A 72,089-nucleotide genomic window follows, 5' to 3' on the forward strand; every position below is an offset into this window, starting at 1 on the left:
GAGAATAAATTTCATAGCCAATCCAATGTATCATAAGCAGTTTTGGGATTCACATTCATTCCCAGTTAATTTATTAAGTAAATGACAAATCTTTGAGGAATCTGCTAATGTATGATGTGCCGCCTTTGGTATTCATTGTTTGCTGCTAATTAGACAAGTTGTTTATTTTCGGATTATTCATTACCATGCAGTCGTAAGAGTGGGACGGGCGGAGTTTAGATGAGAATCATGATGCAGTAACATAAAACAAAAGATACTCATTCATTTTTAAAAATACTTGATGAAAACGGACATTTCAACTATTATACTTGTGTGCTGGCATATTATTTTATACTACCATCTGCGGCGATCTATAATGACAAATGTTCTATTCATGGAAGCAGTGTAGGTCACTCGAGTTGCCCTACGCCAAATGCGCATGACCGTACCGGATCCGGCATGGGAGAGGTTTGGCCAGCTAAAAATAGTATCTGAAAATGATCTATTCAACTAAAACCAAACCACATTCCAAACAGTGTGTCTGTTATTTAAGTGAATACGGCCATAAGAACCCACTAGGCTAGGCGACATAAAGTTTATAGATATCCACAGAGAAACGAAGGCACTAAAGTGCGAATTGAAAATAGGCGAGTCGTTCTGGATTAATACAGTGTTGCGGCGTGTGGGTGGCAAACATGAAGAGAGCATCTCGAATGCATATGCACGTCTAAGCTAGATTGATGCTAATCTAAAAAACAAAAAAAAAATATCTGCTACATTGTATAGTTGGTTATACTTGACACAGATTCATGGAACAGTTCCAGACAAGAATTTAGTGCGGTGTTCTAATGTGCCCATTGGACAACATGCCAATTTCAAGGCAAATAGAGATATAGATATCTTTGCTGTGGCTACTCGGAATTGGAATCGATCTCATAACGCAAGAATCTAGCGTAAAGGCTACAAAAAGAGGACCCCCGGACTGTCATGGTGCCATCGAGGTAGGTGGATATAAGTTCTTAATGCTAAAACCATTGTAGTTTTCTTTTGGGTGAGTCAGACAGAAACTGAGGGATAGTCCTACAATGTAAGACATAGCACATGTTGGTTTTGTTTTACGCCCAAAACATAAGTATCAGCGTCAAGGTCTTACATGTAGGACTAACTGGTAAAGGGATAGACATGACTTATACCGACTGATTTCCAGGAATGCCACCTGCCGTTTAATAAGTGGAAGTGCTGGCAGTGGTGTGTAAGTTGTTGTTGTTGTTGTTGTAGGGTTTTAACGCCATTTTTCAGCACAAGATAGGCTATAAATGGTGGAGGAAGAACCACAGACCCACGAGAAGCTACTGGCATGCTTTCTCAAGTATCCACATTGGTCGAGCCCGATAATCTAACCCACGCAGAGGTGAGATGGCAGTGATCCGTAACGGTCAGCGCAGTATGAAGTCAGTTATTGAAACACGCAAGCACACAAATATACTTTCACATAATTCTGTAGATATGGAGAAATTGATTGGTATTCTTGTACTTGATTTTCTGAAAATTTTAAGATAATTTAGAGATATACCATATGCCACATAAGAGAAGTGTGTGTGTGCGTCTGTGTGTATGTGTGTGTGTGTGTGATTTGGATTTTTAAACCTATTTTAACAATTTTTCAGTCAGATCACTACGATATCAGCAGTGTGGCAGTTTATAGTGTTGTCTAGCATTGGGGCATCATGTAACATGATGTCCCACCCAATCACATTAGCCTGACACCAGGCCAGCCAGTCCTAACACTAACCTCTTAATGCTGAGCGCCAAGCGAGGGAGTTGTTAGTACCATTTCTATAAATATTTGGTATGACTTGACAGGGGTTCGAACCCGCGACCTGCCGCATCCGAGGCGGACACTCTAGCCACTAGACCAAAGGAGTGGTCCCTAAGAGAATTAAAAAAAAAATAGTTATTCCGGAAAGTGTATCACAGAAACCGTTTAAATGGGACATAATAGTGATGGTGTTGGTGGTGGGAGATCTCACTGGTCAGGCACGAGACTTTGATTAGTACTTGCTCATCTGTGTTAATGTTGAGATGGAATTCATTCATCCTTGTGGTCACTCTAGACCAACAAGTAGGTCTCCGCTTTTTTCTTCTTCTGACACCAGGAAATAAAAGAAAAGACCTACGTCTTGGTCTGGTGGTTACACCAAATAAATCGATCATTTATTGGGCCACACATTCTGTTATCGATGTTTTATTATTGTATATGTCATGCAGAAGAAATAGCAGCTAAGTACCGTTCCCAAAGAGACACCGATTCAGCTGATCCGGGCGGACTTTGTCTGGTATCAATTCCGCGACCCTTGGATTACAAGTCCGACGCTTTACCAACTGACCTACCACAGCTCTTCCCTTGTTGAGATCCTATTTATGAACTACCGATTATTGCAAATTATAACAAAGTTTATTAGCTGGTCAAGAGCAAAACGAAAAGGATTAAAGTGTCTGTCTGTATGTCTGTCTGTCTGCATGGAAAAGGCGTGTCACATGTTTGTGGTGGTAATCGTTATCTAGAGGACGATCGCCCACGGTGTTATTGCCTGGATCGAATGGATAATAAAATATGAAATTAATGGATGGAGTAAATAGAGAGCTGCGCAGAGATATAGATAGAAAAAAACGGGCCCCCTTATATCAAATATAACAATTTAATCAGATAAACAAAATGAAATTGTGCAAGACATCTGAACGATACACTTCTATTACAGGGGGCGCTCACCAGTTATTATGTACTTTTGAGAGAGCAGCAGAGGGGGCGAACAGACCACTTGTCTGAAACGTCATTTGCTTAAAATATAAGCTTCTTCCGAAATAAAAAAATAAGGCCACTAAACCAAAGCGTCTAACCTGACCGAGAGTTTTTATCGAAATTTGTGTTACATACCGGAGGTCCCGCCCCCTCTGCTGCTATCAATTTATCCAAAAATTTTATCAAGTCCAATACGATATCTTGTTCTAGGATCATGTAAATTTATTGTTATAAACCCGTACTGGGTTGATTGTGCTTGTGAAAAGAAATTTCTGAATTTAATTATATCCATGTCACCGCTACACCAAGTTTGATGAATATTTTGCAACGTGTGCGTATCGACTCCATTAAACATAACTAAAATATTACAGTTATATCTGGTCACTTTTGGTATCTGTGTGTATCGCTGAGTAACATAAATCACATCAGTGTTTTTATGTCTGCCACGTGAAAAATTATAGCAGGATTTGATTGCTTGTCCAGCATCACATCATCGTATACAACTAAATTATTAATAAATCCGTCTAAAACATCAACGCTCGGCGCTTCATCAATATCGGTTATAAACTCGATAACATCGTTATCTTCGTGCAGTAATCTTACGTTTTCATTAAAATCTTTAAATACATCATAGCATCTCTGATCATCAGCTGATGGAGCTACTAAATACAACTTATCCCACTTTACCATCTCATTATCAGATTAAGTAATAATTGCGTCTTACCCGATCCAGATGGACCTATTATTATCATTCCGATCGAATTTGGCAACGCAGGATGGTGTTTATCTGGCTCTTGTTTTCGTGTTGCTGAGAAATCAATTATATCCATATCATAAATAATATGAATCTATATTGTTTACGTTGTAGAGGTAAAACTCCAACTAATGATCTATCTACTGTTACAACAAAAAAATAAAAGAATAGCATATGGTGGAAGATGTGCAGTATGTAACAGAAAAAAGTTTTCTTTTTTACCCAAAAAAGACGGTGGTGATATTGCTGCATTAATGTCAAAATTCCCAGGAACCCCATGGGCTAAATACCCTGGAGAAAAACATCTACCAGGATATAATTATTGTGGTCCTGGTATTCGATTTGATATCAGGCTTGACAATCAGGATGAACCAAAACCAGGTGAGTATCCCACAAATGATATTGATAAAGCATGTCACGTTCATGATGTGGCTTATAAAAATAAAGATCTACAACATAGGCATACTGCAGATGTGAAGTTGATTCATTCGCTAGATTCCATAAAAAATAAAAATATCAGAGAATCATTAGCTAATTGGTTAGTAAAATCTGCGATGAAAGGTAAACTCGTATTAGGAGCTGGTAATTAATTATAAATGGAATCAATTTATTATAGTCCAAGGGGATACTGGAGGGGTAGAGCAGCAATTAATAAACTCGCTGATGCAGCAGCAGTTAAACATTCTGCTGCTAAAGCGTGGTTATCCAAACAAGCAATATGGCAAATTTACCTACCATCACCGAAACGAATTCAGTACGCACATTTCGATGTTAGTGTTCCTAATGAAGTTCATCGAGCAGATATTCTGTTTTTACCTCATGATACGATTAAAGTACGTAGACGTCAAATAACGTACAAATACGTGTTAACTGTCATTGACGTTGCAAGTAGATATAAAGCAGAACCATTATCAACGAAAACATCATCTGAAGTAGCCGGTGCGTTTGAGCGAATTTATCAACGAGGACCATTACGATGGCCACAACTATTACAGGTTGATCCTGGCAAAGAATTTCTTGGTCCAGTATCATCGTTAATGAAGCAACATAATGTCAAAATCAGACGAGGACACACTGCAATTCATCGTGATCAGGCAATTGTTGAACGATTTAATCGAACACTTGCTGAGCGGTTATTTGGATATCAATACGCGAAGGAATTCATTCAAGATAAAAGATCTCGCGAATGGGTTGCAAGATTACCAAGTGTGATAACTGCGTTAAATAATGAGATTACTCGAACAACCAATATGAAACCTATTAACGCAATTACCAAAAAAAATAAAAAAATACCTGTACAACGACGTGATTTTTCAGCGCAGCCAGTACTGGGTAATAATACTGTAAGATATTTATATGAGCCCGGTGAACTTGAAGGTGGTAAAAAAAGAGCGACTGATCCTATTTGGAGTATTACGACACACAAGATATCTAGCATAACAAGATCTACTGGTAGACCCGCAATCTACAGATTGGATTCAACTGCTCCTCAACGTGGTTTTACACGTGAACAATTGCAGGTGATTCCTGAAGATACATAATTACCACCGCAATCACTTAACTAGCACCCGTACGTCGATTACACTCAAGACAGGTCAACATCGTGTTTTCTCGTGTATGGCCAAGATGGTTATCTTTCCTCTCTACGGTAAATTGTCTTGGATCATTTTTCAGATACCGCCATAACATTATACAATTACAACTTGCACAGTGATTATTCTGCTGTTGTTTCAGCGTATTAATAAATTCAACGTCAAGATCAAAGTCGCGTTTATTTTTTTTATCACACTGTTTATAACCAGCTAATTTTTTTCTTATTATATCGCTGTCAGTATCATCATCATTGATCACTGACTCGTTCATGATAATCCTTCGTAGCTGAGATATTCTTCTGACTAGAGACACTGCGAGATAAACCAAATTTGACCACTCGATACAATCATCGACGATCCAAACAACTGTATCAGTAATAGTTCATCCTTGAGATGAATGAATCGTCATCGCGTATCCTAGCGTCCACGGGGATTTATTTGTTTTTAGCGCATCTTCAACAACACTGACATAAACTGTGACAATATCATTTAATACTAAATTCTGTTTCTCGATCTGTCCTGGTATATCAACATCAATATTCTGCCGCCGTGTATCAGCTGGTCGATAACATAACGGCACTGGCAACGTTGGAAACTTTTCTTTATGTAACTGAAACAACAACTGCTGAAGTGTGTCTCTGACCATCTTTCTACTTGCAACTATCAGATCGTTTGGTCTCCACGTTTGCAGAAAGTCTTTCATGGGTGTTTTTGAAATTATCCCACGCATTACTTCACATTGAATTTTATTCGGCTGTAGTCTGATTAATTTTTTTAACTCACTTAATTCTGGATCAAGTGCTCTATGATCATCAGCCACTTCTTCGAAGTGGTCAACAAAATCTTTCAGCGAATCATGTGGAGATGGTCCAACAAAAGGTGGTGGTTGACCGTGATCGCCACACATTATCACAGCAGTATTTCTTGTTAATAACCAATCAAGAAATGTTTTTAATGTTTCTAACGGCACAGTGCATATTTCATCCCAAACGATAATCCTCGGAATATATTTTTCTCCCATCCTCGAAGAAGTCCATGCATCACCCTTCCATCGGAAGAAGCTGTGATAAATACACGATTGTACTCCTCGTTGTTTGATCTCTCGCGCGAGTCTATGTGTAGGAGTTAAAACGATCATATCTGAATTCTGAAATAGTTCGATCGCTCGAGTGGTTTTACCAGAACCTTCAGGTCCATTTAGATAAACGGTCTTGTGTCTGGTTATTGGATCATATACCGATGGTGCAGACAATAGTTTTAATGGCTGATGTTTTTTTACAGTAAATATCTTTAACCGCAACATCAGCGGATTCGGAATAATCGAGTATGTTTTCTTTTTTGTTCTCCACGAACCCCACGTTGCACAAGTATCGATATTTAGTTGTTCTAGCAATCCTGAGTATTTTTATTGATATAAAACGAATCCGTAGCAACTCTGACAGCAAATTTAGAAACCTTATTTATCATCGATAATAGATTTATCGAAACATATGCGAGCATTGAGGATCTTAAATGAGTAAACTGCGGTGACTCACCGTCCATGTAGCTCACAATTGTACCTAGTTTATTTCCATTTGGCAAGAAAGCTGTTTCTCGATTTATAAACGTGTTGCTACTCGTTGTATCAGCGATTATAAAATCTAACTCAGCATCGTCCATGATCAATCTTGCGCAGTGTCGTTTATGATCGTATGATCCTCCTTGAGTGAACTTGCCAATTATTTTTCTGCCAAGATCTTTCGTAATTTTATTCTCGTAATCTGTTTTATCCGGGTTTTCATCATCAGAATACTGTTTTTGTTGTGGTAACCAAACTTCGGTTTGTTTCCGATATGATATAATTGCTTCGTTTACAATCAATGATATTAACATCGCACAATCAAGCATATATCGTAACAGTACTATTGGTACCCACGTTTTTTCTGAAAAATGTTTTCCAAACCAAACATAACAAATTAGATGAAGACCCATAGCAAATTCGAATGACTCGATACAAGCGAATCCAGTCAGGTCAAAATCCGGTAATGGTCAATTTATTGATACTCATGTCATTTCGTGTGTCGGATGACCGAATCTTTTAAAGTATACAGAACAATCTCCCATCCCGAAAAAACTTACGGGATAACACGCGACCATATCAACCGAAATAACATCTCTGTGATCATATGTAGTATTCCATAATCCACCGTGTCCGTATTCGACACAACTGGATATTATGTCATTGAGAAAATCAAATCTAGTTGGTGTCCACGAATTTTTCTTTCTAGCAAAATGAGCCACAACTGACGGAACAGTAAAACAGTTGCTCAATAGTTCGTCAGTATCATCAGTATATTGCAGTGCAAGATTTTTCATTTTCTCGTGGAGAAGATCATTTCGATAAATAACGCCATTAGGTCGTACAAACTGATTAAATTTATTTTTTTCTTCCATACATGATTCGTCGTTAGAACTCTGAAATAGCCATACTGACACAGTATCGTCTTTACTTATTTCGTTGAAAAAATCAAACATATCTCCATGGTAAATTTTAACAGTTCGATTTCGTGGAAACACTGTTACTGAAATGGCCCATGCATTCGCGTTATGATCAATAATTTTAATCGAAGCTCCTTTTGATTTATATTTTGATTCATATAATATTTTTCCAGTTATCGTCGCTACGGTTATTGGGAACTTTAGTTTTTTTCTTAACTCAGCCACATCTTTGATTGACGCCCCGGTATCTTTAACCATTTCTCCCCACGTGTTTATTATTTTACGTTTTTTATCCGTTAAGCCGTTTCCACGAGTCGAAACGGTAAAATGTTCTGTTACTCGTTCAGCCACACAGTTTATTTTGGAAAACTTCATCGGCGCCAGTTTATCAACGTTGGGTTTTTCATTTATCACATAGATTCCATAAATAACTGCTGTTACAGGATACGCTCGCTCATAATACGTTTTGTCAATTTCAGTCAATAGACCTGGTTTGGAATCTTTACTTAGTACGACAGTTTTTTCACCCTTGTCACGGATAATCCAATTACCTGTTTCTGTTAGCACGACAGATTTTATTCTGAAAAGATATTTGCGATTATCAATGTAGTTAATGATATTTGCTGCTCGTTCGTCATTCATCGTAGCGTCGATGACACCGTTGGGTATAATCTTGAACGTTGACCATACATGAGATGCACCATCTGTGTGAAATTCTTTCTTGGCACCGTGAATTTTATTAATCAAACTTTTATTTTTTGGATCAACCAGATCTCGCATCGGTAGGTCGGGAGATATTCTGTCGAGATTAAATTTATCTGCGCTCCAGGGCTTGATTTTGGATAATCTATCGAACTCGTTCATATTATATTTCAAACAAGTATTTAAATCAAAAATATTATGTATAATCTCTCGATGCAAATGGTTGATGATCGGTTCATTGACTCCTTGTAATAAATCCTGTGAAAACGAATTCTGCGGACAAAAATTGCAGTGCGTTCACCGTGGAAGCTTGGGACCAATACCGTGCCTGCGATTTGGTGTTGGAGTACGAGGCAAAACACAATTATGCGCAAATTGTGGTGGAAAAAAATATCGTGAGCTTAAAAAATATTATGATAAAAAAATAATGACAGTGACAGATCTATAAAATCCGTAGAGGACTATCTAAATAAGTTTTCAGGCAAATTATGATTTAAACAAATACTATTATTATATAAATGGAGCAAAATATGAACAACGAGTTTGTAAAGCATCCTACAATAACAAACTACGAATCAAATCGTGATGGCGTGATTAGAAATTGCAGGTTGAAGAGACCAGTTGGTACTGTTATTAATACCGGTTATATAATGTTTGGTGCTGGTAAGAAAGGTTATTTCTGTCATCGTTTCACATACGAGTGTTTCTTCGGAGTGATCAAAGATGGTCTTGTAATCGATCACATCAAAGGTGTAAAAACCGACAATAATTTATCCAACCTTCAAGCTATTATGCAGAGTGAGAATAATTCACGGGGAGGGACGGGTAAATACTCAGAAATCCCTAGATCAGTTAAATCCTTCAATACAGAGACTAGCGATGAAATTATATTTCAATCAATGAATTGAAATGCGAAATACTTTGATATTAACTCGCGTGTGGTAAAATACGTCGAAGAAAATATAACCAAATCCACTCGTTCCAAAATATATAAACAAAAAATTATTTTCTGTTATTGTTAATGAGATAAACTATCATCTTTAGCAAGCAATTACCTCAAATTATATTTATTAACTATTGTTTAATTATTTATTTTTTTGTCAGAAATTCCCACTCGTATACTACTGAGTTTTCGACTTGAGCGAAAGGGAGATAATTCTGTAAATATATTTCTCCGTAGATTTCTGATTTTTACGGTCGTAATTAGTCAATTAACCATCTACGTCGTAATTAATATCAATAATGTGACAAGTAAAGGATATTTAGGTTTATTTTTAGCTTATAAAATAGAAGAATAAATGTATTTTACATCGTACAATATAGCGAGTTTTTTTTATAAATCTGTTATGAAAAATCGAGGCAGAACACGCTGTTAGTGCAGATATTTACAATCTGTTCAGAAACCGCTGTTATAATGCAGAAATATTTAAACCGATCTGTAGGTAACTATAAAACGTTTGATGGTGCAGTGGTAGGAGATGTACATATATTTTTTCAGACTCGATTTTATCAAGGCAGAACACGCTGTTTGAGTGCAGATATTCACAATCTGTTACGAGAAATCGAGGCAGAACACGTTGTTACATTTATATATTTACACTCTATTCAGAAACCGCTGTTTTAATACAGAAATATTTACAATCTATTCAGAAACCGCTGTTTTAATGCAGAAATATTTACAATCTATTTAGAAACCGTAACTATATAATAACTTCTGAAACGTATATTTGTTAGATGGTTCGATTGCTCAGTTGATAACGTATCGGACCGTGATACTCGAGGCACGGCGATCGAGTCCCATGACTGACAACTGTCGGTGGTTACGCTTATTAGCGATTTGTATAATTAATTGGGGCTCCGCCGAAACTCAATAGAAAAAAAAACACCCTTCCACGTATCCACCAAGTGGTGGGATACATACTTTTGTATCACCCACGGGCTGATTATTGGTGTGTGTGTTTGAAAAAATCTATTGAGCGTAGAAAATAGCCCCGTATAGTCCTTAATTGTTGTGCCGTCCTTAATTAAGATTTATGTTTGTACTGTCCTTAATTGTTGTGCCGTCCTTGGTGTTGTACTCTCCTTAATTGTTGTGCCGTCCTTAATGTTGTGCTGTCCCTAATGTTGTGCTGTCCTTATGTGTGCCGGTTGAATTTGGCAGAATGCGATGGCAAGCTACGAGTTTTGGGTTGCATTGTCCTCACCAAATACACCCTCTTGAGCCTCAAGACTGTTGTTTGACTGGTTAGGGGTTCTCATAGGGGTTTGTGTTTCGTGTGCCCACTGAACTCGTAGAATGCGATGGCAAGCTACGCGTTCTGGGTTGTGCTGTCGTCATGTTATCCTCTAAACTTACTAGATTGCGATGGCAATCTAGGAGTTTATATGGGGATTATGCCCTTGAACTTGGTAGAATGCGGTGGCAAGCTACAAGTTCTGGGTCGTATTGTCCTTAATTAAGTTTGTGTGCCCTTGAACTTGGTAGAATGCGGTGGCAAGCCACAAGTTCTGGGTTGTATTGTCCTTAATTAAGTTTGTGAGTCCTTGAACTTGGTAGAATGCAGTGGCATGCTACAAGTTTATATGGGGATTATTTTGTTTTGCTAATATCAGTGATATTAAAAAATAGAATAATATATCCGATGAAAACTACATATCAGAATAAAAAAATATTTCAGATTATAATAAAAAATATTTCTGAATAACGATTGATGGGCATAATTTTGAGTACCAACCACCCCATCAAAACAAATAATCTGATTGATTTACATGATTTTGAGTATCATTTACCCCGTCAAAACAAAGTCTGATTGATTTACAAGATTTTGAGTACCAACCACTCCATCAGAATTAACAAACTGATTGATTTGCATAATTTTGAGTACCAACCACCCCATCAATTTCTGAATAGATATAATATTTCTGAATAAATAAAATATTTCAAAATAAAATATTTTTGAATAAAATAATTTCTGAATAAAATATTTCTGATGAAAGTCTTAAGACAGAAATCATTAAGATTTCACATACAGATTCACAATTAATTCCTCTCCCCGCAGGTCAATTAAGCATCCGAGGTGGTCTATGAACTTAAAATTTATTCGTGTTAACATATTATTATGACACTGCAGATATACAGGATTGGTTGGTACTTGCACGATCAAATACACAGGGGAATGTGAACGTGTATAAAATGTATCCTTGTTGAGCCTGATTTGATTTTCCAAGATCTATTTGATATCTACCATCGATCACATTACAAAAGAGATTAACCGCGATTGTCGATGTTATATTAACGATTCCTGGTGAAATATGTCTGCCGCCACCATATGGATCATTGCCATATTTGAGAACAAGCGGAGATGGGGCTATTTTTCTCCACGATTCGATGATTTTATGAAAGTTCTCATTGATAAGATCGTTGAGTGATTTTACTAGTTTGTCGATATTAAATCCTGGTATTACAAATGTTGGTAATTGTTGTTCAGTTATTTTGTAATGATTGAGAAACAACTGTTTAAGGGTCATTGTTGTACGTAGTTTTCTATAATGATCAAAGAAATCATCACCGTAGTGAATCATATTCCAAATGACAGTTTTATTGATGTATCTAAGATCTGATATAACCTGATTTAGATGTTTTATCGTCTCAACGATTTGTTGTTTCACATCATCATTGTTGTATTTTGTGACGTCAGAAAAGAAATTTCGTAGTTTCTTGATTGATTGTCTAAATGCAGAATTAACAGGATCGAAATATGACTGAATAAATCCTTCATTGATGATTGGATTCATTTTATCATCATGGGTATACAAATGCTCTATTATTCTAGGAAGCTGTTGACCATCAGGAGCAACATTAATTCTTATAATTCCAGTCTGTCTCCATGGGTATTTGCCTCGATATTTTGGAGTTGTTATAAATTTCTTTTCATCTGTAATGAAATCATCCCGACGTGGTTCTGGTGGTCCATGATATTCTGGCGCAATATCAGGCCAACCTAGTACGGATCTTATCGATGATTGATAAATATCAACGACGTAATCAGGAGAAAGTATCTCAACCGCAGAAGATAGCGTCGGCTCATGAACGTTAATTGATATTTTTGCTTCTTTTCCGGTTATTGATTTTATTCTACGCGGAAATTCATCGTTGATTTGTTCAATCTCATAACTGCCAGTGGGTATCCCAATAACGTTCCAGTCAGGTGTTCCATCATCTTTATTTTTATTAGCAAATACAAGCGAATTATATGCTGGTTTACCATTAAATTATTTCGATCTGATGTTTGGCCAACTGTAATATACTCGTAATTCTGCCAGTGCGATTTCTTTTGCTGGAATCGTAGTTGTAAAACTGACATTAAATTCAGGATTAGTCGAACTTACTGAGATCATCGCTGTTTTTGGTGGAGTTGTGTTTGTCACGATCTGCTGGAGTAGCTCTAGTGCTGTCATTATTTAATATATTTGTACCTTTAATACCATCGCATTCGTGATATATTTTAATCATTTCTGTAAACTCAAAATCGGAGATGATTCCATCATTAAGTCTCACTGTTATCAACGAAGATAACTTAGAGTATGCTACCGTCGCTGTTTGTAATTTTATTATGTAATCGGATAATTTTTTATTCGTGCAAGTACTTATCTTTTTTGCAATGATATTGAGCACACCTACAATTGATGTTGTAGCTGAAATACAAATTGTTACGGCTACTGGCGCCATCATTGTTATCGTTGGTAATAATACGCCGGTGGACACAACAACAGCGGATACTGAATAAACAATTACGTCTACGATAACTAATCGTCGGCGATATTTCTTTATTTTTACTGTGTATTGTTCGGCTCGATTTTTTAAGTTCAGAATAAATATTTCTTCGCTTCCTTTATTTAGTATGATAGACACAACTCCAGAAAACTTGTCGGTGGAATGACGCCATGGGTACGTTGTGAAAATCTCGAATTTTGCAGCACTGAACACAGACAGCCTGTACACATCAGTGACTGTTGCGGTATATTTAATAGTTTTATTTTGCTGTGACCATGTTGCGAATCCAGATGATACTGTGCATACGATATTGGTAGTATGCCCAGGAGTTATTCCGGCTGAAATTTTAATCGGACTAATTTTGTTAACGATATCGGGAATTCCACTTACGACATCTTCGAGTGTTTTTTTAGTTGTGTCTTGGTTAGTTTTGATATCAGAAAGTTTTATGTCAACGGCGTGCGGAGTGCCGAAGAATTTATTTATGGATTTATCGGTTTTTTTAAAATTTCTTCGAAATCTTCCCAAAGCGCCTACGTGCACATCATACTCGGCCCGCAACGTGGATAATTTATCATCTACGTTATTGTAGTAGATAACGTCTACATATATCTTTTCGTCGCAGCATCTTTGTCGGATGTTGGATCTTTTAACACTATTATCTTGTTTCCCTTCATGCTGAGTTCACCTGTCATTATGTCACCGGTATTTTTTAAGCGATTAGCAACACTTTTTGCAATTTCATCTCTGATGGTTGTAAACGATATACTTGAATCCCTGATTCTACCGCCGTCAGTAAACACAGGGATGTTATCCGTGACCGCACCGAGTACTCGTCGAACTATATCATTCCATTTGATATTGCTAGTTTTTAGTTTTCCGTATCGGTCCTGAAAAACAACAACTTCATCTCGGTCAACTACAGCCAGGTTCATAATATCAGCGAGTTAATCTATAGTCGTGTACTTCGACAAATCAATGTCATCGGATTTTTTCTTACTGGTAGAAGAAGATCTTCCGTGAATATCAACCATTATAATTTAAGATCTGTTTAAAACGAAGCGGTTACTTGTATAATCATGCACAACTTTATGAGGTGCCGTGGAGGACTTTGATTTTGCGTCGAGTACATTAATTACTTCACTGCCGCATATTGGCGGATCCGTCATTGTTTGTGTTGGTAGCCTTGAATACCAAACCGCTGCGTGAAGTGGAGCGACATAATTGATAAACTCACGAGGTGGAGCTAACCCATACGAATGGAACTAAACGATTCCACGTGGATCAATTGCGTATGCGGTCCAATGAGTACCGGGTCCTGAATTATCATCAAGATTAATGATACCCGTTTCAGCGCTGTTTGGTCGGTACGGCAATTGATCTCGCATAAAAACACCTCTGAAGTTTTTTATTTTTAGTTGTTTAGCAGCATCAAGCAAATCAAAATTTGATGCTGGAATAATTAACGAAGTGATCCTGGAAGCCTCAGACCTCTTCCCCAACGAGATCCCGGTAATCTTAATCCGGTCCCTCTTTTTTTTAATCCTCGCCCTGTTGCTTTCTTTAATGCCATTTCAGCAGCGGCTCCAACAGCACCTAATGCGGCTGCTATGGCTACGGCAGGTGCGGCTGCGGCTATTAATGCTGGAATAGCTGCGAGAAGTGGAAAAATACCATCTCTTTTAACTGAATCTTTAATCTCGCCCGCAGAGAGATTAAGTTTGACGCCTGTCTTTGATTGTTTAGCGCTGTTGAAATGTTTAAGTTGACGTTCTGATAATGATAAGTAATTTTGACCGCCCGTGATCTGATCTCGCTTTAGTGATATTTTCATTCCGCAGTTTTTTGCTGAATTTGATTGAAGGTTTTTAATCTGACCAGGAGTCAGACTGACACTAACGTGATGATATGGCATTTTATGATTATACTCGTGTTTTTAAATAACGTGATTAAAGATTTTCCACTGGTGTATCAATAACCCTCATTCGTCCACCAACACCCTCAAGCAACATTGATTTGTCGCTAAATATAACAGCAACTGCTCTGTAAGCACCATAAATAGCTGGTGGACCAACTACGGCAACAGGAGGTTGTGTTACCTGAGCTCGAAAGTGAATATCAACGACAGATTGTCTAGATAAATCAAGATGTTCCAACGAAAAGTAATAAATCGGATATAATGTTGTAAAATCTAGTTGTGATATTTGCAGACCAGTATTTATATTTTGATCGCGTACCATAAATGACATCAAACGATGATATGCACGCGCTAAGTGATTTTGATCAAAATTTAACAATATATCTTCAGCTGGTTCTTGATGTCCATTTATCCGCAAAGAAACTTCATTAACTCCAAGTTTGTCAAATATCATATGACTGCGTGTTTGTAAACTCATTCGCGCAAAATCCTGAAAAGCAACAAATATATGTCGTGGTGCCGACACACCCTGCTGTGAAGCTATATGCCATGTAAATAAACCATTAACAGAACTTTGGATACTGTCTGTGGTCACTGTCAGCCATGATAATAATGATTTACCACCTGAATCCATAAAAGAGAGTAATTTTTGTTCCTCAGCAATTGATGGAGTCATTACTGGCATTCACAATGAAAGTTTTGTCAGTATTACTTTACCAGCATCACCAGCAGGTCTCCAGAGTGCATCATCGTTGTTAGCTTTTCTTACCAGTGCAATTGTATGTCTAGCCCCGAAGATAACTTTTCTAATATTTCTACAAAATCCAAATATATGGGATAATGGAATCGCGCATGAAAAATTTCTACGATTACCTCTTAACATCGATCGTCGTGATGAAAATCCTAAGTTGAAATCTGGATTAGCACCATGAACAACCGGCCACACATCAGCGTCATTGTTATCGGCATTGTTTCTTGGTTGTCTTATATTATACTGTCTGCTGTCTGGGTGGTCAGAAGTGTCTTTGGCGAACATCATTGTCGGACCGGCTGATCTTGTATAATCATCTGAATATCTTGCTAGACCTATTATCGCTGTGGCAACATCAACGTCTTTTTGAATCGATTCAATATTTCTTCCATCAGTCATGTATGTGGCACTGTCAAACAACGCCATAATACCGTTATTGACAAAACCGATTCTAACATCACCTCCGTACTCAGTATCATCTGCTTTTATAATTTCACCTTCTACTTCAGTAAACGCTTCGGCGGGTAAGAAATATCTACTTGTATCCTGAACTTGTAATTCGATTCGACCATGTTGATCTGGTTGTCGTGCGTCATAAGAATAAAATTGATAATCGCGTGTTGATTCGTCTTTAAGAACTGGTGCGTCTCTATCAAACGCCAGATCGGATACACGTTTGAACATCTATTATAACTGCCATGATCTAAATCATTGTCGCCTTGACTTGCCAAGGACACGAAGACCGCTTCCTGCTATTAAACTTGAAACTACATTTTTTTCTGCTTCTTCAGATAATTCCGCTAGTTTTTGATTTGCGGCTTGATTTATTATTTTACTAACATTTGCGGGCATAACTTCAGTGCTGGCCAGTTTCATTGATTGCTGCAGTTTTCTTCGTACTAATCGAGCTAGTCTGTCCTTGACTGTCGAGAACGCTTTACTGGCAAGATTACCAATAGCGCCAGGAATTTTATCACGAACAGCCTATATAGCCTTCAACCCTAATTGTTTTGCAATCGGTATTGCTTTTGGAGCCATCCTTCTAAATAGACCCTGAACAACATCACCAAGTCCATCTCCGTAAATTGTTTTGTAATTTGGCAGTCGTGAGTTTACTACCCTGACCATGATCGGTCAACGTTGAGCAGTGTGTATAATCATTTTTATATACTGATTAATTAATTGTTTAGTCGCTGTGATAATCATCAGCAATTTCATCAATAAGAGAACGATAAATGCTAAGATCCATAATACTGCCTTGAAATAATCTTCGACAAATATCAGATATTTCATTAACAATTTCTGTAGAATTATTTCCAGCTCGTTTTCCTCCAGTCAGTATTTCTAGTCGTTCCACGTCAGAAAGAACATTGTTAGGACAGGCAATAAGACCACTTGCCTGAGTAACCAAAGGAAAACCGCTTCCAGTAGCGCCAGGAGGATCATCACCAGGATATCTTTCTTCACCCAGTGAACGTAATTTCTCCTGTTGTTTAGTTTCCATAGCTCTAAATATTTCTTCTCTTTGTTTCCATTTTTCTTCTACTTTTTGCTTTATTTCTTCTGCCACCTGTTTCCTTTTCTCTCTAGATGGTTTCAACATCTCTTTCTGCGATGAAGAAGATTGTTGTTTTTCTGCATTATATTCGTTTATTTCTTTGAAAAAATTATCATATCTTGGATCACTAGATGAAGCTTTACTTTCATTGTAATATATACGAAAAATCCATTTGTACCAGGTTTCATGATATATTTTACTCTTAGGTTTATATCCATATTTTAAATATTTGTCTTTTACTTCCGAGTTATCCACGGCAAACTTTGCTAATGCACCGACGTCTTCAATATTTCGTATATAATGAATGCTTTTACTGGCAAATTTATCACTCAGTGTAATTTGTTCACCCTCTTCCTCTTGTCTTGGTTTTGATTCAAGACTTTTCATTTCATCTATGTCAGCACGAACTCTGCCAATACCTTCAAGTACTTCACCATAAGGTTGTACCGCAGCTATTTCGGTTGGGAGATCTCGTAAAATCTTTTTTATTTGTTTAGTTCGTTTTGCTGTCTTTTCAGTTTGTTTAGCAGTTTGTTCTAACGGAGGAAGTAAACTCTCGGTAACTTTTGTAACAGGTTTAAATAACTGTTCTGAGCCTTCTGCAAATTCAACCTGTGCTTCTTGACGTTCTTGCAATTTTTGTCTAACAGAGTCACGAACAGGAATACATTTCTTTATTGCTTGTAGTCTTTCTCGAGCTAATCTAGCGGTGTGAGATTTACTAGCCGGTGGCATTTATTAATATGATGATGATTTAATTATAGCAGCAGAGGGGGCGGGACCTCAATGAGACGTCCGGTGGGTAAACACAAATTTCGATAAAAACTCTCGGTCAGGTTAGCAGTGACCTTATTATTTTTATTTCGGAAGAAGCTTATATTTTAAGCAAATGACGTTTCAGACAAGTGGTCTGTTCGCCCCCTCTGCTGCTGAGAGAGTGACGTATGTAAGGTCAAGTTGTTTACATTTAAAACATGCGCAGTAGAGAGAATGTTGGCATACCTGTATGCTACAGTAATGTAATGTGGATGATATTTCTTTGGATATTGTACTTTTGGAAATTATACATGATCTAAGCACACTGCTGACTAAAATGACTGTTCCCTTGTGCTAAAAAAAATCAGCCTGAATTAGTCTAAAGTACACTATACATAGCAGCTATTAAAATAGGGAAAATGAATTTTGCCAGACTAGACAATACCAGCTTCTGAAAGTGCAATGAATGAATTACCGAATATATAAAATGTTAAAAAAGTTATCGGCTCTTTTTTTTTATACAATTTACCTCTAAGTCCATGAAGTGAAAATGACCAAGTGGAGCTAGCACTTTTTTTAAAGGTGCACATCTGGAGTAAGGCCAATCTGTGTACTCTATAACCCATATTACACCCATCAACCATACATCATAATAAAGGGAATTAAAGGTTCTTTGAATTATACATAAGATATACAAAGTGCTTTTTAAACAGCCAGTAAAACCAGTGAGGAGAGTCGGGGAAATTCTTTTTCTTAAAAATTCTAACCTATGCAAAATACGAAATTGTAGAGCGTCACCATAATCTTCATTACCAAAAGCTATTTCGAAAATGCAATTAGCAGTTTTCTAGCCCCAGCACTAATCGTAATACGTTACCTAAACACATTCATCAGTTTAACTGGCTATGTGTCACGCTGACCCTGCAACACTCACTCCGTTATATGTTGCCACAACATCTAACCAAATTCACACTGTTACAAGGTTTAACGACCCATCAACACAATCTATGTTATTTAATGTTAAGTAAGTTTAGATATTAAAAAGGTATACAAGACACATATAAAGGCTAAAACGGGTGCGATTCTGTAAAGTCTTGAACCTTCATTTTTAAAAATATTTACAGTATAAACCTTTATGATTCACAGGATTTAGTGATAGTCCCAAATGTAATGCATTTTATTAATCAGCAATAAGACAGATTAATGTCTGTCAGAATGCTGGATTCTATACTTAAGTCTGGATGAAACTTTTATTGGTGAAATCCGGACCAAAGGTGACTTTTTTCTGTGTACATTATCCTTTCTCGTCCAGCACGACGGTCTGGATTATATACCCGTTTTAACGCTTCCCCCAATCAACTTCAAAAGAACACATATCTGTTTACAATTAATCAGTTAAATGGTAAACATAAATGAAAATGAACATAGAATAGTTTTTGTAGTAGTCTGCGATATTATTCACTCAAGCACTAATGAATGTATGAAGAAAAGGGGTTAACCGCACATTCTCTCATCTAGTCCCTCTAAAACTGTGTGGACAAATGATGTGGGGTACATATGTGGTGGAACTGTTCGGTGGTGGTGGACCTGTTTGATGATGGTTGAGGACTGGATTACTGCGATAAGACGTAAGTTTGAGTTTTTGTCGTGATAAAGACTCCACCTCCATGTTTTCAACGTCCCACATGATCCCCGATATCTTTTCTTTAACCTAACAACAGCTCATAGCTTCACAGTTTTCGTCGATGTTGGAAATGCGGTGACCGACTTACCGCTATTTTCTTTTCTTTTTAGGTCTCACTGGACAGTTTATCCGGTGAATTTTCATCCCGCAATGACCTATTGCAGAAAAATGAGAATACTTTTGCACTGAAAATACAAATAAAAGCAAACTAATGATTTTTATAGAAAGCATGGATGTACGATTTTGACTGTGGCAATCAGGTTGATTCCTCATACAACTAGTGGTTTTTATGCTGAACCAACATTGCCACCAACCCCTCCTTTTTACATTCATTTTTGACAACAAAAGATCTAATTTGAATATTTTCCGGTGACAAGGCAGCTGACAGCTAAAAGAATCAGCATGTGCCTTATGCATGAATAAAGTTCACTAGTACTATAACAAATTAGTATACTTTTCGTCATTCATTAAGCCACGTTACAGATTTACTTCCGTGTGAATTTATAAATGCTAGGCTTATGATACTTAGGTTCATGCCTTCTACCTAAAAAATGAGAGAGGTGTCAAAATACGAAACTATCCAGTGAGACACTTATGTTTAAGGCAGATATCCAGGAGTGATCAGTTAATTTGCTATAACATTGGTCTGGGGCAAAACAATATCCACAGATAATCCAGTACAGAATGCCACAGTTGCCGTTCAGCAGCAAAGGAATTATCACTCAGGCTGGACTGCAGTCTGCTTATTTTCACAGAAACTATTATCGTTTCCAGTTCATAGTTCTAATTACAGTCGAGTCAATATGGTTGTTTAGCGGTGGCCCTCGCGTGACGTCACGAATCACTATGTCATATCTAAACATAGGATGTGGCTGCAGTTTCGAACAAACGGATAATACTATGGCGGGCAGGGGTTTGACACCATTTCTCAGCGCAAGATTGACCATAATAATCTTACAGTATAACTAGTGAATGAAGAAACCAGAAAAACCGTGGTACGAACCACCAATTTGTGGGACCCTACTGGCAACTTCCTCACATATCCACATTGATTGAGCCCGAGGCTCGAACCCATGCAGACAGAGTTAAGACACTAGTGATCCGTAATGGCAAACGCTTTAGACCACTAGGTCACAAGGGGCCCCTTCTGTCATGGTAAAGAATTTGATCATGAATTATAGCGAGTAAAGAGCTCACGACCGTTTAAATTCAGCTGCGTATTGAAAATAATCAATTTTCAAATCATTCATGCAGAAATATTCCGTTGTCATTTATGATTTATCTTTCGGCTTTCGTTTTAAGAGAAAAAATACCAGTTCCAGGAATATATGTTCTTTAAGGTTTACCGGTAAGCCAGATGTGATCACATTTCAACATAAAAGATAAGATAATTTTATTGATTTTCCGTATACGACAAGCTCATAGTCAATTCAATGCACAATTCATATACAATTCTCATATGCATAAAAAACTGAATAAATAAATGAATAAGGGCGATAAAAACAAAGATAAGTCATGTAGCTCAACTACAAGCGTTACGTCATAATGAGTGGCTTGAACTGTGTCTTTGTGACGTCATACATTTAAAAGCCGCTGCACTCAGGTATCAGAAGAAAAAGCTGTTCCAAGTCGTGATCAAAGAGAGATGTTACCGAAAAACATGCAAATGTTAATAATGCATTTATTTTTTATTATTTAAAGACTCATAATAAACTGCGACTGAAGGTAAGATCAACTTGCACTGCGGTCATATCTCGAGCTGCTCACCAGGCGGCGCTGTTGCTTTTCTCAAAACGCCATAGCCACAAGAAGTTTGGAATCAGCCATTTTCTTACAGAAACATTCGTTCTTGTCTTATTTTTAATGGGATACTTAGAAATAGCGTAATATAAAGAACCGTTAAGATTTTACCCAGGAAATCTAGCATTTTTATTCTTAACTTTTAACCTTTTTTTCTCCAAAATTCAACGGAGAAAGACTGAAATGACAACTCAAAGAGAGACTGACCCTGGGATCAAACCAGGTACCCGCAGAATTATTGGGGATGGCTGGGCGAACATGTAGTGGTCAGCTATTATGTTTTACGGATGTAGGCCGAAACATTGGTAGAGGTGATTATCAATGTGCGGGCGCCCATGGATCAAACGGTATGTGCAGGCAATGGCATTGTTTTAACCTACGTCATCTGGAGAGCAGTTGGGTGAAATCCGCGTTGTTCTTTTCGCTTGCACTACATTGAAAACTCCCATAAATTTTTTTACATACGGGTCATGTATGCGCATTTACTCATTTTAAATGATATATAAATTGTTCTTTAAAATTTAAGACTAATTTTCTTTAACCGGTCTGTTAAATCCTGATGATTGAATTATCTGCACCTTAACTGTCATCAAGAAACTTCCAGTCGAAAAATTATCGATTTCTGTAGTCTTTTAAAATGATGGCCATGTACTAACCATGGGTCAAGAAAAGAGTACTTCGATTGGAATCGCACAATATAGGGTAGTACGGATTTGTTTAACAATATGCATAGCTTTCATTGTGACATCACAGCACGCGACATTCAGTCGTGATTGGAATGGTTCACACCTGTAGGTTTATTTCGTCCAAAATTGTTGGCGTTCTTTAACATTGATTTTGCCTTTTCCACTTTTCGGAGCGTCTAAATAATGACCTTCCAAGGAATGTGGATGTATGAGAATTCAAATGAAGCGAATGCTTGCCACTTAAAGGTATGTTGAATCAAATTCTAACAAATGACACCCATTACTGAAATAGTCGGTGTTGAATGACTACTGTACTTGACCTGTGCGACATTTACTATAGAAAGTGATGTGTTACAATGCATGATGCGAAATGGAGACTGAAAGTGAACTTCTGTTTTCTTTTTTTTGTTTTCTTTTTTTATTATATAGTTTTTGTTTACAAAGGATTGGAAACTGAATATGTTTGTATGAGTGAAATATATGTAGCTATATGCACATATAAACTGTTTCACGCAATTTGTACGCTTGCTGTTAACATGTACGTTGAATGATGGTACAATGTGAACTCGATTCCCACATACCTGGCACTGTTTGAAAGCAAAAATAAATAAATAAATAAATAAATAAATAAATACATATATTAACAGATTTCGAAACTGTATTTAAAATACATTGAAGGCCGCCGTTTTGGCTACCATTTTTGCATGTGATTTTAGATGTAAATAATGATACATTATAGAGACTTGAGTGCCACTGAACTGAAGGAACACGTACAGTACAGCGTAAGTTCACTTGATTTGGTCTCCTGCGGTCCCTGGTTTGATCGCAGATTATAACACGCTCAGTTATAAGTTACCGTGCATCAAAACTGATCATTTGATTATCTGTTTGCCCAACCATAAAAACAACTTAATACAAACTGAGCTGTCGAGAATACGTCGTATTGATTGTGAGAACTTACTTAAATAATCGACGTGGAAAAGAAACGATTTTCAGTTTAGATTAATTTATGATCAACACGTATGCTTTCTCCATGCAATACATTTATTGTTTGTCCATTTAATTTTTCAGATAGAACTGAGATGGCAATAGCCAGATATAAGAACCAATGACAGATCATGGTTGAAGCTATAATGTACTTCTACATGCTGCATCTACTGACCTTTTTGACCCAGATGACATCATCAGTCACGATGAGCTATAGCGAATCAAGAGTTGGAAACAGTGTTTCTTGTCAAAAAGTTTCAGTAGGTAAACATATTGAAATTTACATCTTGTCTATAAAAAAAAAACTTCACACAACAAACTTTTGTCTTTACACTTGGGAACTTGAGAATTATATTTACAAAAACATTCTTGCGCAGCTTTGTTGAATGATGTATATATAATGGTCGTTTCCATAATATAGATGATAGTTAACGAACTTGTAAAGTGTTTAGAATACTAATTTCGTTTCTTATATCAAATACCATTAAACTTAAAAAGCCTAAAGCAACCATAATAATGAATCAAGTTGGTTAGACCGTCAGTATAACCAAACCTGCTACTCCGAATCTTTGGCATACCATATGGTTGCCAACACTAAAGAAATATTTAACTTACGATGCTACGAGCTTTATTTATTTGGAATCATTGTATATTTAGAGAATATTTTGTTATCACACCAGAATTTCACCAGAAGAATTTAATACTGAACTTAAATTTAGGGCTAGAATCCAGCGATCTGATTGGCTGAAATGTAAGTCTGACTCAAGAGTGACCAATCACATATCTAAGTCTGAAGTTAATTGTTTTTAAAATTACGTCGGTTAAATTGGGGCCAGGTCTGAGCTGTATTCTGATTAATGTATTTTCTGTTGTTATACAGGCTGTTGTGTGTTTGATCGACAGCGACTCAGTGAGCCAAGAAGATATGAATTCACTTGACATCCCGTGTCCTCCACCTCATCAGTTCATACAGTTTTGTGACACAGATGTTGGGCATCCATTGACTTGTAAAATAAAGTTACATGTCATGAGATATTGCTATGAAAAATATTCCCACATATATCCGGCAAAAGTCTGCATAAACTGTTCATGTGACGACCGCTGTAAGGAAGTGAGCGCCTTCATGATTCAGAAAAGATTTTTGGAGTTTACGTCATATCCGGCGTATTCATCAACAACGTCCAAATCTCGTTCATCCACGTTTTCATTTGGTATTTCAACATCTATTACTGATCTGAGTAAAGTTACAGATTTATCTTTCGCCGCATATTCTACTGGAATTTTAGTGACAGAAAATGTAACAGATATATTGTTGCCTAGTATAAACTCAACGTCGAGCGACAGTAATTGTACAGACATCAGTGTGACTACGCTTGAGGCAAAAGAGCAATTTACCCACAGCCAGCAGATTGCATTAGAGTACCTTATAATTTTACCAGCAGTCTTTATCATTGAAGCCATAGTTCTAGTATTAATGTAAGTATCAAATATGTTGTCTTTTGACGTTCTTCCATATAATCCTTCTTTTTTCTTTCGCGCCGTGTGTATATGTGTGTGTGTGTGTGTGTGTGTGTGTGTGTGTGTGTGTGAGAGAGAGAGAGAGATTTTACACTAAAAAAGTTCTAAACCATAGCTCCCCCCCAGTCACCGATTGCACAATTATAATTTGTGCAATACCGACTAAACAATTTAACAGTATTGATCCCTTTGAATAACGTTTAGTTGCGATTTAAGTAAATATAGAGTTCTGTTTGGTGCGATATTACACAATCCTGTTTTTATTACCAACGATTCCTGACTTTTATACACTTGCCATAGTGCAATAACGATGGCAGAAATAAGGTATTATGTTTTAACGTGGTACGTCCGTTCGTCTGTTCCCTGTTTCTTTTCCACAGTAATTAGAGTTATCCATCACTTACTGTTATTAAACTTTGTTCAAGGCTCTCACTTGTGGTAAGGAAGCCGCCTTTCGATTTTGGGGTCAAAAGGTCAAAGGCTGAGGTCACATTGACTGAAAGAAGAATATATGATACAGTAACATTAGTTCTACATCACAGTCATGGACCATACTTTGCTGATGGCTTGAATCTAGGGTAAGGAAGAAGTCAGTCATTTTGGATTCAGATGATCAAGATTTCTGTGACTGGCAGAAGAATAATGGTTTACATACATATAGCCTTACATCACAGACTTCAACCAGATTTTTGTGAATGACCTGCATTTTGGGTAGGGGTAGAGAATCGATTTAGGAGTTAAACGGGAAAATGTCAAGGTCACTGACTGAAAGATGAAGAAAAGCTTTTGGCATAATAACTTATGATATAGAGTAGATTAATGACCAGCATGTGTGGAAGACTGTACTAAGGCTAACGAAGAAACCAATATACTTTTGGTGTCTAAAGGTCAAAAGTTACGGTCGGTGTAAGCCTGATAAGAAAATAAGGGTTTCTGCACAGCAGACCACCATCATCGCTTGCCAAGGTTCTGATTTGTAAGCCCAGATATTTCTGTGTTTTGGGTCTGTAATATTTCATTGGATGCGGTGACAAGCCATCCCAGCCATAAAAACATTAAGTTCAAATTTTTTAACACTGTTCCTTCACAATCGAGACAAGGGAGAACACAGCTTGAATGGGCTCATGAATAAGCAAGTTTCCACTGTTGGTTAATGTTTGTACCAATAAGTTTCACTCAGATACATCAGTAATGGCTTCTCTCTGGTATGTAATCATACCTTCCATTTTATATTTACAAAATATCCTTTCGAAGTCAATTGCCTCCACCATTTTCGGCCGATGTACAATACACAGCTGTTGCATGATATTGGTTATTTAGATTCATATACTAAGGAAGGCAACCCATGGAATACAATAGATGTCACTGGGACAAAGCACATAAATATCTGCTCGATCCGCCGAGATGTAGATAGGGTTAACATATCGAAACATTGGCTAGCAAAGATGAGCAGACCGCATACCACGAACAATGGTCCAGGTCATTTAGATCCGTAGGTCAATTATCTTACAAGACAACAGTGACCTGTTTGTGTTTAATCACCAGACGGACGTATACAGCGCCGTTCACTGTTCTCTCGTTTAATATATGTATTTGTGTAGTACATTCTGGGTAATTATAACTCATCTTCAGACATTTAATATCAACCAATGGTGACTAAACATAATTGGATGCTTTGTCTACTCAGATTGGACGAACTGTATGCATTAATGTTATCAATTCAAACCGAATGTGCACGTTATTTTCAGTATAAACCAAATGTTACGAGTTTAACATATATCGAAAGGGAGTATGCCTTTAGTCCACCGTTCGTTAGCAATTATGTTGTTATCAATACTCCTCCTAAATCACAATCAGGAAAGTAATGAAACTTGGAACACAACTTTACCTCGAAGTCTAGCTGGTTATCAGTAAAACTGGCGCCCGACACCTGATATATCTGCAACAGAGGCCATCTTGAAAATCTTTATCGTACTTTCTCCTGATCAGACGGTCTTGCCGACATGGGACATTCAATTACCCCCCACCCCCGCCATTGTTTCTTATTATTTGTAGTTGAGCCTAAAACAACTGGACGCTACTTCTCATGAGGAAACAGTCGAATGAACATGGCGTTTCCACAGAAACAATTCTTGCAATATCTAGTTGATTCTAAAGGAAAATTGTGTCGATCTGACCTCCCAATCTGGCTGCTTAAGCGGCCATCTTAAAAATTGTGTCATGGCTACCTCTAAGCAGATCGTCGTATCAACAAGGGATTTTCACTAAAGCGCTTTAACAGTATATGGTTGGTCCGGATTAAAAATGGAGATCTGAACGCCATCAAGACAACAGTAGTGGTCACCTTGAATGATTGATTTTACTGCTTCGTTTGAACGGATGCTGGCATTGACAGTAAGTTTGAAATAAAACACTTACTGCAATATATAATTGATCCTGGCTTGTAAGTTGGTGCAGATCTAACCATCAACCTGTCTGCCCTGCTTGTAGTTTGTGCTTCAGTGAGCTGATTTCGATCCGAATTTTTGTTCAGTTTTTTTTTCTTTCTCTGTCAATAAGCAAACTGATATTCTGCATTCTGGTTTCAATTTCAAGAATGGTCTTGACACTGGTTTCTCTCTGTACGCCAGTCGGAACCACGACAACATAAAAACAGGGTTGGATGGATTGTTATTAGCCCCTGTTGGTGGATACATCAAAAGAATACTTTGAGGTGAAACTTCATTTTTTTTTTTTTTTTTTTTTTTTACACCATAACGGTATGTGAATACAGTGAATCAAAAATATTAATGATGGATTTAACCAGACTTAGCACGTGAATATATCTTGACAATTTCTGAAACTATTTATGCTGTTTCTCCATCAGTGATATCTGAAACTAGTTATGTTAATTCTCTAAGCATGATATCTGAAACTAGTTATGTTAATTCTGAACGATGATATCCGAAACTTGTCATGTTTTTTTCTACAACCATGATACCTGAAACTAAAACTAGTCATGTTACTTCTATAACCATGATATATAAACTAGTCATGTTACTTCTATAAACATGATATATAAACTAGTCATGTTACTTCTATAGACATGATACATAAGACTAGTCATGTTATTTCCAACGTTTCCTCTAACATCAGACATCCCCGCGCATCGCAATCGACGAAGATATAAAGATTTTGCTCAAGTCACCGGAATGCTTGCACAATGCAGCGCGCATAGCGCGCACATCTACCATTCGCTTAGAGGGAACGTTGGTTATTTCTACAACCATGATATCGGAGACTAGTTCTGTTACCTCTATAACCATGACATCAGGTTCAGGGTTAAAAGGCATGACAGGTTTTTGTACTGCGCTTTCTGTACTTGAAAACATAATTCAAATCTTATATCTTATATTTCTTTTAAAATTAAAATTAGGTACGTTGGATATTATCAGTATCGGAGAAGGTTTCTGCAGTGGTTAGAGTCAAAGGTTAAAAGGAGATAATACAAATACTTTGAGTGAATCATACAGTTTTATTAAAATGACAGTTTAAGTTGGTGTCTAAGTTGGTCTAAAATTTCGCTTAGTAGAGAAAGAGAGAATGGGAGAAAAGTGAATTACATTGTATATTTTATCTACTATTTACTGATGTATTGGTTTGAGATAATGAAGCACACAAATCAATAATAGCCATATGTGAAGCATGACATATCTTATATTGAGGACACATAGTTTTCTTTGCAGTATAATTCAGCAACTAAAAGTGTATACCACGATCAGCTGTTCGTGCATTATAGGTATTAGGCAGATGCCACCCAGGTGAGTTATGAGGCTCACTTGGGTCTCTTGTCAGCTGTACGGTTTAAGGACCCCTTAATCAAGAAAAGGCCCGGTGCTTTGCATTGTTTATTCTGTGAGTGCCCACCTTATATTTAAATTTCATTATTATTATTATTATTATTATTATATAATTTTCACTTTTATCAACACGAGAGACAAATTTCAGATATTGAGGTGCATTTTGATTTTTCAGATTACGTTACAGACGAAAATACCGTCAAAGACTTATTTCAAGTAATCGGCCAGAAGAAGATGCTGCTACTGAAATCTATCGGGTTTCATCTACGGTAAGATAGGCATAAACAATTCCACAAGTAGGAATAAACCAATCAGTTGAACTAAAACGAAATTATTGGAACTGGTTTTAGGACTAATTTAGTTAAAGAGAACTTCACTTCATTATGATTTTATTATGCCCCCTTTACCGTGAAATATTTTCATTAACTTGGACTAATGGATACAGGAACCTCAGCAGCTTATTGGCTAGCATGTTGTATGGACTCGCGATCAAAATGGCGCGGGTTTAAATGCCACCATCGGATCAGCTTTTGACGCTACCATGGCATCTCCTTGGGCAAGCCATTTTGCCTCGGTCCTAAATTGACCTACTTGTACTGCTGTTCCGTACAAGTCCAAAAACAAACCAAACATTCAATAACTGAAGTTAGTCTAAAAATGATAAAGTTGTTGTTGTTGTTGTAGGGTTTAACGCCATTTTTCAGCACACGATATGCTATACATGGCGGCCAGTATTAATTGTGGAGGAAAACCCCGGAAAGAACCACTGATCTACGAGAAGCTACTGGCAAGCTTTCTCACGTACCCACATTGGCTGAATCCGAGACTCGAACCAACGCAGACAGAGGTGAAAAATGACAAAGTAATGGACGTAGGAATTCAAATGACATCCGACAGTTTAAGAAATTAATATGAAGCATGATGACAAAATTCCCACTTTGTTGGATTATCCATCCATACGTCCACAAAAATTAAAGAAATGAAAACATCTGCACGTGTGGACAGCCAACTATCATTTGCAACTTATTATGGCAGTAACTTTCAAAACGTTATATTTAATTGACTGGCATGTGCGAATGAAAGTCTGACTCAACGGAGCCAACGCACATCCCGAAAACACTGGAACTTGTTACTTTGGTGTTGAAAATGATGAGAAAACTTGTTTGGATCTATGATAGAAAAGCAGATTGTGGATCCAAATACCAGAGCGAGTTATTTTAAGAATCGTTATTTGTAGATCTTAAGATGCTGAAACTTCTCTTGGAAGCTGACAGCTTGACGGATTGCAGTTTAAATGTCTGATGCTATCTCAGTCTCCAGTACTTAACCATATTGCAGGGGAATGCTGTTGCCACAAGAGTTAGTGGAGGAAGGGGATGTATTATAAGCTCGGTTCTTTAATTGGGAAAATGGAGCCGTAGTTAGTGGGATAACATCTGTCAGATCGGATCAGGTTATTAAGTCCCCACGGTTTGCAAGGGTCACATACCATTCAAACGCCTTGCCCTTTAAGCTGCGTGCGTTTTACTTTTCGTGCGTGCGCGTGTGTGTATTGCGGTGGGGTGTACCATTATTTGTCAAGCCGATTGTTATTAGCTGTATGCTACAGTTGACTTTTCAACGTTTGCCGTCTTTTTGGTGCCATTTAGCGTGTACCTATTTTTCTCATAGTAATAGGGGGGCCCCGTGCCCTAGTCGTTGAACGGCAGCAGTTTACTGGCAAATTTAGGGCCCATAACTACCATCTTCTGAGGGTTTTGTGCAATTTTTCACTTGAACACTTGTAGTGCTTTACTTTTAAGTATCATTATGTCACCTTTTTGTACTGGTGTGCCCTAAACATTATACATATATACATACGAATCTTGTTATCCAATAGTTTGCTGAGAACGCCTTTGCTCTAAGCGTCGAACTTGGACTGTGCGTGTTTTGATCTTAGGGCTATGGTAAACCACGATAACTTTTTTTTTTAATAAAAAAAAAATAGGATTCCAGATCGTTCAGATCTTTGTTTCAGAGACGAAACAATCTTTGATTTTTTTAATACCTTTTTACTGAGAAATTCCACTGGTGAGTTCTTTAGTCATTCGGAGTTTATTGCACTTTTGAGAATGTAGAAGCTGAGGGGCGCATGCGCGTGCCAGATTTGGCTAGCGTAGTTAAAAGAAAATGAACTTTCGTTTTCACATGTCTTGAAGGAATATACTAATCGAATGAAACGGCAAATACATACAAAATGATGACGTCTTCGTAGCTTGGAAAATATAAGTATGCTTGGAAAACACAGCTGTGAAATTTCTTGGTACTGCTTCCTATTGTAATGATTCCGTCCTATTGGAAAACTTCCAGAAGCAAGAAATCTTGAATCATTTGCCAGTATGTCAATTCAAGTACATGGTGCTAACATCGATCGTCTAAAACCAAAAGGTCAAAGGTTGGCCTTTAGCACTTGAGTGTCTAAAACCAAAAGGTCTAAAGGCGACGTTTAGCACTTAAGTGCCTAAAACCAAAAGGTCTAAAGGCGACGTTTAGCACTTGAGTGTCTAAAACCAAAAGGTCTAAAGGCGACGTTTAGCACATGAGTGTCTAAAACCAAAAGGTCTAAAGGCGACGTTTAGCACTTGAGTGTCTAAAACCAAAAGGTCTGAAGGCGACGTTTAGCATTTGAGTGTCTAAAATCAAAACGTCTAAAGGTGACGTTTAGCACTTGAGTGTCAAAACCAAAAGGTCTAAAGGCGACATTTAGCACATGGGTGTCTAAATTCAAAAGGTCAGAGGTCGATTTTTAGCGCTTAAGCGTCTAATACCAAAGGTGTGATATTGTCGTTTTGCGCGTGAACGTCTAATACCAAAAGGTTTAAGGTCGACAGTTAATGCCTCAGTGTCTAGAACCAAAAGGTCTAAAGCAGACGTATAGCTCTTGAGCATCTAGACTCAAAAGGTCCAAGGTCAACGTTTAGCGCTTGAGTGTTTAGAACCGAAAGGTCTAAGGTCGACGTTAACGTTTGAGTGTCGAACACCAAAAGGGCTAAGGTCGTCGTTTATCGCATGATCGCCTTCATCTACTGTTAACTCAACACTTTAAAATTGTATGGTTCTTTGCACTTAGAATTTTACTTTTCCTTTTATTCATCTATCTTCTTGTACATCTGTTTATCTTGTTAACGGACAGATCCTTTCCAGATGAGTCTGCTTTCTCTGAAGAAGAAGAAAAACAAACACGATTTCCGCTACGAGGACTGTTACAATACATGTGTAGCACACTGTGCCGTTTAATATAAAGAAAACAGCGCTGGGTGCATGTCCCTGATAATCGGCTTATATCTAACGGTACGTCAGGGTTAAAAAGTAAAAAACACGGTTGCCTGCAGAGATCAACGTATCAAGATTATTAGTTGCTAATGTCATTTGAATCTTGCCTCTCCCTTGAGGAGGAGGTGGAGGAGGAGATAACATTATTTATCCAGCTGAGAAAGCAAGATTGATTTACGAACTGACCGCTCTATTTTACAGGATTTGTGATGTTAGAAGCGCAAAAACGAATTGCACACTGCATTAATGGCCTTAGTTCATGCATAATGTGCTGTCGTTTTTCCACTTTTCATGACTCCAAAAAAAGATGAAGTTGAATAAATATGATTACAGATAGTTATAACAATATAACAAATCAAAATAAATAAAATTATTAAAATACTTCTAACCGCTGCTACAATTATTGCTAAATAACACAAGAAGGGCGTATAAATACATAAGTATGTTATTTCCGGTGTTATGAACTAAGAACTTCTAGTTTTCGAGTGAGATAATGATATTTTAACCAATGTAAAAACTTGTTACAATTGCTTTTGGTAAAATTTTAATTGTCATAACGTGTTTTGAAGTAGATATTTGGGGCAAAATAGGCAAAAACTCCAGCTGAAACTATTGTTGTTCAGTCTTTGCAAATAAAGCCCTTCAGCGGGGACATATCACAGTTACACAGAGGACGGTAGAATTGATGTTATGAGGTACTGAATTACAGTCTGAAGAAAGTACCAAAGTCTGCGTGAATGCCACTAATTTCTATAGTATTAGGGAAGAGTTCATTTAGAGATAGCATGCCCAGTGTCTTTGATTTCCTTTTTTTTCTAGAGGTAATGGTCCTTATATATTTTCTGTGGCATTGAAAGCCCGAGCAACTCGTGCATGATGATATTGCCCTTGAGAAATACTGACCTCTTTCTTGTTGATTGAAACACATGAGAATAGTCGTTCAGTTGCTTGTATTGATTTTCTCGCTTTTATGTGTTCAAACTAGAAATATGAATGTTGTTGTTGTTGTTGTTGAGTTTAATTATAGTGGCGTGCGCACAATTGTGCATGTGCCACTTTTTTCTGACTGCACCGCAGCCTGCTAGTTGTTCCTGGGGAAGGGGATGGTGCCACCTCCCCCAGGCTTTTATGGATTCAAGGAACCCTGATAGTTTGACCTCAATCTGTGGGTCCATAAAGGTCCCTTACAGTTGAATGGTTGGCTGTCATTAGTGGGAAGGAGAGCTCTGGAACGGTCCTACTTGCTTTACATCGCTGGTTTTTTGTTGCATTTGCCTGGTGTTTCTTGCGATTTTTTTTTGGATTTTTTTTCTTTCTTTTTTTCTTCAAAATGTTCTAAAAGGAGAGGGGGATGTTCTATGCTGTTTATAGAGGTTCTGAGTAGAAATCATATATGAAGAGAGATTTTCAAGGTTATTATGGTATTACTAGTCGAAGTGTTTAGGGTGTGTTTCCTACGTTATGCTATTTATAAGTTTTTAGATATTACCTCTTTAAGTTATTTATTAATTAATGTTTTTAGAGATTGAATGTTATTTATATTTTATTTAGCAAGAGACCGGAGTCCTAGCCGATTACACGGTTCGTTAAGGACATCTAGGACCGGAATCCTAGCTGATTACTCGGTTCGTTAAGGACATCTAGGACATCCGATTTTGCGGTTTCCTTAGTTTTTTATAGGTGCTTCATAAGTGAATTATTTATTAATACTTTTATAAAATTAAAAGATATGTTATGGTGGCTTCTAAATTTATTTAGCTAGTTACTGGGTCTTTTGGTTTTGTGAGGATAGTAATTATATTTTGTTCCTAAGTCCTGCTGAGTCTATGAATTGATTTATATTTTTATATGCTGATTGTTTATTTTTATTAGAGTCCATAAGTAACTCTGGGTATGTGTGTGGTGATCCAGTCTCTTTTTGGTTTTTGATAAATATTTTCCGAGCGGGTTGATATTTTGGGCATATATTGAATACGTGGTGTAGATCTTCGGTGGTGTGGCAGTTAAAGCAGTTAATGGTTGCTGGTTTGGGTCCTATAAACCTTCCAAAACTGCTTGCTAGTTTAGTTTTTCCAGTTATTATTTAAAAAAAGATATGAATGTCTTCACGATCGTTGCATACTTCAGTAGCATACAAGAAAAGTTCAAATTTTAAAGCGTGGATCATTGTTTTCTCTCCGATGTTTACTATTTCTACAGTATTAGTCGCGAGAACGAGCCGTTGTAGGTCATTCGTCATTTTTATTACGCTGACAGTCAATGAATTTTCATAAAGATACTTTTTAAAAAGTATAGTTTAAGTTGCAGATTTTTAGGACTAAATCATTTTTAATGTCATCATCTGTTGTGTGGGAGCTTTTTGGGTAAAAGAAGAACAAACCAAGTGATCGATTTATAATAAAGATCCATAGATAGGGTTATGGGAATATAGACTGATAAAACAACCCCCAAAATCTATGTTGATACTAATGGACGATATGTGGGTCTGATGTCACCTGTTGATTAAAATGTACAATTTTGCTGCATGCAAATCTTTCCGGAATGAACTGCATACACTTTAGACACATACCGGTAATTGGTAACATCCATATCTAGCGCGAAATTTAAAATGGCCACAGGACAGATGGTTGTGCTATTCCACGTGGATTTACAAGTCACCAAACAGAGGATTTGCTGCGGAAACATGGTGAACATGTCACCAAAAGAACCCTTCAGCCGACGGTAACTCCACAGCCGCGAGGAATACCGGTAAATGTATAAAAAGTACACCGATGTGTGCAGCCAAAGTTTTCAGCAAATATGTGTAGCTTTTAACGAATAGGTGATATCATCCCTTTAACCAAAAATCAATATCAAAATGGGCGAGGGGCTGATTTATCGGCCTAATGGGAATATGAATCGTGTTTGGCGAATGAAACTGATTTTATACGCCCGACTTAAGTCGGATGTATTATGTTATTGCGTTATCCGTATGTCCGTTCGTTAACATTTTCTTGCCTTGCCTGTCACTTTGCAAGTTTTGGAGAGAATTTGATGTTACTTTGCTCATGTGTGTATGATCGGACCGTGTATCGTGAACAATACTATGGTCAAGTCCACGGGTCAAGGAAACAAAGCAAGTTAGTGGCCTGAATCCTTGCTGTGGTTGTGACTTTTAGAATACTGATGATATATATCGATGGAACTTTAATTTGAAATATAATTAAATGGTGTGATGCGCATGATAGCCTCACCCTGTGCCTCATAGGCAAGGTCGTGGGCAGAGAAAATATATTTCAATCGCTTGTATCTTTGTTCGGGTGTACGTGTTTAGAAACTGAGGATATTAAATAAAATTTCGCTGCAAACATGTCGCAAGATATTGTGATCCAGGCCTCCAGCCAAAGCTTTAGGTCATTGTCAAAGCAAGAGGAAATGTAAATCAGTGGCTGACATCCTTGTTCAGTGTATACGCTGTGGTTATTTTTTATATCATGGTTAGATTAAATAACACATATTACAGCCATGCCTCCCCCCCCCCCCCGGTCTCAAAGTAAAGGTTACCAAAATCTTGGTTAAAGTCACACAAACACAATGAACTTGCATTCTTGTTAGTCTGTAAGGAAAGTCGCATTACTTTTATAATCACCTGTACGACAGAGAATAAGTTAACTCGTAATGTTTATTTCTTCTCTAAGCATTTTCAATCACAAAATATATTTCTTTATGCAGATAGTTACGTCTACATGATTTTCAAAATTATAAATAAATGGATGCTTGTCTTAACATATTTATTTTACATTTGTTTTTAACAAAAAATATTTCTATTTTTTACTTGCACACATCATACTAGGTTATTGCAAGTGTCGATGATTCTTGAAAAATATGTTTACCGCAACTCAGCTTGCATGTCGTTGCTTAATCATTTTTATTGTTATAGATTCGCGATTGTGTGCATCGTAGGTTGATTGTTTGTTTCTAGAGTAGTTTCCATTGTTTTTTCCAACAAATGTAATGTTTGTTCAGTACACATTGTCGACCAGTTTCGTCCTTATTCAAAAATAATTCATAATTTGTGTAAGTGTTGCTGTTTCTCTTTCGTATATGTATTTCAGCCACATTCAGTTATTGCATTTTTACACACACACACACACGACATTTAGTAACCACCGCAGACCAACAACATTATTAAACTTGATCAGAACGATTGTACCATATGCAGCATGCGGTGCACTTGTTTTCTCATTATTCTTTGCTCACTTATCGCCCTCAGATTAAGAGACGGAGCACATACTACCGATTTGGACTGGTCATTGGTCTCTGGGGTGCCGGCGGAAGACACTTACTTTCTTAGGGGGCCATCCATTTAGTATGTACGCTAAAATCTGGCAAAGTTTGACCCCTCTCCCCTCCCTGTACACATTCGTACTTTTTGTACACCCCCACCTGCGTACGTATGCTTGACGCACACACCCCACTCCCACCGCCCGATTCTATAGAACGGCCTATATTTAATCCTCGCAGAAACCATAAAGGATTAATAATATTAACGTGTTTAATAAAACAGATAGTCCTCTGACGTTGAATGTCTGGCTGCATTAAAGAAATAAGCTGCTTAACTTTAAACAGTTTGTCTAGTGTGCGCTAAAATTCAAACGCCGACGGAACCCAGTCGAACAGGTTACGTATAAGACAAATTATTATCGTGAATCGGTCTAAACTTGGGGTATCGTGAATCGGTATAAACTTGGGATATGGTGAATCGGTCGCTAATAACAGGATAGACCCCGGAAAAATCTCCTACGTCTGTTGCCCAGTTCTCAAATTCTAACGTTAATCAAACGTCAGAATTTTGCGTTGAGCTTGAATCTGAGTTTGAGACATTTTTCTTTTTACAAAAAATATTTTGGGGGCTAGAAGTTAAATATCATCTGTCGGTGCCAAAGACGATTTATGAGTATATTCCGAGTTGCGGTAACGCGTAACGCGCTGATTTTAGGACTCCGCCTCCAAAACGACATTTCGCCGACACTGCATCTCCAAGACGACAACATTTCGCCAAAGTTAACACCCCAATGGGACATTACGTCTTCAAGACCACACTACACTGACACTATCCCACCAATACGACATTACGTCGACACTACACCTCCAAGACGACATTTCGCCTTCAGGACTCACGGTACTAATTCAACTCCAATGGTAAACATATGGAAACACTATCATATTCAAAATTCAATAACTTAAAATTTTTGGGTGCTGATAATGACACCTATAATTCTTCATGCACATCTAACCTTGGTGCAAGCTTATGTGTGGAGAACACCATATGACCCGCGGCACTTTGTTTACATACATGTGCATGAAACACGTGTTATTGATTCTGCACCAAATGAATCAGGTGCTACTTTCAGTATTGAGTACTCCTGAGTCAAGCCTGTAAAAATGCTAAAATTGCATTAGTAGAAATTTGTCAATATTTTTTTTTTTACTACACATAGGATAAGCTCTCAAAAGATATTTTTCCTAAAATTTTAATTTTCATTATTAACCAATTATGGACCACCAAACCTGTAAATACTCTATTATTTCTTCACCCATTTCTAGACTGGTTCACAGTTCTTCCGTATAATTAGTACCGTGTGCCCTTCAAGACCACACTACGCTGACACTACACCTCCAAGATGACATTACGCCAACACTACGCTTCCAAGACGACATTACGCTAACACTACGCTTCCAAGACGACATTGCGTCGACACTACATCTCCATGACATTTCACCGACATTACGACTTCAAGACGACATCACGTCGACACTACACCTCTACTTCTCTACTTGTACCATCTTCCTAACGTAAATAAATGCAATTTTAACTAAAAATATTCAGAAATTGGCAAGCTTTCTCTAATGCACGTGCATTCTATCGACATGGTAACAAATACAGTTTGCACTTGTTTATATCCTTTCTTCCAGTATGAAGTTCCGAACATTATGAAAATAATGCTAGCTTTAATAGTGGCATTTTTTTCAAGATTTTATCACACAAAGTAAAGTTTGTTCTTGGAAGGAAACATATGGGGCTACCTATTAAAGTTAATCCTGCTGGTAACTGATACAGCGATTCTGCTGTTAGCTGATTACTACTGTAAAGCAATAGTAAAATGGGTTGGAATTAATAATCCTTAGTCAACGTTGTGTTCTTCGTAAAGATGATATAGTAAACTTAACGAATCCAGTTTGGTAAAAAAAAACTTTTCTTTTAGAAGATTTCACTATTGACAAACGAATCATTTGCCATTTTTGTTCCCCTTTGTAAAATTTATTTGTGGTTTTTGTTATGATGGGGGGGGGGGGGAGAGAAATAATTAGCTTTTGAATCGTTACATCTTTGATCGAAAGAATATCACTTTAAGTTTTAGACTAGATTTTTAATTCGCATTGCATTAATGACATTTATGTTTATTAATGTTTTCCTATTTTGAATTGTACTTGAACCTAAATGGTTTTTAATATATATATATATATATATATATATATATATATATATATATATATATATATATATATATATATATATATATATATATATATATATATATATATGTCAGTTAGCGGAGCCGACTCTGATTTAAGACTGCAAGTTTGGATGGATTGCACATCGGATAAGTATTATGTAAGAGAAAATCAATAATTGTTAAAATCCAAGTCTCTCGATGCATGTTTAAAGATTTTGAATCTTTCTGGCTGATTAGTCTAAAGAAACAATTTTGTTCCTGAACTGGTTGCATTATGGAATGTGTATGCTGCTTCATTGGGTTAGGTCACCTGACCGTTAGGCGTAGAGAGCTTATATTATTGTCCTTCGTCCGTTGTGTATCGGCCGTTCACAGCTGCTATTTTATAACTTCTTTTCAAAGAACCTTGGCCAAGTTACATATGATTTTAGAGGGATCATTCTGCTATCAGTGTCCTTGAAATCTGTAAAATGAATGCCAATTCTTCATCCAATATAGTCGCCGTCACTAAAAATAGAGAAATCTTTAACTAACTTTTTCTTAAAATCAACTCAGCAGAATCTGACCAAGTTTGACAGGAACGCCTGCCAGATTTATTCAAAAGATACCAATCCGTTAACCAATATGGTCAACATATACTAATATTAGAAAATAACTTTAAACAACAACTTCTAAAAAGTTTTTTTTCCTCAACCAGACCGGACAAGTGGTGCCATAAGACATCTGCCAAATGAGTGTCTGGTAAAACAGAAGAAGAAGAAAAAAAAAGACCAACCCCAAAACAACAACAATTGTAAAAGCCAAACAACAATTGGAGTTTTCATTGTATTATCAGAACTAAGGCTTTCCCGAAATTTGGAAAAGATTTGATTTGATTGGTTGATGAGGGGGAGGCGAATGACGTAATGTTTCATGTAAACGTTGACAGTTCGAATGGATGAATGAAACACATTCTGCATCGGCACCTGTTTAAAAATGCAGCACAATTTGAATTGAATGATCGCGGAATTTCTACTTAGAAACGTTTTGAGGGAGCGATAAATGGCGCCTTTAAAAATTTTGACTGAAGCGCCTTGGTAACAACGAGTAGTGAAGCATATTACATAACTCTATAACTGGTGATCTCGGCCCATAACGGAAGCGACCCATAACAAATGTGGACCATTATAGATTCGGCCTATATAAATTTAATTAAGAAATGTCCCCGTAACATACTCGGACTATTACGAAGTTGGCCCACAACAAAAGTCGCTCTTAACCTTGATATTGTATGGCTTTGTAAAACTTGTTGCTATTGAACAATACACAGGAAACAATGTCCGTTTTGGACCAAAGTTTGTATTTTCGTGATTTTGTTTGGAAATTGTCCGACCAGTTGTCATTGAACAAAAAATATTTTATTAAAACATGTTATTTACTAACTAATTAGTTAACCATTAATGATGATATGAAGAGTTTGAAATGTTTGCTTTGTCTCTGTGCTTGTCTGTTTCATTTTTAAATAAAAACAACATCTATTTAACTCAATTAATATAGGGCAGATACGTTTTAAACTTAGAATGCTGGAAAATCTTTACTGTTGATACAAAACGTTATGGTATATAGATGGGAGGTGTGACTTTAATCAAATTACACGAGTCAAATTACACATGGTTACAATCACAAGTAATATACACGTGCTGTCTTCAACCCAGTTAACAATTAAGAGCTGCAGGACAAACACAGGTTCAAAATGATGATGACACAGATTATAATTTAATTAATCTGGGATTATTTTTTTTCTCTCAGGTTTACTTATATTGCAAATTGAATTACCGTTGAAAGAAACATACAAAGAATAAAAAAATTAAATGACCTTTGAACAATGAAAATAACATCCACATTACTATTTTATGAATTTCGGACCGAAAGGCCGAGTATAAAGTGGGCCGAGTACGTAATGGGCCGAGTATGTTATGTGGACCGAGTACCTTATGTGCCTGTTTGGGTAGGCCGAGTTCGTTATGGGTCGAAATCGTTAATGGACTGACTCTGCTATGGGTCGAGAGTCCCGGAACCCTAGAACTTTGTATATTACAAAATCTTGCAGAGCTTCGAAAGAATCTGTTTGAATGAGTGTACAGATTTGACAGAATGTATCCCGGCATAGATGACTTTCAATCCTGTGCAAAATATGCCAGTTACAAATGAAATATGGCCGCCATTGCTAAAAATAGAAAAGCTTTAAACTGGCTTCCTCTCAAAGCCGCTCAACATAATTGACAGAAATCATTCAATTACTGATGGCTGTCATCGTTATACAAAGAACGACATTTCGTTAATAAATATTCCGGCGGTTACTAAAGAACAGAAAAACCTTTAAACGACTTCTAATCAAAAACAGCCGAACATAATTTTGCCAATTTTGACAGAAACAATCCCGACGTGAAGGGCAGATATCGATCCGCAATCAAATTTGTCCAGTGTTACTACCAATAGAAATCCTTAAATGACTTCTCAAAACAAACTAACCATAATTGGGTCATTTGACAGAACAATTGGCGGAATTTGGCCTTTTAAGTTAGCACAAACGTTGCCGATGGGCTATCAAATATGGCAACTGTTGCTAAAATAGAAACAGTTTCAAACGACTTCCCAGAACTTTAAGGACATCAGCTTGCATTCAAATGATGCCGGGTCACCGTCAGATATGGTGGCCGTTACTAAAATAAAAAGGAAATCGTTGCATCGCGCCTTCTAGAAAACCACTCAGCAGAATTCAACATAGTGGTGGTGGGGTGGGGTGGTAGGGTGGTTTAAGTTTTCACAAGCGATGCCAATCAGTTGCCATAAAATATAATGGCTGCTGCATCTATAAACGGGATTAAAAAAATAACTTTTTCCAAAAAGACGCTTAACAGAATCAACAAACGTTGACAGAAAGCGTCTTAGCTGAAAGGCATTTTATATTTACAGAAATTATATCGATCCCTCATCAGAAACGGCCGCCGTTTATAAAACTGAAGAAAAAAAACACAACAAAAAATAAGATAAGAACATTTGAAAAACTTTATCCAAAAGACCTGATCAACAGAATTTGACCAACGTTGACAGAAAGTGTCAGCTTATATAAATATTTTAGAACTGGAAAATGTATCCTGATATGTGGCCATATATAAATAAAGATAAAAAAAACCTAGCGAAATCTTGAACTATTGTTTTAGTCATATCGCTACGATGTCTGCAGTGTGGCAGTTTATAGTGATGTCTTGCACTGGGGCATCATGCCTAAGACATGTTGCTCGATGTTCCACCCAGTCACATTATCCTGACACCAGGCTGACCAGTCCTAACACTAACCTCTTAATGTTGAGCGTCAAGCATGGCAGCTGTTTGTACTATTTTTATAAGTTTTTCTTATGACTCGGCCTGAGTTCGAACCCATGACCTCCCGCATCCAAGGCGCTCTGACCACTTAGGTCACCTGCGCGGACCTTGTATTTAGCAAATACCTGTTTGTTTTTTTCTCCCTTAAATAGTTACAATCAAGTTCTGGAGCAGTTTCTATTTAATGCTATGCTTTATTCTTTGAACAATGTTATATGGCATTTAAGGTCATTCAGTTTTTTTTAAAATGTTCATTCATTGACAACAGATTATTGTTGGATAATATTTGTTTTAAAAAAGGCATAAAGAAAAGAATATAAAAAAAAACAATTGAGTACCCAAAGAGACGTTGTTGCCATACAGTGAGCCGTCAGATTTTAGTCATTTCTTTTACATCGAGAGGCCTGTGATTTAGTTTTGTTTTTCATATTTTTATTTATTAATAATATTTGCGTCTTTATTTTCTTTTACGTTAAATTGCTTATGTTTAAGCTTCTTTTTTTGCGATGTATGTATGCGCATGCGTGCATGCGTGTGTTTTGGGAATTAATTTCCTAACCACCATGGTGATTGCAAAACATTTTAAAATCTCATCAGTCGTTGTGACAACGTTATGAGGGGGGATGGGGGAGGAAATTAATGCAAAAGATCTGGAACCTTCCTTGTGTACGTTTTCTTTACAGATCGTTGGTTAAATCTATGCCCATAAAATGCTTCAAAAGAGGGCACATCCGAGGCTTCTCCTTTTTGGGCCCCCATTGGGGCTTATATTTGTATCTGTAACAATAATTTTGGATCTGCCCTAGCTTATGGTCTAGTCCGTAAGAAATTCAGTAATATATTTCTCCGATTTTTCGTCGAGATTAAATAACTATTGAGATGTTACATGTAGTATTTAATAGAAAGCACTGAATCCTAAACAGAAAACAAAATGTTTATTGAGTTTAGCCTCATGCTTTTTTCGTATGATGATAAAGCCAGCATGTGTGATTTTGTGGGATGATAAAGCCAGCATGTGTGATTTTGTGGGACGATAACGCCAACAGGTGTGATTTTGTGGGATGATAAAGCCAGCATGTGTGATTTTGTGGGATGATAAAGCCAACATGTGTGATTTTGTGGGATGATAAAGCCAACAGGTGTGATTTTGTGGGATGATAAAGCCAACAGGTGTGATTTTGTGGGTTTAGGAAAGGTCAGTTGCACTCAATAATTTTATATCTTCATTTAAATGCAATTATTTTCAGAAAACGCGACATAATCCACTTGAAGCCAAAACACATTTTAATGAGTGTCGAAGCCACGAGTTAAAATAAGAAGTTTATGGTGCCACAAGATGAACTATGTTAGGTATTAACGTAGGAAAAGAAAATTTTGTTTTTATTATATATCAAACTTGCTTCAGAATCGAAGTTTAGAAGACGAGACTGATAAACTCACTTTTCGGCAGAATACGCTCCCCCACCCCCTTTTTCGTATATTCACCTCACTTTCATATCCTGGTTATATAAATATACGTGACTTAAGAAAGCGGTGGGATTGGCTTGACCTACACTGTCACAGTAAATTTCATTTTTGTTATTTTTTAAATTTTTTGACCCTATCTGAAAACAATACAAGTCCGATTCAGCAATGCATCACGGCGGGTGTTTGTCGTTGTTGTCAAGGAAGTAAGGGGATATAACTTCAGAGAGTGGCAAACGTCGTCTGGTCATATTTCGTTATCAAAGATTGATTTCAACGTCTGAAATGTAGAGCAATTTGTGTTTGTTTGTTCTATCTCACAAAATACTCGTATTAGTTGTTGCAGGTAACTCTTTTGCAGGTACACACAATCGAACGTCGCATGTCATGATGGAAAATCTTATTTTTCACACGTGAAAGTATAAATTATATATATTTCACATGTGAAAATAATGAAAGAAAAGAAAAATGAAAATATTTCGTCAGCAAGTCTTAATATTTCACACTTAGAATATAATAAATGGGATATAATCCTGGTGCATCAGTCACTGGATTGCATTCAAAAAATGATGTAACAAATGAAAAAGATAAGGAAAATACCGGTAAGTAATTGTTAATTAGGTAATCATGTTGTAATACCTAAAATGGTTGCATCTATTTAATTTCCTTTTCCATTTAGACTGAAAGAGAGTCCTGTCACTTTGGTTAAAGTGAAAATTAATAAAATTACAATTGAACTATTTGAAATTAATTATCTTGGCAGTGAAATCGGTTGTCATTAGTATAATATTTCACACACGCACACACACACACACACACACACACACAAGCGGAGGCGTGAAGAAGAGAAATGATGAATGAATATATATTAATAAATTGATTTAATTATTTTGTTTTTGTTTTTTGGAGATATTTGGTATGCTAAGTTTCTGTACATGACATATTTATATGTAATATTACCCTGATTTATTTCAAATCTATCGAACAGTCACGCTAAGTTTTCTTCTCCAATAAAACAAATGCACGAAATCAAAGGGAGTATAATGGTATAAAATTGGACGGGTGGGGAGAGATGCTGGATAATGTCCAGTGGCGTCGCAAAAAGTTCTGCCCCCGCCACCCACCCCCGGCGCAAACAAATTTAATAAAATGAAGCCCTCCCAATCATAGAAAAGTTATTGGATGGAATATTGGACCCCTACTGGACGTGGGGTTTGATGCTTGGTAAGTCACTGATAAGAGCTGCGCATTCTAATGCAAGATCAACGAATTTCGAACACACAACAAAAACAAATTAGTTGTTATTATTTATATATTTATTTATTTATTTATTTAATCAACGAAATATTGAGAAATATCCATTTCATCATTTTCAATTTTAGGCTGTCAAATGTGATATTCCGTTGCAAGTCTATCGCAGGATAGCAACATTGTTTTCCTTTTAAAGTCACATGTACATGTTTTGTTGTTTACCCATAATTTCTTGTCGTGAAGCTCGGGACTCGTTTGTTACATGGAAGAACAAAATCACAAACGTTTGTTGGTATCCTTATTAAAAAAAGAAGCTCGCACACGAAATGATGTTAATAGTAACTGGTGGTCATTTCACGACAGCTATGTGACACTTAAAAGTCGAGTCCAGCTGCAAACAACATAGACCCTGATCAGCTATTACATAATAAGTGCAATGCCAGTAGCTGGATAAGGAAAGTAACATTTCCATTGGTCAGAATGTTACCACATGATCAAAATGAATTGTGTTTATTTCTGTATGAACTGTAAGGAGAACTACTTTTCTAAGAATACCCACTTCTATAAATAGAGTCACGCGTACAGGGGGCGCTCACCAGTTAGTATGTACTGTTGAGAGAGTGACGTATGTTAGCTGAAGCTGTTTGCATTTAAAACATGCACAGTGGAGAGAATGTTGGCATACCTCTATGCTACATTAATGTAATGTGGATGATATTTCTTTGGATATTGTACTTTTGGAAATTGTACATGATCTAAGCACACTGCTAACTAAAATGACTGCTACCTTGTGCTAAAAAATCAGCCTGATTGAGTATAAAGTACACTATCCATAGCAGCTATTAAAGTAGGGAAAATGAATATTGCCAGACTAGACAATACCAGCTTCTGAAAGTGCAATGAATGATTTACCAAATATATAAAATGTAAAAAAAAATGTTACGACTCTTTTTTTTGTTTTACAATTTACCTCTGATGTTCCGGAAGTGAAAATGACCAAGAGGAGCTAGCACTTTTTTTTAAAAGTGCACATCTGGAGTAAGACCAAGCTGTATACTATATAACCCATATTACACCCATCAATCATACACCAAAATAAAGGGAATTAACGATTATTGTACCTAAAATATACAAGGTCTTTTTTTAAATAGCCAGTATAACCAGTGAGGAAAGCCGGGAAAATTCTTTTTCTTTAAAATATTAACCCTATGCAAAACACGACACTGTAGAGCGCCACCTCAGCATAAGATAAACACTGCCAGTGAAGGTAGGCATGAAGTAAGCATTAAAAGAAAAGATCATTCTAACAATTAAAAAAAAATATTGAATAAATTTGGTTTTCATTGCTTGAAGGACTGGTATTATGATGATCTTATTACGATAAAGCAGGACAATCCCAAGTGCTATGAATAGCTACGTAACAGAAAACCCTAAACTACGCTCAATTAAGATTTCTGTTTTTTAATGATGCAAACAAAACAACATAACGAATAATTGAAATTTCAATTATAAGAGTTTAAGGTTGTTTTTTCTGAGTTTATCGTGGTATAAACTGTCAGTTGCCGACTCACACAGCTTACATAACGCCCTTCCTTAAATGTACCAGCAGACCAGGGTCTATGTTACTTGTTCCACTGCTTACTTCCAACAAAATGCATATAGCAGATTTGCCGGCACATTATGTGATGGTAGATCAATACCGTAGACCTAATCCCTTTGTATAGAAATCAGGTTGTTGAAAAATGTGAAAGAAAGTGGGAGAGAAAAATAATCTTCATAGTTGTGAAAGTGGGTTACACGAGTTTTCGAGCTATGGTTTATTTTTCTTGAATATGTATGGTTTTATTATATTTTATCTAAATTCGTCAGCTTGTTCATATTGGGGAGGAATCATTTTTTTTATACAGTTATTATTGGAGTATGACTTATCTATGATAGGTTGGTGTATCTTTCATGTATATTTGGATGCGAATGACACAAGCCTCACTTTTGTAGAGATTTCTGGCCACGCCAGTAAGGGAATAATTTATAATTTCAACTTTCTCAATTTTAATACCTGTAACATTTGCTTTTCAGGGATCTATTGTTCTTCAGTGGATAGAACCAAGACTTGAACACGACCAGGTGCCCACTGTTTATAACGCGCAGATGGACAATCCTGCGTTCAAAAGCAGTAACTCGTTAGAGTCGGAAAGCGACAGAAATATATTTCAAGATTATGATAATTGGAGATTCATAGACGACTCCAGAAGTGTGTCATCAATGTAAATACTGTTTATGACCAGTAGTAAATGGGAAAGAAATATGGGAGGCTATTAGGAGCTATAAATTATGCATATGTAATGCAAGAGAAAGGTACCGTTTGATGTTAACATTTTGTAGAATGCTGTTAGGTCAGTTCATGTATGTTGCTATTGTTGTTGTAGGATTTAACGCCATTTTTCAGCACACGATAGGGTATACATGGCGGCCAGTATTAATGGTGGAGGAAGAACCCGGGAAAACCCCGGAAAGAACCACCGACCCACGAGAAGCTACTGGCAAGCTTTCTCACATACCCACATTATCCGAATATGAATATATTGTTCTGTACAGATGGATTATTTACACAAATGATGCGGATTTTTATTATAAGAAAAAGAAATTTTACAAATTTGTAAATTATCTATTTTCTCACTAAAATCATTTAAATTCAGCAGGTTTTGCATGGATTCGTTTAATGAAATGGTCATTGTCTGATCAGAAAACGCTGTTCTCTTAAGCGAATGATCGGCAATTGGTACAGTACTGGCTAAGAACAGATGTGCCCAATTTCTTATTGCTAAAGTTGTCTACCTTTCCCATTAACAATAGGGGCCTCGTGTGGCCGAGTGGTCTAAAGCGCTCTCCGTTACGGATCAATGCCATCTCACCTCTGTCAGCGTGGGTTCGAGTCTCGGATTCAGCCATTGTGGGTATGTGAGAAAACTTGCCAGTAGCTTCTCGTGGGTCGGTGGTTCTTCCCGGGGTTTTCCCGGGTTCTTCCTCCACCATTAATAGTGGCCGCCATGTATAGCCTATGGTGTGCTGAAAAATGGCGTTAAACCCTACACCAACAACAACATTAACAATATGTTTTCGTAATATATTTATTTAATGTAGATAAACGAAGAGATATAGTCCTTTACGTGGTAGACAAATTAATATGTTCATAAGTATTCGCTTATCATTCTTTTTGTTTTATACTCTTCTACTGATTTTGAAAATTAAAAAAAAACAACTTGAATATATTATAAAAATTGCACAAAACATAGTCACCTCGATCATCACTTTATAATTTTTACCTAATTGTTGCCAGGTGGCCCCTAACACTGTTACCTTATTTGCTGTTCAAACTAAATGGAAACTTGATGAGAACAACCAGACAGACTGGACACTGTCCTTTTCTGGTTTCTAGAACAGTCCATTTTTGTGTAAACTGTTATCTACATCCTATTTCTGCAATGTCTAGTTTCCATATTTCTAAATGAAATTGAACAAATTAAAAGGCGTAACTCTTGTATACATGTGTTCAAAGGTATGTTACTTTTAAATTTATGGAATTATTTAGAACTTCTCAAAGATGGTGTACTATGTAATATTTGTTGTCTGAAAAATAAGTTTGCCCATGCAAATATGTAAGTGTTGTTACTAAAGAAACTCCATTTGTTTTTGAAACACCAACAGATTATTGGTGTTATTGATCATCTGGCAACAGTCAGGTTAGAAACTATAATCTGACCAATGTAAAAAGAAACTTCTATGCATTTTTTTATATCCTTGATTCTTTTTGTTTAAAAGATCAATGTGGGAGGATAAGTGAATACAATAGAGTAATACTAATGAGACAAGCTTTTTACTGGACTGGTTATAAAAAAATTGTGGAGTAGATAATCATGCTGTAAACATGCCATATACACTTGTCTGAAAGTCTAATCCAACTGAACACCCCTCCAGACCATAACCTGCCTTTGCATAATTAACCAGCAGATCAGGGTCCATGTTTGTTCTGCTCAAGGAATTGCATAGACCCAGATCAGATCTTCCAGACGATTATGCGGTAGGATACGATTTATAAGAGACTATATAGGGTAATGAGTTTCGTTGAATAATTTTGGCACATTTTTGTGTATGAGGTTTAGAATTCCTATAATACCTCGTAGAAATACATGTAAGAGTTATAACACCTCATAGATATACATGTAAAAGTTATAACACCTCATAGATATACATGTAAAAGTTATAACACCTCATAGATATACATGTAAAAGTGGTTCTTGTCTGACTTTTTAAGTGTATATTTTGTGCTGGATATCAATAAATGATGTGGATTTGTAATCTTGAACCTAGATCATAATAACATATTATGTATGTGACCTACATGTCTTGACATTTACTGTAGTAATTCTTTTGAATATTTCGTAAAATGGAAAATATTTATGCTTTGTGTGTATTTTGTTTCATCATCTGGTCTCAAGAGGGTTGTCAGATCATGTAATGTTCCATCTGCTCAGGACAGTGTCAGAGTACGCTGAAGTTTATATTTTTTATGATAGTTGTTTGTATCCCTAATTTGATGGAAAAATGAGGAAACATAAATATGTGTGATGTGAGATGTTGATAGGTGTAATCTCAAATTGATGATCAGCATTGGATTTATATATTAGGCAGAAATAGATGTAATTAAGAATCTTATTTGTTTTTCTTTTATTTGTTAATACATTATCACGTGAGATGTTCTAAACATGTTAATTTGCCAAAATTACATTAACAGATGGGTATGGCAGGTTGAAAATTAAAATCCTGGATATTAAATTCATGTGGCATTGTACATATAAATATAGGTACACTTTAGTGTTACACCATTGTAGTGTAGTCTGACCTAGAGGCTATTCAGCATAATACCAGTTTAGTGTAGTCTGACCCAGATCTATTCAGCATAATACTAGTGTAGTGTTGGCTGACCTAGAGTCTATTAAGTCTAATACCAGTGTAGTATAGGCCACCCTGGAGACAGTTGAGTGTAATACAAGTGTAGTATAGGCTTACATAGACTTTGTTGAGTGTAGTAGTCTGTAGGCTGACCTAGTGTCATTGAGTGTAATGCAAGTGTAGTGTAGGCTGACGTAGAGTCTCTTGAGTGTAAAACAAGTGTAGTGTAGATTGAGTGTAATACCAGTGTAGTGTAGGCTGACCTAGAGGCTAATAGCCAGCTTTATATACCGAGAACATGCAATTCAGCTTGATTATGCATACATAACGAATCAGTTTCAGAATATTTTGTTTGTCTGTCCATTTGCCCCACATTTGTTCAGTTTTGTATTTGTATTTTTAATTAAAATTTCTAGAAAAGAACATTTTTAAGGAAAAGGAACAAACTTGTTTAAGAACTTTGCTGTTTTTGTATTGTTAATATTTAGATTTTTAAAATTCTTGTTGGTATTTTATTCAGTGACTTAAGATGGAAATATTGTTGAGGCTTTGCTGTGCCTTTGTTATGCAAATCAAATTTAATTGAGTTTTATCTTAATACTAATGAGGCCATGGATTATCAGTAAGGTTAGGTCATACAGTAAACATCTTGAATGATTTAAAAAGCCTCCAAAAAATTATATACACCTTGACCTGCAACTTCAATGAATTTTTAGGGTAGATAAATCTTTGACCTGCAACTTCAGTGAATTTTTAGGGTAGATAATTCCTTGACCTGCAACTTCAATGAATTTTTAGGGGAGATAAATCCTTGACCTGCAACTTCAATGAATTTTTAGGGGAGATAAATCCTTGACCTGCAACTTCAATGAATTTTTAGGGGAGATAAATCCTTTTATTAACCTCATTGAGAGTAAATAATTCAGTAATATGATCACAGTAAATGAATAATTAAAGACAAACTAATGTTAAAAAATATTTCACATTTTAAAATTTTCTTTAATTCAGTGTTTACCTTTCAGCCTCCAGTATCTGCATTGGTTAGTTTTTATGTTTCATCAAAATAAAAATTACACGCATTACAGAGTGTGAAATAAAAACAAAATTATGCCCCTGTTTGAAATATCTTCACGCAAGAAATACAAATAAAAATTTAATATCTTTTGAGTGTCAGGCTATTTACTCACTTTTTAAGAATTTAACATTTGATAAGTACTTGGTTACTGACAAGATTGAATTTTTTAAAATTCTTTTAGAAGAGTTATGTGTGACTAGAACACTGCATCGAGAGGCAGGAACCCTTTAGCATCACCTTTTGTCCATCTTCTTACCTGTGTACACTTTTTGTATGCACCATAGTTTTCCTTGTATTAAAGAATTGAATCACATTTGTTAGGTGAATTGCTGATAACACATAGATGTGCTTTTTTGAAAGTTTCATCTTCTCAAGTCCAGTTTTGACATTTACTGTTTTTAAAAAAGAAAATCCATTTTCAATTTCCCTAACAGCTGATCTTTGTAACCAGCATAGCTCAGGAACAACTCTGTAAACTTTTATGCAATTGGTGTGTACATTGTTTCAGATTGAGATGTGCCTTTCATGGGTTTTATCTTACCAACTCCAGTTTGGATAGAGTTATGGCCCTTGACAATTTCATATCTTCAAAATGGATGTTGCTGTGTAGCTGGCACAGTTCAAGAGCCATTCAACATATTCGGATGTGCTCTGGTTTAAATATTTTCATGTGGATTTAGATGGGCCTTTTGTGGGTTTTCTTTTGTCATCACCATTTTGGATAGAGTTATGACTCTTGACAAGTAACTTCACATGTGATGTTACTTGTAATGGGCACAGTTCAAGAACCATCCAACATTTTCTGATGGACTTTGGTTTGTAAATTGTCTTCAAGACATACATAGTGCCTTTCTTGGTTTTGTCTTGACAAATCCATTTGGGATAGAGTTATTTCCCTTGACAATTAGCTTCAAATCTTAACATGGAAGTTTGCCTGTAACTGGCATAGCTCAAGAACCATTCAATGTATGTGCATTTAGTCTCATAAATTTACATAACCCTGGTATGGATTTTATGGGTTTAGTCTTGTATACTTCATTTTTGACAGAGTTAACCCATCAAGGATCAGATTCTAGCCTTCACATGGAAATTCAGATGTTATTTCTAATCAGCATAAAATATATCAACATATTCTAATATAATTTGGTAAGATCATTGTCACTTGCACCTAGATGTGCATTTTATGGCCATTTTGTCTACAGTATTTTGGAGGTGTGGCCTATGTCAGTCATCTGTATATTGTTATATTGCATGTTGCATGTAATTAGCATGGCAAAAGAACCATTACGCATGTTTTCTATTGAAAATTAATGTGAACATTGTTTCAGAGACCTGTGTGTGTCATATATTCTATTTCAGACAAAGATACTGGTATGGCCATTGTCTGTTAAGTTCACATCTGTATATTTACATGGGATGTTGCTTATAGTTATTAGACGCTAAAGGAGTTGGATTCCAGACATTGATGTAAACATTTGACATGAGTCGTAATTATTGAACATACATCCTAATATTGATTTCCCAACACAAGTTCCTTTGTATCAGGTCCTGTGGTAGAAAATGAAGTGAACAAGGTGCTTTTTGATAACATCCTTAGTAGGTCTATTTTCACATGATAAACAGTAAAAATGTACAGCTAAATTACCCCTGACAATGCTATTCTGAGTATAGTTCTGTAAGAAGGCCTTAATTTTTGCAAGTAAATTATTATTAATTGTTGTTGTTGATGTTGTTAGCTTAACAGAGCTTTTTAGCACATAATAGGCTATAGATGGCAACCATTATATCTGGTGGAGGAAGAACCTGGAAAAAACCACCAACCCATGGGAAGCTACTGGCATGCTTTCTCACATGCCAGTGTTGGCTGAGCCCAGGACTTGAACCTGCGTAGACAGAGGTGAGACGTCAGTGATCTGTAATGGCAAGCACCTTAGACAAATTGGCCACCGAGGGCTACTAAATTGATGCATTAAATTTGAAACTAAGCATTACATAAAGCAAAGGTATTTTTGTTTGTTTATTCACTGTTTATGAACTTATTACGCAGCTGAAAGCATGCAACCCTGTCTTAAGCCAGTTTCAGGCATAATACACACAAGGATTTTCTCATATTTGTATTAATTGCTTGAACTATTATGGTTCAGTTATGATATGCAAATACATGTATTTCTTTAAAATATGCATAAGATTAAGTAATGTTATGACACATTACAAACCACATCTATTATTGTATCAGATCAGCCTTGATGTGGCATGTATCTTAATGGTATATGTTTGTAAATTTGATCATTTTAAGACCAAGGAACCAGTCCAGAAACCTATTCATAAAATTATCCTAGAGTTTATGTCTTGACTTTAGATCTTTAAGTGGTTGAACATCAGTCTTGCTTATTCCAGCTTCCTTATTATTATTATTATTATGTGGATCTAGTACAGCGCCTAATCTTTTGAAGCTTTGAAGCACTTTACAATATTAATCAACACAGACAAACATATACATCGACAAGATTTAAAAAAAACCACCATGAAATTGCAAAAGAAAAACGTGCTGACAATAAATAAAGAAGTAAAAATTATTAAGTCTGTAAGTCTGTTCTTGTGGTCAAAATAGGTGAGTTTAAAGAGCACCCTCGTGACTAAGATCTATGGGCAATTCGTTCCATTTGGCTGGACCCTGATGCGCAAAAGAACGTTGTCCATATGACTTTGTTTTAACAGTGGGAACAATGAGACTGCAAGTGTCGGAAGAGAGACTAAGTTATAGGTGTGCTGTACACATAGGTGAGCTCAGATAGGTATATTGGACTGTAGAATGTAGCATATTGAACAGATTTTGTGTTTGATTCTGGATTTACTGGGTAGCCAGTGATAGAGCAGAGGCGAGGTGTGCTCAGTTTGTAATCTAAGGATGATCCCAGCAGCTGTGTTTTGAACTCTTTGAAGTTTCTATAGTAGATACTGAGATGAACCAGATAAGAAGTGAATCACAATAGTCCAGCCTTGAAAGTACTAAGGAACACGCGTGTTTTAATAACATCATATGGCATAAAACTGCGAATGGAGCTGATGCGTATCATATTCATTCCTTGTTAATGTAATGAGAGTGACACCTTGATTTTTTTGTTGACTGTGTAAATTTAATGTTATTATTACTATTACTTCTTGTTTGAGATGTGTGTGTGTGTGTGTGTGTGTGAGTATCTTTTTAAACGTAGCTTTAACAGTCGTATCGGTACGATGTACGCAGTGTGGCAGTTTATAGTGATGTCTAGCACTGGGACCTAATGTCGCAGGTATGTAGCACGTCACACCCAGTCACATTATCCTGACACCAGGTCGACAAGTCTTAACACTAACCCTTAATGCTGAGCGCCTAACGATGTAGCTTTTAGTACCATTTTTATAAGTCTTTGGCATGACTCGGCCGGGGTTCGAACCCGCGACCACCCGCGTCCGAGGCAAACGCTCTAACCACTAAACCACATGAGCTGTCTATTGTTTGAGGTAAATAATGTGAATGAGAAAGTCTCTGCGTGGTGATCAGGTTGGCTTCAATTTTATCGTCATTCATCTGCAGCTTCTTTCATGTCATTCATTACTACATTGGAAATGTACCTCTCCTGTGATAGTAGCCTAAACCTCAGATGGTCAGCTAAATTTGTATATTTGAGTGTCACCAGCATACAATTGGTGAGAAACTGGATGTCGATCTATGACAGTTGTGATCGAATTTAATACTTATACTTAAGCCCAGGTCTGAATTTCAACAGCCAGTCTTGATTCTGTACTTAAATTTAAGTGTAAACTCTAGTTATCTGATTGGCTGAAATTTAAACCCGACTTCAGCATAACTAATCAGACGTCTTAAGTCTCGATGTATGGATCAAAAAGAGATTGTGGATTTTGTTTTTATACTTGAAATTCTTTCTGGTGACATATTTATAACCATCTATATTCGTAACTTAAGCAGCACAATTTGCGCATATTCTTCGCTGAAAACTAGAAAGGCAACTGAATTTAGAAAGATGGGAATACAGTCAAATATGTCTTTGGTATGACATAATTTGTGAACGTTTCAGACACATGTTTTGAAAACTTTAATTAATCAGTACAAAGAATGCTATATATATTTAGATAAATGCTATATAATGACTCTGTTGGGATATACACATTTTATTAACAATACGTAATGTGCTTACAGACAATTTGTGACCAGTTTATTGTAAATAACATATAGCTTTGTCAGTTCTTAAGATCTTTCGGTACACTTGTACGTATTTGCCTGTGCAGTGTGAATGTTATGCCAATGCAATATGTAGTGCTAACACACATGCGTACGTCAGAGACTGGCATACTAATGATATGCCAAAGTGGAATGTAGTACTAGCACACACACGTTTATGTAGTACTAACACGCACGTGTACGATGATATGCCATGGCCATATGTAGTACTAACACACGTGTACGTCAAAGACTGGCATACTTATGATATTCCAAAGTGGAATGTAGTACTAGCACAGACACGTATATATAATACTAACATAAAACGCTGACGATGATCTGCCATAGCTACATGTAGCACTAATACGCTTACATCAGATACTGGCATGATATGTAGTGCTAACACACGCGTATGTCAAAGATTGGTATAAAATGATATGCTATAGTTGTATGTAATACTAACTCACACGCGTACGTCAATTACGTGTATACCACTGAACCATAGCCCAGGAAAAATGTCCTCGTTTTTATACAGTATATGTAACGAAATTCTATAAATAAAAGGTTTCTTTTAAAACACGATTTGCAAACCGTAAATGATCAATAGAAACAAATCGTAGTAGAAATATATACATACATGTAAACTCGGTTTTGTGGCAGTGAGGGGCGGATCAAGCGCCCCTCTCTCTGCCCCCACCGGCGCAAATGGATACAACATAACTGGAACGTCTGCTAATTATATATATATATATATATATATATATATATATATATATATATATATATATATATATATATATATATATATATATATATATATATATATATATATATATATATATATATATATAGTTAGATGGTGAAAATTGTGTTCTGGAGACGCTTTAAATCCTTTATCTAATGTCCCACAGACCAATCGCCTGCTATATTAGGCCATCACTACCACCATCACCATCAAACTATGTTTCTGGATCCGCCCCAGGCAATAATGCTTTCCCGTCATTGCAAAACTTCCATGAACTGTACATGTACTATAAAATTCTGGTAAATTTTATAACTCCACTTACAACTGGTGATATAATGCGGAATTTATTAATTGTTCTTCATTTGATGTGTTCCAACTTTTTATGATGGAGAAGGAATCAAACGAATTCAAAATACTTGACCCAGAATACATCACAGTTAACATGGCAGTCATTAATGGGGATAGCTTATGATAAGTCACGTTTTGATTATCAAGGGTCATCCAAATTACTCGCTGCGCTTGCGTTGATGAACAGAAAGGTCAAACGTTAAGGGTGAGAAGTTGAAGCACGCCAAAAACTTTGTGGTGATCGATTTTCTGTGACCATTGCAAATTGCAAATGCATCATAGTTTGTTTATTGGCTTATCAAACATCTCCCATTTAATTTAACGCATCCCACGTCCCAACCGGATATGATACGTACACATTTTACCTCCTTGGATATAAGTTGTGTCTGTCTTTGAATTGCTAGCAGGGCTTGGTTGAGACTTGGACCAAAATACCTAGCAAGTAGCAGGAGTAGTGAGTAGGGGTGGTTTAGGGACTTGGGCAAGTACTATGAAAAAAGTGAATATTGAATATAGGGACTACGTAAATTAACATTAGTCAAATAACATTAGTTTTCCATAGTCCCTGAGAACTTTTCCTATAAGCCATAGGCATTATAGGGACAAAGGGAATTTAACATGGGAAAAGAACATTAGTTTTTCCCATTGTCCCTATAACTGGACAAACAGGACAAACATCATAGGCATTATAGGGACAAGGGGAATGGAACAGGGTCTATGGAAATTGAACATGGGAAATTTAAACAGGGAGAGGTCTCTATTTTAAAAAAGGGGTAGGCAATGAAAGTCAAGGTCTTTTCGAGGCATATGAAGGGGCCCTGAAAAGGGCCTTTGGGTTTCCTCTTCTTCTTCTATTTCCTCCAGTTCTTCATCCATCCCCTTATCTTTTCCAAAATTCCTTTCTTCTTCCTCTTTTCAATTTCCGGTATCCAGTCAGGGTGGCCCATAGCTCTAAACGTCTGTTAGATTTTTATCCAGTGTGAATGATGAACTTTGTGGGTTCTTATATAAAAAGCGCGGACGTGAAGGAAAACATCCCCTACTTTTCTCATCTCATATTATCTACTATCCACACATGATTAGCAGCATAATCAAACACAAATCTACTATCCAAACACACCCTAAGCAGCAAAATCAAACCCTAATATACTATTCACACAAACTTACATCAGCCATTACAAAACCCAATAATTTACTATCCACACAAACGTACGTGAGCGCTTACAGTCACACACATAAACATATACAATCACACCAGAAAAGAGTGAGTGTTTATATTTACACTACTCCACATACACGCATTGGCAAATTCATAATTATTTCTTTTCTAGAGTATGGGTAGCCCTGAAAAGGGCTGTATTTTTAAACTCCAGGGCACCTGGTTAATGGTTACACCTCCCCGGCCTGGCACCGCAGACACATCTAAACCTCCAATCTTTCTCCCAGTTTACTCTTTTGACTGGGAGCGCAGAGGGAGGATGATTGGCTTCAGCACCCCAATCCTCTGTCTCAGGAATATTGTACGACATCTTCTCTCCTATTTTCTTTTCCTCCTCTTCTTTTTTCCTTTTTTGCTCCTCTTCCTCTTTTATTCTCCCTTCTTCAACAATGGTCTCCACAGCCAGCTCATTCACTATACGCCTGGCATATTCCAGGTGTATCTGGAGTTCTAGAAGTTTTACAATCCTTGTATTCATTGTCTTGTTAACGAGTCAACGATGGGTAGCCCGACTGACGACTAGTTTCTTAGTTTCTTATTTATAGGAAAAGCGCGGACGTGAAGGAAAACATCCCCTAAACCCAAAACTTATATTACCTACATTATGGTCTAAAACGCGCGGACCTAAAAGAAACACTCACTTTTTTACTACCCATTACTATTTTAAAAATTTTCATTAATCACTTAAATAAATATTATACTATCCACATACGCAAAGCAGTCAAATCAAACCCAAAATATATTACCCACGCACGTCAAACAGCAAAAGAAAACATTATCATAACCTACTATTCACACAAACCTACTTGGGCGCTTACAATCACACACATAAACATATACAATCACACCAGAAAAGATTGAGTGTTCATATTTACACTACTCTACATTTACACATTGGCAAATTCATAATTATTTCTTTTCTAGAGGTTGGGGTAGCCCTGAAAAGGGCTGTTTTTTTTGTGTGTGAACTTGAAGCTAGGGCAATCTTTTAGGTTCTAAGATGGCGGCCTCCTCTGACGATAGGCTTTCTCCCAGGATAAGGTCTGCTTCTTCGGAAAGAGAAGAAGAACTCTTCGGTATTGATACGACAGTCGACAAAGCCTCTGTCAGGTTCAGGTTGCTGCTGCTGCTGCTGCTGTTGTTGCTGTTGCTGCTCTCTCTGCTGTTTCTGAAGTCTGTACAATTCTGTCCATTCTTCTTTCTCCCTGTTAATTTCTTCTCTGAAGAGCTCTTCTATCAGGTCTTCAGTGACTTTTAACATTCTCACATTCTCTGTCTCTTTGTCTCTTCAGGCTTCGGTATCAGACTGTGTCTGACCCTATGCAAATTTACGTAGGCTTCGTTTAGCTTAGCTAGTCTGGAGCACATCTTCTTAGGAGGATGAGTCGACAATGGATGGTTAGACTGGAGACTGACCCCGGTTTTAAAGTCAAAGCGCGGACGTGAAGGAAAACATCCCTACACGGTTTTCGAGTCGGAACGTTCAATGAGTGTTATGGGAGAGATAGAGAGAAGTCAAAGAGCATGAATCAGGATACCTATAGCAAAACAAAAGACAAAGGCATTTTTTTCTTCAAAACAACATTTTTTTTTCAAAATCACTTAACACTAACAAACAACTATAACATTTTTAACAATATCCATTTAATATAACATCAAACATTTTTTTTTTTTCAAAGAACAAACATTTTTTCTCCAATAACACTCTACTTTAAACAAGGCTGACAACGTTGTGAATGAAATTGTGATTTCCACTGTTGGAAGTCATTAGGCCATTGATGGACGCTACGTTTCCTAGCTTGAGACAAAAGATAAGTATAATGGTCACAGAACCATCGATCTACTTTCACATCGTTTCTAGAAGAAGAACTAGGATCAAAACGAGTCACTAAATGTTCTAAAGAATAGCCCAGACTGTGATGATGCAGAAAATACACACAATATTGTCCACACACCAAGGAATCCGTGCCTTGTAATTTCACATTATTGAATCGTGTGGTCTGAGCATTTCTTCTCATAAAGTCAATAATATCGTCTTCCAAAGGAGGCAATCAATAGGAATCAAAATATTCCACACATCCTTCTTGAGGAAAGTAGACGGCTACCCAGTGGGTTCCTGGGAGATGACTGTCGTCCGTGTTGATCACATAAGCTTGATGGTCTTGAGGTTTGCGATGAGGGAGTTCATCTTTAGCACATACGACAGGATTCCAAGAAGCAGTATACGAACTGTGGTTCAAAATATAATAAAGTTCCCAGGTATCCATTTATTTGTGTGGTTTTCTTCTTCTTCTTCTTCACAGGTAATGATAAGTGATCAATTCGATCCTGACTTTTTGCTTGAAAATGTCTGACAAGTAAAAGGCGTTTAGCTCCGACTTCTTACTCTGGTCAAAGAGAGATTCGATGCGACGGCACTCCAGAGACGTTAATGGAGGAGAAGAATGTTTATCCAAGCCTTTATACCACTCATTCAACACGAATTCTATCTCGATGAGACCCCAAGCTTTGTCCAGATATTCGTCCAATTTTTCTTCTTGACTTAACATCAGACATTTGTTGTGTTGAATTTGACTGGGATGATCGTTGTGACATCCATAGCACTCTTCCTTGATCAATTCTTTCATTTTATCTGCAGGACTATAGCAAAACAGGAGACTAATTGGGCTTCTTGTTCTGGCCATCTGGACTTCATCATGATGACTTCTTCGTCTTGGGATTCTTCTTCTTCTTCCACAGTCTCCTCACATTCCATGTCCAAAGTTGCTCCACTAGGTAAAGAGGGATAACAGTCTTCCATGGTTTCTAATAGTCTAGAATGACTTCTCTCAAACTGTTGATTTCTATCGTATTATCAAATTCTGCATACAGGATGACGTTCACTGTCTCTGGCAGCTCTTTTGCAAACTGAAGTTCCACACGAATCTGGCCAGATTTTATAGGGTGGAAATGTCCCTCGTCGCTGCCCTGGTCAGGGGTGAAATCAAAAGCCCACAAAGCATAGCCTCCTGCGTAATCTTCGTACGTAATGCCGTGACTGGTGTTGGTTCCTAACTGGCCGGTGGCTTCGTACAGGGACAAGTACGATCTCAAGTAATTCATCTTCTCAAAGTCAGGTTCGAAAGGTCTGGTACACAAGGTCTTGCCATCGCGACTGACTTCGATTTTCTTTACCTTAAAGTGTTGAAAGTTTAAAGGATTTTCAGTGAAGGCTCCGTTGAAGGCTGAATTCTCGACCATACCAAGGATTAAACGCTTGGGTAACTCTCCTTGAAACAGATGATATTCGATCATGGAATGATGGCTAGCGGGAATGGTGAACGTTTTCACTTCCACACGTCGTATTGGATACTTGGGGGTCGTTCTGCTCAAAGTGTTACTGATGTCATTTCCCACTTTAGGTAACACTTCCACGTGTCGCACGTAGAGTTTGGCCTCCTCGATTTTGCTTTTGGGATTGACGGCAGCAGTATCAGCCAACAAATGGAAAGCGGTACTGCTACGATTCAGTCTCAAGCGGACATTTACACCGTTCAGCAAATATTTCTCTTGCAACCACACGTCCAAATGCAAACGATCCATCAGTTCTAGACTCTGTCCATTTAATATTTTCTCTTTTCGTTCTACAAATCCCGCATTGTGTTTTGCGGATGAATCCGTTTCGGTTTCGTTAAACTCGCCCGCATCATCAGGTTCCCATAACACGTAGGCATTGAGATGGGTGTTCTTGGCGTCTATTCCGTACGTCAAGAGATTTTCCAGGTAGGCACGGTAAGGGTAAGTATCCATGCTGCTACTGACTAGTTTGTTATGCAAGTACAAATCCACTGAGCTGAACAAGGAATGCATGAAATTGTTGACGGGAGCTACTTTCTCGTCTACAGAAGTATCTCCTCCCTTATCTAGAATTTTGACTTTCAAGTACAAGTAACTGCTATTCAGATCGATGGGAGCGGAATCTGTCAATGAGGAGACGGGATGAAATTCCACCCGTTGGGATTCTCGCATCGTCATCATGGTAGGTGGCATGGCAAACAGATCCAGTTCCGACTTGGAACAGACGCATGACTCTCGGTGCATCATTTTTGCTGTTTGTCAATAATTTAATAATCAAAACGTCTAAGTCTCGAACGGTTCTTCTTTTCTTAGTCTTTCTAGCTTTAGACGTGTGAAGTCTTGTAAAAGGGTGTTTTCTTCGTCGTCTCTTTCTGCCTTGTCCTTGCTGTGGCTTCAGGGAAGCGGGAATGCTTGACTCGGTAGCGTGCAGGGCATTTATAGGTGTTTCTCGTCGGCCTAAAATATCATTGCCCGTTTGCAACAAGACAGTTTTGCCTGCCCTCAAGAAGGCTTCTTTGGGGTTTTGTTTGTCGATGACGACATTTTGGAGAAATTCTTTGCCTTGCGTCAGTGCGGCATCTTTCAAGGCATGCAATCCGCGTGTCACCATCGGTTTCAACACCGGAGCCACCGAACGAAAGGCTGATTTCAACATATCTCCTAAACCGTGTCCTCGCTGTCGAGCAACCCCTCGGTACACTAGATACATGACTTACAACTCGTTACAGAACCGTTTTCGAAAATGGAGTTTCACCGTGACTTTTCCTTTGGTGAATGAAATATTTAGTCCCAGATTTCCTTTTATAGCAATGTTGACCGTGTCCAAATAAGACTTGCTGACGGATAAATAATGAGGATGTACAAATTCGCGGTGAACGTGATAAGTGTTTCCACCTTCCTGGTCATTGGTCGTGGCAGAATTCACTTTGAAAGGAATGACACGCAGTAACTGTACGGAGGTGTGTCCCACCACGTTGTACTCCACCACATCGGAATCCACGAAGATCAAATTCAGTCCGTGGTTCAGTTCTACCGGGAAACGAAAATACCTCGCAAAATACCCGTTGTTGTCAATGTCTGCTATGTGAATCCTTTTGGTCTGCTTATCCGTGACCATATTGAGGTCTCCACCCAAAATGTCATACAATTCAGGGCAAAATTTAATACGTATACTTTTTTCCTCACTTTCAAATTTGATTAGTAGACGATGAGACAGTTTATGGTACTCAATGGTGACACGTTTTTTTAGTGCGGTCAGAACTTTGTCAAATGCTGCATGGAATATTGCAGTGATTGCCTCCCCCAGATGTTGACCACTAAAATAATGGCCTGAGTTAATTTTAAAGTGATAAATGTAAAAAGGAGGAGAAGTGTCACTGCTGCTGCGGGGTACTGTGTCCTTCGGAAGTGATTTATGTTGATTAGTGGTAATCATGGCTTGCTGCACTGTTTGGTCTAGAATTTCGACGTCAAAAGTGTTTTGAGTTTCAGTGATGTTTTTGATTTGTGTTGGGTAAATCATATCTACCAAAGCCACTTCCCAATGGGTTTCGTGATCTAATTGGATGGCCTGAGGTAATTTGGCCGTGTAACAGCACAAAGTGTTGTTGGGAAACACCTCCATATAACTGTCACTGGGTCAGGTTAAGTAAAATTGGTTAGGGTGACTCATAATTCCAGAGTTCTGTGGCTGTCCGAGGGGTTACTGGAAGTCAGAGGAGTGTCTCCGCCCCAAATGGGGCTGATGTTGTTGTTGGAGTGGTGACTGACACTGGCACTGGACACAAGGTTCCCGTTGTTCCCGTTCGAAGAGAATTTCAGGGAGGGATTGGGAAGCAGGTAACCGATGAAACTGCTCAATAAAATGGTCCACAATTGTTTGTCTCCTTGTTGCAAACTACAATTGGCGATGGCTGCACCGATGACACAATACACCACAAAGATTTGGCAAAAAAAGACGATTTGCGTTTTAGGCACACGTTCTCCACACCACACCCACAAGGGTTGTTTCTGTAAATCTTGCAGAGAAGAACTGGGTGAAGGAGTGGTCGACGTAGCTGAGTCTGTGTGAAAGGGCATGATGGTCACTTCTTTTTATAGTCGATGACTTGCGAAGCGTCGATCCAAGAATCAAAACTGGGTGGATATCCTTTCCAACGTACTTTGACTTCTTTGACACGTCCTTTGCCCACTTTACGGGTTCTGCGTTCGAGAATGCTTTCGATGTCGTACACGTCGTCTTCTTTTTTGGTGACACGTTGTAAATCGGGCAAATAAAACGTTCCTTTGAGCACTTCTCCGTTCATGTCTTCCAATTTATAGACGGCAGGATGACGACCATGCACTCGTTCAGTGACACGAAACAATTCGGTAGTCCAGTTAGGTAAGTAACCTTTGTCGAAAGTGCGTTTGGTTTTGCCAATGCGTACCCAATCTCCTACGTCCAACATTCCACTTTTCTTGGGGACAGCCCTCGTCTGGGACGTACCAAACAGGCGATCAGACACCAGCACTTCGTTCTCGGGAGTCACCTCTCGTGGGGCACGTCCAATGCTTCGATGGTAATATTGGTTGTACGCTTGCACCAGGTGTGGTAAGATGTCGATGTACTTCAGAGTTTGGTGATGCGTAAAATATTTCCACATGCGTTCTTTCAAAGTGCGTTGAAAACGTTCCACGATGCTGGCTTTGGTTTCAGGATTCTCGGTGGTAAAAAAATGAATGTCATGTTTCTTTAATACTTTTTGGAAAGCTTGGTTCAGAAATTTGGTACCTTTGTCCGTTTGCCATCGAAGAGGGTGACGACCGCTTTGTTTCAACACTCGTTGCAGGGCTCGCACTAACTCGTGGCTCGATTTGGAAGTCAAGGGCACAACCCAGGCAAATTTGGAAAAGACGTCGATGACACAAAACAAATATTTGTAGCCGCGATTGTAGCTGGCCAAATGAGAGACATCGGCTAAATCGGCTTGCCATTGATGATCGATGCCTTCCACTCGGTGAGACTTCTGGAAAACTTGCGTCGAATGGGTTTGTGTAAAATGTAAGTAGCTTGTTCTTGTAATCATCGTTGCACCTGAGGTAAACGGAGACTTTTCAGTCGCGTTTTGGCAGCACGATACAATTTTTGAACTCCTGCGTAACCTGCATGATGGGAGTGATCGTAGTAAATGCTGGCTAACACTTTTTCCAGTTTTTTCTTTCTTTGTTTGTTTGTAAATAAGACACCCACTCTTGGAGGATGCTACTCTTTTTCTCTTGGGGTATTTTCTTGGATTGCAATGCTTTGCGTGTGCGACCGGCAATAGGTGTCGCAGAGGAGGATGTCTGAACAGGGGATATTTTTTCTTGTTTCACTTCTGTCTTCACCTTCTTTTTCTCTTCTGATGAAGAAGGGGTGGTCATCATCTTTTTAATCCATCCAATTCTGGAGGTAGGTGGTATTGTTATCTTGCATACTTTTTCTGGTGGAGTTTGAAACCCTTCTTCTTCTTTTTCTGTCTTGGTCACTGGTAGTGGTGGTGGTAGTAGTGATGGTGCTGGACTTTTCATCAAGGTCTTAAAATCTTTCAGAGTGGGAAGAGTTGTTTCGTCTGAGGCTTTCTGGTGAAAGAGTTGCAGTCGTTGCAAGAGTTGACCGTGCTTTTGCGATTTTTCTGTTTCGGACAAATCTTGGCGATCCATTAAGGACTGCAATTCGTGTTGTAACTGGGACATCTCACTCAAATTGGGATTGGGAGGTAAATGCGGGGTGCGTTGTTCTTGCCAACGATGGTATTCCATCCATCGTTTGTAAGGTACTAAAGCTAGTTTTCGTCCTTCCATGGAATGTCAGGGGTCGATTCTGAGATCTTGGGACTCCAGAGGGCCTTTTTATCTTGCTCCCACCAGTCCTCCCAATACGGTTCCCAAGACTCCTTTCAGTAATGGGCCTAGGAAGAGGGGTAAAATTCCTCCACGATGGACCAACATCTTCTTTTGTCCGATGGGAAGATGGGAATTTTCTTTTGAACCATTTGGCGAAGAACGTGACGATGTTTGCCTAAGCATTGTTTCTGGTGTTTGGACAAAGGGATCGTGCCTTTCAACACGTTCAAACAACATTCACACACGGTATCGATGACCTCTTTGGAGGCCGTTTGAATGAGTTTATTTCGCAGGGGTGGAGAAGCTTTTGGACAGGAGAGATAACATGTCCCCATGTTTGACTAAACGTGGAGGCAGTCCCTTCCTTTTCTTTCCTTGGGGTTTAGAAGAGGAATGTTTTCTGGAGCTTCGTTTGACTTTTTTCTTGGGGAGAACTTTGGGAGCATTAGGATCCCATCGTAAGAGAGAGCGAATGATGACACCTCCTAGAGTACCGCTCCTCCAGGTTTCAAAATGATTTGTTTTTTGGTCTGAGTGTCGATGCGGGGATCGGCCAGTTGGGTCAAAGCGACTTTGTTTCGATCAGAAAAGCGTTTGGTTTGATGAGGAATCTGAATGACCCCTTGTAGTAATTGACGTGCTGTCACCGTGAACCATCGTAAGACTTCTTTGAGACTAGCTTCTAAGACACGAGCCCGTATTTGTGGATTTTTTTCTCGACTGATGCCATACAAGGCACGAATCAATTTGACGGGAAGATGCGACTGAAGGGACGTCATTTTCAAACTGTGTGAGACAGACGAAAAGTGTCTGAGGTTTTTATAGATTTCTTTGTAGGGGTTAAGTCGAGGACGGAGACGTGTACAGGACAGGCCCTCCGTCTTGGCACCAGTGGTGAAACAATTGGGTACGACATCGGAAATCATCGGGGGTAGTAGGTTTCAAATCGACGAGTAAATAAGCGGGTGGAGTTTGAGTGGCATCGTCGTACGCCTGAGTCAGCCAAGGTGTTCCTAACTGTTTAGCTAAGACTTGCACTTGAGATTTATCTCGAGGGCTTTTAAACAAGACCACGTAATGCGCATTGAGACTGATGGTGCGATGGGCTTTACTTTGTTGAAACAAATTTTGAGTGATGTAAACGACACTGGCATTACGATGATGCCCTTTGCGTGTAAACCAAAGTTTAATTTCTTCTTCGTCTTCTCCTAACATGTCGTCGAAAATGACCAAATGGGTTTGACGGGAGTCAGAGACGATTCCGTCGTCTTCTTTAGGAATGCCTTCCACAAACACGATGGAATCGCCTTGACTTTCTCGCAAGAGGCTGTACGCCGATTGCCACTCTTTGTAACACCACACGATGCGTTGAGGTGGCCGATCGATCAAATGATGTTTATGTTCGATCAAGCGTTTGACGAATTCGGTTTTGCCTGAACCGCTAGGTCCAGCAATGAGCATGTTAAAGGGATGGCGAAGATACAAAGCCTCCCAACTGGCACGATCTAAGTGTTCGTCGATGACTTTGACAGTGGAGGAAGAGGGAGCAGAGACAGCAGAGGTAGCCATAGTGTTAGGAATATCATTTGTGACACGAAAACGGACAAGACAAGAGTTTATATACTTTTTTTTCAGGACACGTTTATTGAATGTTTTAAACATGAACACGAAAGACAAAAATACATAAAAGCCAAAGGCTTAAGTACAACGATAAAAGGCACATGAAAACCATCAACGTGGAATAGAAACAAGTTTCTGTACAACATGTTTTGGGTAATGTTCTGACCAGTTCTATAGGGGGTAAGGTCATACAAGTGTCCTCCCGAAAAGGCCTTTCAGGAATGTCCACGATAGTCCTGTCCTGGGTGACGAGTTCTTCTTCTGGTACTGTCACTAACACAGGCTGAAAAGTAACTTTTTTCCTTGAACAACTCTCGCGCATACTGGGCCACTTCTTGGGTCCAAGCCTCAAATCCCCCTTTTTTCCAGGCACGTACATCTGTCCAATGTGGGTGTAAGTCACAAGCTACACACACATCTTTTTTTCCCGTAGAGGTCGAGAAGTATCCAGATGAAAACGCAAGGCTTTGAGCAAAAGGAGTCTTGTGTGACCATTTAAGGCCTTTTGGGTGGTAAGTACTGTTCGTAAAGTGTCCACAAGGAATCAGCTGGTAAACGAAATCCCAGAAAACAAGTCACTAAGACACACACCACTTGTCGACCCAAACTGAACTGAAACAGTTCTTGTAATAATTGATGGTAATGATCCACGGTTTGAATATGGTCATTGAGTTCCTTCCATGGAATCTGTTCAATCATATGTGATAAAAACCTTGGCATGACAGCCTGTTTTAATATTCTCTTTGTTTTGGATGCAATACACGTACTTTCTACCCAGAGATCTTCGTTCTCCAGTAGGAAATTTAAATGCTCCAAACTGTAACCTAAAGTTCAGAGTTCGTTTAGAAGTTTCCTCTTCTACTAAGCAAATTCCACGTAATAGACCTTTGTAATCCTTTAACTCGTCTTCCTCTATTCGCTGCTCTAGGTGAATCTCGAAGTAACCAAAATTATGAACATGTCGATCATTGGCGACCTCAAAGTGTTGAACAATGTCTGACCACTGAAACAATTTCCGACGAATCAGTTCTCTTATAGCATTCAGGTAACAGTGGTTCAAACACGGTGACGTAACGGATGCAATTGTTCTTTACGTTTGACTTGTATTTTGACCAGTTCTCGGTAAATGCGTTCTCTCAACTCCACAGGCAAGCCCAAAATGTTCCCTTGTAAAGTATCCATAAGTATATACACTGTTTTTGGAATCACTGGGTGGTGACCAATGGCCTCGTTTACCTTTGTGACTGATGTAATATCCACTCATAATCAGTCTTCTTATACTTTGGAAAAGAGCATAATTTAAAAACGGATGAATGACTTTGCGTTTACGTTTCACTTGTATTTTGACCAGTTCTCGGTAAATGCGTTCTCTCAACTCCACAGGCAAAGCACGAATGTTCTCTTGTAAAGTATCCATGAATAGGTCATACTAAATCCTCTTTTGTCTGACACAAGAAATGTACCGTTTGCACAGACATGGTTTTACTTCAGTGTCGAATCTAAATCGTTTAATCACATATTTACACATTACAATTCGTTCAGAAGTTTTCTCTTTCACTAATTTGACATTGTGTAAACGATGTTGGTAATTCGTTAACTCTTCCTCTGGAATTCGATGCAGTAAGTTTACAATGTAGTACATAGAATCATCAATAGCAAACCAATCCTTTTTTAAACCATGGGGTCGTTGATCAATGTCTGTCCAATGGAACACTTTCAACTGAATCAGTCCTTGTATAGCATTCAGGTACCAGTGGTTCAAACACTGGTGATGTAACGGATGCAACTGTTCTTTACGTTTCACTTGTATTTTGACCAGTTCTCGGTAAATGCGTTCTCTCAACTCCACAGGCAAAGCACGAATGTTCTCTTGTAAAGTATCCATGGATAGGTCAGTCAGTGCAATTCACAATCTTCTCCTAGAGCAAAAGTAATCCCCATAGTAAGTAATTTCTGACCACTGCCATTCAGGGTAACGTCCAAGAATCTCATTGAAATCTTTTGATGTAAACGGTCTAAAGTGATATAATAGGATGAATGCACACTTGACCCAGAGAAATCTAACACACTGGTTGACTTTTTCACTTTCCTCTTGTGAATTTCTCGGCACAAAAGTTCTACAGTTACCCATTGAGATTTCACTCTGGCAAGCCCCTGCCAAACTTCCTTGCAAATCTTCTCTTGCAGTTCTTTAGATAATGATTGAATATCATTTTTGAAATGAAGTTTAAATACTGGTCTCGGTGATGTCCAACATTTGGCTCATAGCCAATCTGGTTTCTTCTTCTTCAACGACATGGTAAGTTACTTCAATGTCTCGGTCCCACTAAGGGTAAGTAATGACAATTCGGTGACCATCGAGCATGTTCTAGGTAGGCCGAATCTTGTGGTTCCCAGTGGTAAAGTGACACACCGCAACTAGAAAAATCGCCCAAGTAGAAAAATCCGGCTCTGGCTAATTCTTCGGGGGTCGGTCCTCCCAGATACTTAGGCCATTTTCCTTTGAACGATTGAAGACGATTTTCAAAGTCGGAGTATTCAGACAAACGCACAGGGAACGAATATTCGTCTTTCACAGGATCTCGATGAGGGTAGGGTGACATCGATAGGAGTTTGCTCAGGGCCGGATGACATCCGTAGGGTGGTAGACGTGAAGGTTGACATCCACATTTAAAATGAAACCCATTAAAGTGTCCAAGAGGACGAGTGGCATCGCTTTCACATCCATCAGGTTTGACACGCACAGCATCACTTTCCATGATAGGGGTAGTGGCACTAAAGTTCCCATGATGCTTTACGGCATCACTAAGGTCACAACGTACAGCATCGCTCCCATCGCAAGACTCACAATCGCATTCTACTTCAGAGGCCCCAAACTTGAATTGTGCCTGTCTGAACTTGTTTTTTGTTTCTCTGAAAGTATTCATCTTGTTCGCTTGGTCTTGGTAGTCACAATGAACTATCGATCTTGCCTAGGGTTCCTTTTTATACTAGTTGCAATAAAGTCTCAAGCTTGTATATCGTTCCTTTTTTATGTCTTGTTTTGGAAGGTACCGTCTCTAAGGTGCCGTCATAATTGTACCGTAGTGTAATGGGTGGAAAGGCCATAGAAAGGTAAGGACAGTGCGGAGACCATCTAGTATGTTCCAGAATAGCTGAATCTTTATAGATACATAGATCCATTTGTAACTTCAGGCCACAATTGAAACACTGTACTTCGTATCCCAATCCAGTCTCAGGTCCCAAGTAGACAAATCCTGTTCTAGTTAAAACATGCGAAGTAGGTAATCCTTTCCTATCAGTAGGCCATTTTTGAAACGTGTCCAATCGACGGGCACAATCACAATAGTCAGGCAAGAAGACCGGAAAATGGTGGGTTTTGAACTTAGAGTTCTCATTGGGTTTCTCACTCGATTCTTGCTGTGGCGAAGTCATCCTTCTGGTGAGTGGCTATCCTCTTACAACCAATGTTTTATACCGACATGTCCATACGGCAACGTAAAGTGATTGAGAAGTCGCACTCGCTTCTGGTACACGATTTGATAGACTTTTTCCAAGGATCGACTGACGATGTGGTGAGTGGGTAAACGTAAAATCTTGGTTGGCTGATAGGTGGTCACTTTAAAATGTTCATCTTTTCCAGACTGCAAGGCTTCTTTCAATACGCCAAAGTTAACAACTCGACTGGTACGATAATTCAGAGTCAATCCTTTCACTTTACACTTCGTGTGCACTTCTCCTTATTTGTCCCGGTATTGGTGGCCGTAATTTTTAGGACCGCCACTTGCGAAACTTAGAATCTTGTCGTCGGGGTGCTCGTCTGTCCAGGCTCCTAAACGGTCTCCTTCAATGATAGGGTGTTGCTGACCCGGGCGATGGATGTAGATGCAACTGTCCGTGTCAAAGTACAGGACTCGATCCCCTAACAGTTCTAAAGCTTCGTACAATTTTAAGCGAGCATAGGCTGTCACGTTAGCTGCAATGATGACATTTCCAAAGGAATCGGCTTGTACAAAGTCCAAATCTTCTTCGTAATTGACTAAGATCAAATCCTCGCGAACGACGTCCACGTGTTTCATGCATTTGGTTTTGTCGTGAATCATCTGGAAGTAGCGGGAAGGTTCTGTCAAATATTCCGTCTTGGGTAAACACGGTCGTTGTGCCATTTTTCCCCACAAGCAATTTAACATCACTTTGGCAAACGATCGCCTGCCTTCGTTTTTCTCGATGTGGTCCAAAGTGATGCCTTCTTGTTCCCAGTATTTCTCTTTGAATTTAATTTGGTCTTCGGGAGTGTGACACCAGGAAGGATAGCCACTGGCTTCTTGCTTCAGTTTCAAAAAGGCATCCACGTAGTCTGCGAAAATGCCTTTCTGAGTGGGATTACCCTTGTGGTATTGTTGTGTCTTGGGAAAGTGACAAATTTCGTATACTTCTAACAGTCGGTATCCCATGTCCATAGCTTTAAACAATTCTACGCTGACCCAGGTTCCCGTCAAGGTCCGTTCTTCCTGGGTGTACTGACAAGGATGATCTTGGTTGCACGTTTCGGCACAAGTACGGCACAAAGGAAACATCAGTTTGCCTTGACAATAGTGAGGTAACACGGGATGGTACAGGTTCGTGGGAGGCAAAACTTTGCACTTGATCAAGCCTTCGTATTGTCGAATGCAGTTCAGATCAATGTGTTTCGTCAGCAATTGCGGGTGTCTGCAGGAAAGTGACAATATTTGCACACGTAAGGATACAGCGAACACTCATCCAAGTATTTGATTTCTTCTCCTTTCTCTTCGTCAGCTTGGTACAGCAAACAGGTGGCATTGGTCCGTCCTCCGTACAAACTGTCCCTCGGGTTCAGAGGGGCCATGAACTGGTAACTTTCCACGATGCGTTTAAACTCGGGATCAGTTTTCAAACGGTGATCGTATTCGTGTTCCCACATTTCCACCACTTGGCATCCTTGCTGTTCTAACTTTAGGCGTCGCTGACAAGTGCCCTGGTACAGGTCTTCCATGGTTCGATGTAAAAACTGATTTTTAGTGCCACGGTCAGGGTAACAGACGGGACATTCGTGAAATAAGCAACCGTTAAACTCGTACACGATCTTGGGGTTTTCTAAGTCCCAGCCATCGACCGAATGCGTTCCGATGGTCTTTTCGCCTCCTCCGTTGCGGGTATGCTGAATCCATTTGTCTTCCTTGTCGCACAAGTAATGTAACCAGCGTAGGGCTTTGACCGAGTATTGACGTTTGACATAGTTGGTCGTTTGAGGGCTGATGACAGCCACGGTCTTTTCAGGCATGAAACGTTGGCGGTACACTAAGGAACACGCTTTGGCAATGGTGCAAGCTTCTTTCAAGGGATCCACCCCTCCGTGTTCCATGAACAGTTCTCGAAATTTTCCACAGCAACGCCATAAAATGTCCAATACTTTAGCATTTCTTCCTGAAAGTAAAAAGGTCTGAGGCGTGAGCCTGGTACCAAGCATAGAAAGCTTCTCGTTGTTCGGTACGCATGCTGTCGGGGTCGTAATAGTGGACCTCAGGCAAATGGGGTAGAACAGCAATGTTGATTGACTTCCGTATTGAAAAAGTGTGGAAAGTACCCTTTAGCCATTTCTGTCATTCCAAACGTTTTAGGCATTCGGCTCAAAGGCACTCATCGAATCTTTAAACTGCACTTGTCCCATTTGTATGAAAATGATTTTGGCTCCGTTCAAAGTGACTTTAGGACGTTCGGT

General features: G+C 38.0%; 1 protein-coding gene across 5 annotated transcripts; it reads left to right on the forward strand.

Annotated features, from left to right (window-relative positions):
* Positions 1–220: 220 nt before the first annotated feature.
* LOC149805224 (uncharacterized) lies at positions 221–53,067 on the forward strand. 5 transcript variants are annotated; one of them, XM_089948633.1, is made up of 7 exons: positions 225–980; positions 17,069–17,224; positions 19,581–19,690; positions 23,304–23,479; positions 24,100–24,695; positions 28,752–28,845; positions 46,543–53,067. In XM_089948633.1, the coding sequence occupies exons 4-7, from the start codon at positions 23,351–23,353 to the stop codon at positions 46,732–46,734; spliced, it is 1,011 nt and encodes a 336-aa protein (XP_089804759.1). In that variant the 5' UTR covers positions 225–980; positions 17,069–17,224; positions 19,581–19,690; positions 23,304–23,350; the 3' UTR covers positions 46,735–53,067. The 5 variants fall into 5 exon arrangements, 4 of the variants coding, with proteins under 4 accessions (XP_089804759.1, XP_089804762.1, XP_089804756.1 ...); XR_016418349.1 differs by lacking the exons at positions 17,069–17,224; positions 19,581–19,690 and adding an exon at positions 38,479–38,543 and having other exon boundaries at positions 221–980; XM_089948636.1 differs by lacking the exon at positions 19,581–19,690.
* Positions 53,068–72,089: the final 19,022 nt, after the last annotated feature.

This window comes from Sinohyriopsis cumingii, chromosome 2 (assembly GCF_028554795.1).
Source record: "Sinohyriopsis cumingii isolate HCF-2022 chromosome 2, ASM2855479v2, whole genome shotgun sequence".
Lineage (NCBI taxonomy): Eukaryota > Metazoa > Mollusca > Bivalvia > Unionida > Unionidae > Sinohyriopsis > Sinohyriopsis cumingii.

Coding starts and splice junctions, on each gene's coding strand:
- LOC149805224 (XM_089948633.1), top strand. CDS start 23,351: ATGGTTGAAGCTATAATGTACTTCTACATGCTGCATCTACTGACCTTT. Junction 23,480..24,099: donor TTTCTTGTCAAAAAGTTTCA/GTAGGTAAACAT, acceptor GTTGTTATACAG/GCTGTTGTGTGTTTGATCGA. Junction 28,846..46,542: donor TCTATCGGGTTTCATCTACG/GTAAGATAGGCA, acceptor TTTGCTTTTCAG/GGATCTATTGTTCTTCAGTG.